Here is a 72,089-nt window from a genome sequence, read left to right as displayed (position 1 = left end):
CAGGGTCACACATATAGTAAGTGGCAGGTCATTTGATTCCAGAAATCAGTCACTCTATCCATTGTACCTAGGCCTATGTCTAACATAATGAATTATCATCATAATCCTTCCTATTTCTATTCTACTTCGGTACTACAAAGCACTTATATCGATGATACTTTGTAGTTTGTTAGGAATTTTCCTCAGAACCCTAAGAGGTAGGTTATGGCATTCCTATTTTACAGATCAAGAAATAGAGAACCCAAGTGAAGAGGGAAGTTCATGGAGCTAGTATGTAAGAAAGATATGTGACTCCAAATACAGTGCTTTCCCCATAACAGAGCTGTTCACCTCATTTGCTACCCCTATAGGATAGATTATAGAAGTGTTATTATCCTTAGTTTATAGGTAAAGAAACAGGGGTTCAGAGAGGTCCAGACATGCCCAGGGTTATACTACTGGTGCCTCAAACTAGGATTCAAATCCTTCTGCAGAGGGTGGAGGAGATAAGACAAAGACACCTGCGGGGATGAGGAAAATGATAAGTGTCAGGTGATGATCACTGAGAGACAGGGATATTTTAGCATGAAAAACAAAAGACCCAGTTGGGATAATGATAGTCATCTGAATGTATCTGAGGGACTGGCAGGTGGAAGACAGATAAGATTTTTTTTCTGTTTGTTCTCAGTAGGAAGAACTAAAAGTAATGGGTGAGAGTTCCAGGGACAGATTTCTGACCTACATAAGAAAAAACTTCTTAAAAAAATTAAAATTGACCAAAGTGAATTGGAATGTCTCATGAGGTAGTGAGATTCCTATTCCTGGAGAACTTCATCTGGAGGTTAGGTAGTCATTTGTCAGGAATGTTATAGAAGGGATCCTGTTCACTATTGGGTTGGACTAGATTCTTGGAAGTTTCTTCCAGGTCTGGCATTTTGCAATTCTATGACTGAACTGAAAGAGCGCTTGTTTTTCAATTGTTTTCAGTCATGTCTTATCTTAGTCTTGGTGACCTCAGTTGGGGATTTCTTGGCAAAGGTACTGGAGTGGTTTGCCTTTTCCTTCTCCAGCTCATTTTACTGATGAGGAAACTGAGGCAAACAGGGTTAAGTGCTTTGCCCAGGGACATACTGCTATTAAGTGTTTGAGGTCAGATTTGAACCCAGGGAGATAAATCCAGCCTGGCACTCATATCTATTACACCTAGTTACCATCTTGAGTGGCTGAGATAGACACAAAATGCCTAAAGGGCTATCTGTCCATAGATTATGCCATCTGTCCTTGCTCTCTTTTTGGACTCAAACAGGGAGACCAGAATGAAAGGAGGGTTTCTGGAAAAATGAGATAGAGTGGATGATCTTGTGTCATAAGATAGTTTCTTTATTTGACACTGGGTCTCCCTTGTTATCTGATCTTTACGTCTTGAATTAATTGATTAATTAATATTTATTAAACACCAAGATATATAAGCTCCTTGAGGACAGGGAATGTCTCATCGTTTTTGAACCCCCCCCCCCTTCCAATTCCTAGTACATTGTAAAGTCATTATGACATGTTCTGAGGATACAAAGAGAAAAACAAAACACTCTGTGCTGTCTAACAGGAAACAAATACAAATGTACAATAAGTCTAAAATATATATGACATAAATACAAGGTAAGTTCATGTCATACTTTCCTTGGTCTAATAACTATTTTCATGGGGAAATGTGGCATATGATTCTTTTAATCTCCCGTTCTGCTAATCCAATGACCAAAATCCTATTTATTCCACCTCTTCTTGAGTCCCCTCTTCTCTGATCACATTGCTACTATTCTTGTTTAGTAAATGTGGTGGCATATAGAAAAAAACTTTGGATTTGGTAAACCTTGAATGGAATAGTCATCCTCTATTACCATCAGTACATGTAACCTTTGCAAAGTTTCTTAACCTCCTCTCCCTCCCCCCATCTACTTAGCAATAAAAAAGGGGTTAGATACGGGAATTTTTTTCAAGCTCTTAATTCTATGGTCCCTCATCGCCACCCGTCTGGACAACTGCAACAACCTACAGTAGCTGATCTCTTTATTTAATTCGTCCTTCTATCACAGTCTGGTTTTAGATGCTTCTCTGATCTCTTAATGGCCAATGTAATAAAGTTGTGGGTTTTTTTTAAAGTTTATTTTGTTAATTATTTACTTTAGAATATTTTCCCATAGTTACATGAATCATGTTCTTTCCCTCCCCTCTTCTGCCCCCCCCCCCCAGCCAAGGAGCAATTCCACAGGGTTTGTAATAAAGCTTTAGTTTGATAATCAAGACCTACCTATCTTTCTTACCTTATCTTACAAAACTCAGCCATATCGGGATAGCTTTGACCACTTAAACATCTAGTGCATGTCTATGGTTTTGCTTAAACTATTTCCTAGGCCTAGAAGGGTCCCTCCCCTCCCTCTTCCCCTGGTCCCCACTCTTCATTTCCTTTAAAATTCTTGCCTATCCTCTGAGACCCAGATTAGATCATATTTTTTAGTTTAGCTATATGTAAATTACTTGCTTGTCATACAAAGACAAAAATGAAGAAACAGTCCCTGTCCTCAAGGAACTTTTATTTTCTTTTCCAATAAGCTTTCTTTGGACTCCTAATCTAAAATAATCATTTGTCCTTCACCCTGTACCTGTTTTGTTTCTCTTCTATATTACTCTTATTGGAATAAATATATTACATATCCCTTAATTCCGTCTAGATTATATTTCTTAAGGAATCGGTAGATAAGGCCATAATTGTCTTTTTATTTCTCTCAGTATAGCATACTGCTTTGCACATAAGACATGCCTAAGTACAGTGGGAAATGAACTGGATTTGGAAATAAAAGACTTGGATTTGTATCTAGACTCTGCTATTGGAAAAGCCCTCTAATACAAAGTATGAAAACAGTAAGCATCTGAGGTACTGTGGGAAAATAGGCACACTTAATGCACTGTTGGTAGGTTGAGCTGTGGATTGTTCCAGTTGTTGTGGAAATCAATTTGGAATTATGCTAAAAAGCACTGAATTATTCATATCCCTTGACTCAGTGACATTACCATTAGGCATATATCTCAAGGAAGTTAAAGAGAGTGGAAAAATTTGCCACATAATTAAAAAAAATTAATAGCAGCTCATTTTGTTGTAGAACTTAAAGGAAAGTAAGCATCTGTCAATTATGAAATGTTGAGTAAATTATGATGTATTAAATGAATGGAATGAGATATTTTTGCATCTTTAAGAAACTATTTCTCTGACAATTCAGAGAAATTGGGAAGATTTAGTTATATGAACTCACCGAGTGAAGTAAGAGGGTCCAGGAAAACAATAAACACAATAACCAAAAGAAAATAATATTGAAAGGATCCAGAACTCTGATCAATGCACTGCATACCTCCTACCTCTTGACAGAGAGGTGGTAGACACTCTTTATGGAATGAGGCATGTTTCCAGAAATGGCCAGTTAGTTGACTTATTTTGCTTGAATATATAGAGTTCATTTTGAGAGGTAAAGGAAATCATTGAAGAGAGACTGATGTAAAAAGAACAAAGCATCAATAAAACATGGGGGTCAAAAATAAATGCCATTTAATTATCTGGCACTCAGTTCTCCCATGCTCAATTACTGCATTAGACTATATAGTTCCTTTCCAGCTCAAAAATCTTGTGAAGTGAACAGATTAATGAATGAATGTCAATTAGAATGAATGAAATGTCTTTATATGGTAGCCTTGAGGAAGAAGTTGTGAGGAAAGGATTGAATGTAGAGAGAAAGAGCAGATACCTTCAGAAGTTAACCTCTTTGAGATAGCTAGGTGTTACACTAGATAAGAGTATTGTACTTAGAATCTAGAAGATCTGAGTTCAAATCCTGATTTAGATACTTACTAGCTTTGTCATCTATATGACTAGATCTCTCAATTTCCTCATCTGTAAATTGGAGGATAATAACAGACCCCATCTCGCAGGGTTGTTATGAGGACCAAAAATGATAATGTATGTAAAGGGCTCTGTAAACATAAAGTGCCATATAAATGTTAGCAATTGGTATTTTGTTTGCAAATTCATGCTTCCACCTTTCTTACCTCTCAGATACACAAATGACCAAGTGGACCTTGGAAGCAAGTTCTAAATACAGATTGAGAAAGGTTTCGGGCAGCCAAAGAATGTGGTGATGACAATACCCTGTGGAAACATGGCAAGGGAACATACTTGCTGGAAATACCCCAGTTGTCTTCATGATGATTTATATCACCTACAGTATAAAGGACACTAGAAAATGGATAGAACTCCCAGGTCCAAACAGACTATTGAGTTAAAAAGAATGGGAAGGGAAGAGGAGGTAGGAGAAGGAAAATTCTAAAGTCCTGAAATAGTTTGCTTTGTAGAAAGGTCACATGTTATAATCAGAGGATCTTGGTTAAATCTTGACTCTATTATTATCTCTGTGATCCTGGATGTATTTTTATTTCTCTGGTCTCTAGATTACTTATCTATAAAGAGGCTGGATTAGATGGTCCCTAAATCCCTTTCAGCTCTAAATTCTATATTAATCTGCACTTTTTGGGATATATTTCTTTGAAAGGACCGGTATAGGGACTAGATCTGTGCCTGCACTGGTTTAGTGGACTTCCTACGTGAAGATGTTGTCTCTGCAAATGTAGGCCAGCATCTTCTGGAGATTATAGAGTTGCCTAGAGCATTAAAAGAAGTGATTTGCCTAAGGTCACAGCCAATAAATATTGGCTTGTCAGCTTTCTCTCCACTATACTGAACTGCCTTTATATTTCTTTGAAGTATTACCAAGGGGCAGCTGGGTAGCACAGTGGATAGATTGCCAGGTCAGGAGTTAAGTAGACCTAAGTTCAAATTTGGCTGGGATACTTCCTAGCTATGTGACCCTGGGCAAGTCACTTAACTCCATTGCCCATCCCTTTTCTCTGTCTACATCTTAGAACTGATACTAAGAAAGAAGGCAAGGGCTTTAGAAGAAAGAAAAGAAAGTTCTACCTAATTAGACAGGGATCCCTTAGCCCCAGGAAGGTGGAAGATCTAAGGTTTATATATATAAGATTTCAATTGAACATTTGTGAACTACCTACTGTTCTTGGAAGCAAGGATACAGACATAAGTATTTCAAACTACTCTTCAGGCGCTAACAATAGGAGTAGAAAAGCACAGGTGCACAAATCAGTGTAATACTTAATGCTTAGGAGAATGTGATTAGGACAAAGGAGAAAGATGCCAGCAAAGCATACAATGAAAATTTGTTCATCCCCTGAAGCTAGGTGGAACTGGTCCTGGAGTCCTGAGTTCAAATGTGACCATATACACTTACTGTATATGATTTTGGGCAAGTCACTTAACATTTTTGCCTCCATTTCCTCCTCTGTGAATTGGTGATGATAATAGTACCTACTTCCCAAGTCTGAGGAGCAAATGAAAGGATACTCTTAAAGCCCTTGGTAAAGTGCTTAATAAATGTTAGTTTCCTTCCTTTCTGTGAAAATAAAGTTCCGTAATTTTAAACTTAGTTGTTGCTGTACAAAATAATGATAATATGAGAAGCAGCATTGCAAATGGAAGCAAAACTGGTCTCACTGGTTTGGGAATCAAGGTCTGGGTTCATGTCCTGCCAGGGAGGGACCTAAAGGCTATATGACTCTTTTGGTGTCCTAGGTTCCTCTCATTCACAGTTCTGGTGGTAAGGAAAGAGCTCCTTATCTCCTTAGAAGATCTGGTCCAAATATAGAAATGTATGTATGGAAGGTCTATAGATATACAAGAAATGTATCTTATTTGCTTTTTTTTTTTTTACAATGGAGTTGGGGTGGTAGGGAAGGAAAAATAGATTTAAAAAAAAGGATGATTGGGGGCGTCTAGTTGGCTCAATGGATTGAGTCATGTGTGTGGGGGGGGTCCTGAGTTCAAATCCAGTCTCAGACACATCCTAGCAGTGTGACCCTGGGGAAGACACTTAATCCTCTTTTATCTAGCCCTTGTCACTTATATTTGTTTTAGAATGGAAGGAAAAGAGGGTTTTCTTGTTGTTGTATTAATAGAGGATGTAGAATGTTAAATTTATTTCCAGACCAGTCATTTGTTTTAACTAAATGCTTTACTTGGTTTATGGGAGATCTCTTGAAGTCAGGTCAAACTGTAAATATTTGTAATGGAAAAGCAAAATACATCAATGAAACTTTATTTAAAGAAGAATAAGGGATGATTTGGATTGGAATAGCGCATTGTAGGCTGAAATAAAAGAAAGAGTCCATATTGTATTTTAGATTTGTTCCACTTCCTAGCTTCCAGGCAGTCCTATGCAATTCCTCTACCCTTGAATAATAGATTCTATTTGCATAGTGCTTGAAAATTTGCAAAATCCATTAGCTCACAATAGAGCAGTTGAGGCACTCCAACTTTTTGACTAATACCCTTGCTAGGGAGGCCGAGAAGCTGGGGTGAGGTTAGTTTTAGGATTGGAGATTAAAGGTGAAAAGGACTAAGAAGGTTATCTATCCCAATTCCTTTTAGAGATAAGGAAATTGAAGCCTGGGAAGATTAAATGGTGTGATTGTAATATCATTGATATAATGCTTCAGAGTTTGCAAAGCAAAGCACTTTACAAATATTATTTCATCTTATCTTCATTATCTCCCATTTTACAGATGTAGAAACTGAGCCTAACAGGTTAAATGGCTTGCTCAGGATCATATATATAGCCGGTACAATTCTGAAATAGGATGCTGTGAACTCAGGGCTTCCTGATTCCAAGCCTCATATTCTATCTCCTGGGCAGTCTTATTTATTCAGGCTAAGTTTCCCAAGAAGTAGATCTTGGTTTTGAGACCAGCTTCTAACTCCCAATTTCAGTGCTGGTATTCTATCAGGTCATGCTGCCTTAGGCAACAAATGATGGAATTTGGGGGCAGTTAGGTGGCTCAGTGGATGGAGAGAGACTAGAGATGGAAGGTCCTGGTTTCAAAACTGGCCTCAAGACACCTCCCTGATGTGTGACACTGAGCTGTTAAGTCACTTAATCCCCACCTCCTGGCCCTTACTGATCTGCGCTAAAACCCGTACCCAGTATTGGAAGTTGGAAGTTGGAAGGTAAGGGTTTAAAAAAAGAATAGCAATGGAGCCATGCCTAAGGAACCCAGGTGCCTTGGCTCCAAATTGAAGAATCTTAACTTTCACTTCCAAGCTGCCAACCAGACTGAAACTAAGGTGCAAGATCTATTACTTTCTTTCTTTCTTTATTAGTCTCCCTGGGGCACCCAGACCTGCACTCCAAAGGAATTCAGGAGATGCAACTTTCCTTTCCTGGAATCTTAAGTCTGAAAGCTTGAAGAATTCTGGAGCTATTTGAAGGGACAAAAGGAGAAAGAACTGAAGTTTGGAAATACCAGGGTTACAAAGAATTAAAACATAAAGCCTTTACCTTCCCCAGTAGAGTTGGAGAAATATACCAACAGTATGGCACCACCATTCATTCAACTTATCTCCCTTCATCATAGCCACCATGTTATCTTTGACTAAAAGTTTCCCTTCTCATTTTTCTTTATCTAATCAATTACCAATCCTATTGATTCCATCCATCTCCACAGTTCTGGAATCCTTTCCTCCTCTCCATTCCCATGGCCATCAATCCAATAGAAACTCTTATTACCATCCTCTTGGACTGGGTAGTAATCTTTCTTTGACATTGATCTAGTTAGGTCAATCCTGTAGTCCAAGATCTTCAGTGGCTCCTATCGAATAGAGTTTAAATTATTTAATCTACTATTTAAGACCCTCAGGCCACTCTACCCTTCTACACTTAATCTCATTCTTTACCCCACATTTTATGTTCTAGTTGAAATGAACTACCACATAGTCCTTTATATTTGTAATTGTTCCAGACACACAGTTTTCTAGCCAAAACGGGCTCCCCTCCAAAAATGTTTAAAAACCCTTTTGTTGTAGAATCCATACTAAGTATCAGTTCTAAGGCAGAAAAGCAATAAGAGCTGGCAAATGTAGTTAAGTGATTTGCCCAGGATCATACAGCTAGGAAGTATCTCCAGTCACATTTGAAATGGGGAACCTCCTGTCTCCAGTCTTGGCTCTCTATCCACTGAAGTCACCTAGCTGCCCCACGTCTTTTATATTTGAGGTTGTTCGAGACACATAGTTCATATTGGCCTCTATCTCTGGAATGTCTTCTCCCTCTGAATTTCCTTCCATCTTAAATTCTACTTTCTACATGAAAGTCTTCCCAGATTCCTCATCAACCCAGGTTCTTCTTGAAATTTAACAATTCACATATTTTTGTACCTTTGTAAGTTGAAAGCATGATATAATGAGTAGAGACCCAGCTTGTGAATGAATATGAAGATCTGGATTCGATCCTACCTATGACATACTTTTCTGTGTGACACCCTGTAAGTCATTTAACCTCTAGATAATGCAGAGAAGGTAATTGCCTTGCTTTGAAAATGGTAGTCCCCCTATACCAATGAAATCACAGGTCTTGTCCTTATCATGAAATGTTATATTTTATAGCTACTGGTTACATAGATTGGTGATTGGATAAGAAGAAAGAGAAAAGAGTCAAATCAAAGATAATATAGGTGAATGGTGGCACCACTGATGGAAAGGCAGTATGGGTATATATAATGAATGGATCTTAGGTGATTCCCAGATCTGTTTATTCAGCTCTACCCTCTCGGCTGAGATTCATTCTCTGTCACCCACCCTAATGCTTCTTAGACATCTTGAACTAAATGTCCCAAAGGTTTCTTAAACTCAAATATCCAAAATAGAACTCATCCTTTCCCCCAAACCCACCCCTATTGCCATCTTCCCTATAGTCTCACAACCATGGAATCTCCTTCCTTTGTACTCACTCCTTGGCCTGGTGCCAAGTCTTTATCCCTTCAAAACATTTCTTCTTATGCTCCTACTCTCTACTCAGTTACCAACCAGGTACAGGCCCTCATTAGCTCAAGCCTGCTCTACAGAAATAGCTTTCCAGGTTTCCCTGTCTTAAGTTTCTCCCCATTCCAGTCCAATTTTCCACTCAGCTCCTGAGGTGTCCTTTCTTAAAGGCTCCATTGTTGTTCAGTCTTGTTGACTCTTTGTAACCATTTGGAGGAGGGGGGGGTTCTTGGCAAAGATACTGGAATGGTGGTTTGCTATTTCCTTCTCCAGCTCATTTTACAGCTGAAGAAACTGAGGCAAATGGGGTTAAGTGATTTGCCCAGGGTCACACATCTTAAAAGTGTCTGAGGCTGATTTTGAACTAGGGATGTCTGTCTGACTCCAGGCCCCACACTATCCATTGCATCACCTAGCTGCCCTCTTAAAATGTTATTCTCTATTCATTGGCTCCCTAGTTTCTCAAGGTCAAATATAAAATAATCTTGGTATTTTAAGGCCCTTTCTAGCATTTTTGGGTTTACATTTTACTCCCCTCTTCACATTCTTTTATCCAGCTACAACTGGTCTTGGAGTCCCTCCCACATGCCATTCTATCTTTGAATTCTTCCTGTTTTTTCTCTTGTCTCCATTCCCCTCCCACCTCTTCCTAGTTTGGAATATTGAATATTGTATAATGTATTCTTCTTTGTGACCCAGTTTCCCTGGCCTTTTCAATACTGGAATTTCATCTTCTACAAAGGGCCTCCCCTTTCTAGCTGAAACTGCTAAGTGTTTGAATGTAGTTGTTTCTTTGATGTCTCCCTCCTTAGAATGTGAGCTCCTGGAAGGAAGGGATCTATTGTTTTTGTTCTTCTTTGGACACCCACCCCCCCAACAGTTTCTGGCATTTGTTGTGTGGGGTTGTGTTTTCAGTGTCACTCTTCCTGATCCCATTTGGGGTTTTCTTGGCAGAGATAATGGAGTAATTGACCATTTCCTTCTCCAGCTCATTTTACAGATGAGGAAATTGAGGCAAGCACAGTTAAGTGACTTGCCAGGAGCCATATAGCTAGAAAGTTTGAGACCAGATTTGAATCTGACTCCAAGCCCAGAATTCTATGCACTGTGCCCCCTACTTTGACCTTCTGGCATTTAGCAAACATTTAACAAATTTGTTGAAGGATCTTAAGTAGCTTTGCCCTTCATTTTTGAAGATCAATAAAATGATGGAGTGTCTTGATTTGCACATCAATTAGATTTAAATGAGGCAGACAAATACAATTAACTATACAATAAATGACCCAGCCCAGTACAGCATTTCCCCTACTATCATTGAGGGTGGGAAGGCAGGGAAAGGTGCTCTCATATTTGTGACCCCCAAAATTCTGGAGGACTGGCTGACTCCAGAGCACAAATAAATGCAAAATCTAGAGTCTGAAACCTAGGTGAGGCGTGAAATTATTTTAGACTGGGGAAGGGGAGGAGAAAAGAGAACTTTCCAGTTAAAGGATTAGTTTACTTGGGGTAGGGTATGATCACCATAGGTAGTAAAGACTACCTAGTGCTGGGCTCTGGTAATAGAATTTTCTCTAAAGTCACATTTTTCCATTATTTCCCTGAGGGTATATAGCACCTGAGACTGGAGACTCCTACTTCCTGCCCTCCCCCTCCATTTGCCTCCCAGTAGAGTGAGAGTGGGGGGCTTGGGGGAGGGAGAAAAGAGTGGTCTGTCTCCTAGCCTTTGGCTTCCCATATGTAAAATGGCTATCATAACATTGACTTTTAGGGGGCAGGGTGCTGCCCTAGGAAAGGTAGATTAGTTTGTTTTTTCTTTCTGAATCACTTTGAAGGCCTGCAAAACGTTAGCAGGTGCTAATTGAGGACGAGGTGAATTGGACCACCCTGGGAAAGCCCTTGGTGTGCAGTCAGCTCGCTAGGAGAGAAGAAATGAAGATATTTCTGTGTCAAGGGCCAGGACACCTGTACACATCTATCCGTGCTCCTGTGTTGTATCTTTCCTTGTTTGGAAGACAAACTTGTTATAAACCTTCCATCTCCACCCCAACACACAGACACAATATTCCTCCAAATGGGCCGTTTTCCCCCTAAAAGATCTATTTTGTTCCTGGTTTATATTTTCTTGGCTCCAAGATGGAATAATAAGCCCTCTCTGCCACTTGCTCCTACTTAATTAGCAGCTAACTATTTTGCAATAAAAATCTATGACTCAGTTTGGGTGTTTTGAGTTTTGAAACCAGCTCTGTGCTTTGCACGATGAAATGGAAACCAGTCACTGAATGGAAGTAGTTAATGTTATTGTGCCCATTCCCTAACCCCCCCTCCCCCCCCCCCCCACTTCTTCCCTTTTCCCCCACCTTACCAGTGGGCCTGCCCAATCCATTCTCATTCATACTGGTATAAAAACTTTGCTATTAAAAAACAAATAATAAAAACCTTTTATAAGTTGGGCCTGAGTTTGGGAGAGCTTCTCTTATTTCTAGATAGTCTACTTAAGCCCATTTGTCCTAGTAATGATCTATAATTCCAAGGGTAGCTGGATCCTGGGCTAGGGGGAGCCTGTGTCTTTGACTTCCTTTGCCTTCTACTAAGGACAAATAACCCAATGAGCACTGGGAGGAATCCCTGGTGAGTTTAAATAGTCTGGGCTTACAAGACCCCAAAGCAAACTTTGCCTAAACATAAAGAAAAACTTAATGCCATTGAGCTCTCCTGAAGTGATTAGGATGCGGTCGGGGAAGCTGGGTAGCTCAATGGATTGAGAATCAGGCCTAGAGACAGGAGGTCCTAGGCTCAAATTTGGCTATGTGACCCTGGGCAAGCCACTAGCCCTTACCATTCTTCTGCCTTAGAATGTATAGATTTTAAGGCAGAAGGTGAGAGTTAAAAAAAAGTGAGGGGACAGAGGACTGACTTAGTGATGTTGTAGGAGAGAATGGATGAGTACAAATGCATTTATGTGCTAAGCATTGGGGATACAAATTGAAAAATCAAGATCATCTCTATTCCCAAGGAGTTCACACTCAAGTGGGGGGGGGCACATGGAAAATTTCAGCTGCTGGGCAGAAGAAAAGTATTGGCAGTTCTTAGGGTACTACCATGGGTCAGATGACGAAGCCCAAGAATCTGTAGTTTAGTTTTATAAGTAGGTCAGACAACAGTTTTGCAAGCTGCAAGGCATAGAGGAAAAGTGGGAGGCAAATGGTAAGGCATAGTTGTGCTCCATGAAATCAGAAAGAAGAGTGTGGTTGGTTTCCATTGTCTGGGAGCCTTTGGGGAATGGTCAAGCTTCCCAATGGTAGCCCTTGTGGTAGCTGAGGTCTTCCTGCCTTTCTCTATCTAAAATGGGTTCTGGAATCTCCTTGGCCAGACAGGGATTAAAGCAAAAGGATCCCCTGAATTGCTTGCTTGTTCAGGCTGGCCTAGATAACCAAGATCCCTTCAGACTCTGAGGTCCTATGGATCTATATTAATATTTTATGGTTCTCTGAACGGGTGTGTGCCATGGAGAAAAATTCCCATTACAGTGGAATTTATCCAACGTAACTATAATTAAGTAGCAGTAGCAGTTTTAACAGAGGGGGTCAACCTAAATGCTACACTAAATTCCTAAGATAGGAAGAAAATCAGAGGAAGCCCACTGGGACCTCTGGGGGATTTAGGGAAAGGCCTGGGCAAGATGAGGTAGGGTTTCAACAGAAGGAAGCCACGCTGATAAAAATCAAGGATCCCATTAAGTAGCTATGGCATCTCATTCATGATTCAAACAGGTCAGAGCTTCTTCTTGGTGCTCTGTGGATGTTAAAATACAATAAAAGTAATAGCAGCTTGTGGTATTCTTAAAACAACCCCAGGAGGCAGGAAATGATAGCAATATTATCTTTTATTTTACAGGTGAGAAAGATGAGACTCAGAGCATTTTTGAACTTGCATAATTCAATACAATAAGTATTTGTTCAGTGGCTGCTATGAAACAGGCAACATGCTAGATTCTGGGAACATAATAACAAAAATGAAACAGTTTCTGCCCTCAGGAAGTTTATATTCTACTCCTGGGGCATAAAGGTAGAAAGTGGTGTCTTTCTCCAGGTGTAGTATTCTTTGAATTAAACGGCTGGCCCATATTTGCCTGAGTAAATTTGAGTCATCATTGACCCCAGGCAGTATCAACTTGAAATCTGGAGACCCCAAGTTTGCCCCTGCCCTGACAGCAGGAAAATTAACAAGTTTCCAGGATGTATTTAACACCTACCTCTAACTTGGTGTAAGAAACATGAGAGAATTGCATATTAAATGTTTTGCAAACTTTATCAATAGCAACTTATTTGGTAAAGATTATCTTCAACTAAGCAAACATTTATCTACATCCAGATTTTGTTTCATTGAGGACTAGAGTGGATAGAGTGGACGTGGAGCCCTAAAGACCTGAGTTTGAATCCTGAATCAGACACTTTATTATGTGATGTTGGGCAAGTCACATGACCCTGTTTGCCTTGGTTTCCCATTTGTAAAATAAACTGGAAAAGGAAATGGTAAACCACTCTATTATCTTTGCCAAGGAAACCTCAAATGGGGTCATAGAATTGGTCAGGAAAGAAATGAATAATAATAATAAAGATGGTAAAAGACTGGTTTTTTAGGGAGTGATTTACTGTTAGAGGTATATCTGGCTTTCTTTCCTTTTTTTTAAAGTGAATTTAGCTAGCTCAGTCAATGTAAGAATGCCCATTAATTGAAGAGTTAAGGAACCAGGTGACAAAATCCACCATTCTAGGGAAAGAAAACATACAACCTGGGGGGGGAAAGGACATCTACCTGAACTAGATGGAAATTATCAACAATTTAGTTCAACAGATATTATATCATAAGGACAAATGATATAAAGACAGAAAAGAAAATTGGTCACTGCCTTCAAAGGATTTATACTCTATACAAGAGGAATGGACCAAAGAGGAGATGGTAAAAGTGGAGGGAATTAGGATAGTCAATGTCTTCTTAAAAAAAACAACAACACATTACCTTCTGATTCTAAGGCAGAAGAATGGTAAGGGCTAGGCAATGGGGGTTAAGTGACTTGCCCAGGGTTACACAGATAGGAAGTACCAGAGATCAAGTTTAAGCCCAGACCTCCCATCTCTAGGCCTGGTTCTCTATCCACTGAGCCACCTAGCTGCCCTCTGGCCAATGTTTAATAAGGCTTGTCAGGTAAAACCACCTGACATTCTGAGCAAAGAAGGACTCTCTTGCCTGCTGTAGTGATGTCTTATGGCCTCCTGTGGTTACTTGAAGATCACAAAGGTATTTAGAAGTTGAAATACCTATTATAAACTATTTCTCTTCTGAATGAAATCTCATTTGAATTTTTTAAAATAAATTCTATAGCAACTCTGAATTTCCTGAAGAAGAAAAAATGGGAGCCAGCCAAAGAGCAGAAAATTATGTTTTATATTCATCACCTTTTAGATATCACCATTTTGTAAACAAGGAAACTGAGGCTTATACAGGTTAAGCAATTAGTTCCCCAGAATCACACAACTAATAAGTGTTCGAGACAGGATTTGAACAAGTTTTTCCTAAAGCCAATTCTAGAACTCAATCCCCAACATCTGCCATCTGTGCTGCCTTTCTTGACATTTTAAAGGAACTTTTCTACATAATAGTTTAATTAAAAGTTTTAGCCTGAACAGAGTTTGGGGGCAGGGTTGGTAATTTGTTTGCCCATAGAGTTGGGGCAGTACTGCAGAATGTCACAGAAAAACTCAAAAGTGGGATGGCAAGAAACTCTGCTGCAGCTTTAGCCACAATTAGAGAAGTAGCCTGAGAGCTGAGATATGTTTTTAAAAGTTTTGACCCAATATTGGAATAGTTGAGGGTGATTCTCCCCTTCAAACAACATCATGTAAATTTCAATAACAGACCAAACTGCTTCCACCACTTTCTGCAAAGGAGGCTAGAGGGTTCTTCACCTCCTAGTAATTACTTAAGAGTCTGTGAGTAACAGCATTAATCATTTTAGCTGTAGTGCTGTCAAAACGGGTTTTGATAAAGATCTGCCTTCCCAAGCCTGGTAGACACAATGAATAGGAAAAAATATTCCCCATGAAGTTTTTAAACTCCCATGGAAGGTTCTCTGGGCTCCACACCGACACTGTTGTTGTCGAAGGCATTGCAAAGCCCTGACCACATCTCTTCTTGGCTAATAGGGGTTTTTCCTAACTTGCAACACAGTTACAGGATCACCTTTGGTGGTGAGTCTGAATCAGAATCAGAATCTGAGAGCTTCGTTCTGGCGTTATGCTGGGAGAGTCTTGAATTCCCTTTAGTTCATGCCTCACTCTCAACTCCCCTAATCCCATCCCCCTTCCCCATCCATCTACTGTTTTTCTAAAACCCTTTTTGCCTTAGTAACATCTTTAGAATACTGTGAATCAGTTCTAAGGCAGAAGAGTGATTAGGGCCAGGTAGTTAGGGTTAAATGACTGGCCCAGAGTCACACAGCTAGGAAGTGTCTGAAGTCAGATTTGAATCCTAGGACCTCCCATCTCTAAGCCTGGCTCTCAGTCCACTGAGCCACCCAGCTACCCCCAGTAACATCTTTCAAACTTCTTTTTCTCTCTTCTGACACTACTACTGCCATGGCATAGGCTCTCAGGCCTGGACTACTTTAATAATCTTATAATTGGTCTCTCTGCCACAAGTCTCTCCCCACCTCCATTCTGTCTTCCAGTCTGCTGCCAAAATGATCTTTCTAAAGCAAAGGTTTGACCACCTCCATCTCCACTAGCATCAGTAAACTCTAGTGGCACCCTATCACTTTAAGGATCAAATGTAAAACCCTTTTGGCATTAGTCCTCCATTACCTGCCTCTTTTTGCCCCTAGTATTTTTTACCCCTCACAAAATGATATTATATTGAATTTACTCTAGGATTCAGTGACCCTGAGCTAGGCAATGCACAAGGCATTAAAACATCTCTTAAATCCAGGGCATTTTCCACTGACTGTTCCCAATTCATGGAATTCATCTCTGGTTATTGGCTTTCCTGTTTTCTTTTAGTCCCAGCTAAAATCTCAACTTCTACTAGCCACCTTTCCTGATCCCTGTGCCTTTCCTCTGTTGCTCATCTCCAGTTTATTTTGTGTGTATATAATACTTATACATAGTTTGGATGCTGTCTGGTGAACTCTTTGTGAGAGGATTATTTTTTGCCTCTTTTTGAATTCTCAGTGATTAGCCCAGTACCTGGCATATAATAGGTATTTAATAAATGTTTACTGAATGACTATTTTTTTCAAAACCTGGTGCAGAGAACTGTTGGTCTTGGGACTTAGAAGAGACCCTATCTAACCACTGTGCTATCTTAGGCAAGCTGAATCATCTTTCTCAACCCAATTTCCTCATTTAGGTATTAAAAACTTCCACCTTTTTTGTTTATTAAACTCCTATATTTTTCTTTATTAAAATGATATTTTTCCCAATTACATGTCATGATTTTTAACATGTTTTCCAAAATTGTGAGATCCAAGTTGCGCTCCCTCTCCCTCTCCCTTTCCTTCCCCCTGGGAGAGATGCTAAGTAATTTGATCTGGGTTTTCCATGTATTATCATGCAAAACATTTCCACATTGGTCATTGTTGTAAGAGAGTACTAATATAAAACAAAATCCCAAAGTAAAACCACAAATAAACTAATGTGAAAGTCTGTGTGCTTTCATCTGCATTCTTTCTCCCACAGTTCTTTCTCTGGAGGTTGATAGCCCTATTTGTCATAAATTCTTCCAAATTATCTGGAATAATTGATTGTATTGCTGAGGATAGCTAAATCTTTCACTGTTGATAATCCCACTTTATTGTAGTTACTATGTACATTGTTCCCTGAGTTTCTGCTTATTTTCCTCTGTATTAGCCCTTTCCAGCTTTTTCTGAAATCCCACTCATCATTTCTTATAGCACAATAGTATTCCAACATATACCACAATGTATTCGCCTATTCCCCAATTGATAGACATTGCCTCAATTTCTAATTCTTTGCCATCACAAAAAAGCTACTATGTTTGTACAAGTAAGCCCTTTCCCCTCTTTTATTGATCTCTTCAGTACACAGAACCAGTAGTGGTATTAAAGGATCAGTGGACATGAACAGTTTTATAACCCTTTGCAAATAGTTTTAAATTGCCCTCCAGAATTGTTGGATCAGTTCAGAACTCCACCAATAATGTATTAGTTTCCCAATTTTGCCACATCACTTCCAACATTTGTCATCTTCTTTTACCATCATATTGGCCAATCTGATAGGTGAGAGGTGGTACTTCAGAATTGTTTTAGTTTGCATTTCTCTAATGGAGGGATTTAAAGCATTTTTTGATTTTTCATCAGAAAGTTGCTTGTTCATATCCTTTTATCATTTGTCAATTGGGGAATGACTTGTATTCGTATAATTTTTTTTTTTTAATAAACCCTTACCTTCTGCCTTGGCTCCAAGGCAGAAGAGTGGTAAGGGCTAGGCAATGGGGATCAAGTGACTTGCCCAGGGTCACACAGCTGGGAAGTGTCTGGGGCCAGATTTGAACCTAGGACCTCCCATCTCTAGGCCTGGCTTTCAATCCACTGAGCTACCCAGCTGCCCCCATATTCCTATAAATTTGACTTAGTTTTTTATATATATATATGAGATTAGATTTTATTAGAAATTTGTGCTATAACCATCACCCCGCCCCCCTCCCCCTTTGTTTCCCTTCTAATCTTGCTCTATCTCTTGTTTGGCCATAAATTCTTTCCTTCTCCTTAGATCTGCCAGGTAAACTATTCTATGTTCCCCTAATTCACCTAAGGTATCAAAAACATATTCACATTTTGACCTTATCTTTGCATAAGGTATGAGATAATTGATCTATACCTAGTTTCTGCCATGCTGTTTTCCAATTTTCCCAGCAGTTTATGCCAAATCCTGGAGTTCTTATCCCCAAAGCTGAGATCTTTGGGTTTATCAAGCCCTAGATTGCTACTGTCTTTTCTGCCTGTATATTGTGTATCTAAAAACTTCCATATTTGAAATAGTCTGGTGGTAGTGGCAAAAGGATTATACTTTGTATCTGTGAGGCCTGGGTTCACATACTGCCTTGACACTAAGTTTTATGGCCCTAGGCAAGTCACTTAACCTGAATTTCATTTTCCAAGTCTATAAAATGAGGGGGAATTAACAACACCTACCTCATCCAGTAGTAAGGACCAAATAAAATAAATCTAAGTAAAGATTTTTGCCATGCAACTATTAGCAATAAATAATGATTACATGAGAAAAGAGCACTTTGTAAAATGCCATAAAATGTCTTTTTTCTGTAATTTATATGCAGATAGTCATTTGAATTGATGTTTTATTATGCACAGAATAATAAAAGTGAAACTATTAATAAAGCATTGAAAGAGAAGTTATAGTCTTGTAATTTTCCTAACTTAATAAAGATAACAATTATTTAATGTATGTACATATATATGCTTGCATATATACTGAGCTTTTTATGCTTCAATCTCCCCTCCTGGGTAATAGATTTCATTTACCTTTAGGAAGTTTTAAGGAAAAGATTTTTGCTCTCAGCCTCTCCAAGGACCTCCTCCTGAAACTACAAAGTTCTATTATGATGTATGGACTGGGTGGTGGTGGTGGTGGTGGTAGTAATAATGGTGGTGGTGAATTAAATGGACTTTAAGGGGAAGAAACTTAATATTTACATTTCCTAACCGCTGGGGTGGGGTGGGGGCAAGGGGATTGCAGGTGTATCCTTTTACTCTGCACCTCCATTTGCTTTTGTCTTTTAAAACTATTTTAGTATGACCTCAGGCAAGTCACTCTCCATGGGATCATCAGTTTCCTCCCCAGTAAAATGTGGAGATTCAATGCGATCATCTTTAAAGTTCCTAGTTGCAATAGATCTTTCATAGTGTCATTATACCAAATATTCATCACTTCCAACCAGATAAGACAAAAAAGCTTTTTCTGGAAGAAAGAAGATCAGTTATCTCTCTTTGTCCTATCAGCTCCAGGGGTTGTAAAGAGGCTGCTCTCAGTGAGCCTTCAGAGAGGCTGAGCTTACATCTTAGTATTTCCATTCAGCTACAAAAAGCAGTTATGGGGGCAGCTGGGTAGCTCAGTGGATTGAGAGCCAGGCCTAGAGACGGGAGGTCCTAGGTTCAAATTTGGCCTCAGACACTTCCCAGCTGTGTGATCCTTGGAAGTTGTACCAAAATATCTGACTCATCTCTTGATGTATATGAATATGAACAACATTAAGCTATCTGGCTCTACTGTAAGACACATTTAACCACTGCTTTGATAAGTATCAAATTCTGAAGATATCCCAAGGGAAAACAAGGAACTAGTCTAGAGGTCCAGTTGAATCAATGAACCAAGGCTACAATTAATAGAAAAATACCTGATTTCTTCCAGGCAACCCACATTAAACATGAATGTATTAAGGAAAGATCAGTGCTTTGAAAATTATTGGGAGACAGAGAGGTGGCTCAGTGGATTGAGAGCTAGGCCTGGAGTTGGGAGGTCCTGGGTTTAAATCTGGACCCGGATACTTCCTAGCTGTGTGACCCTGAGTAAGTCACTTAACCTCAATTAATTTACTGTCTTAGAAATGATACATAGTATTGATTCTAAGACAGTATTGGTTTAGAAAAATAAACAACTATTGGTTTCCTTAAATCAAAGCAAATGTTCTAAAACAATTGATATCCACACAATACCAGTATTAACCCATACTTTTGGAATTATAATATGGACCAAAACATAAATGGAAAGTATTCCAAGACATACAATATGAGCAAAATACAGGGCTCGTTAGCTCTGTAATATAGCTGTTAAAAATGAATGCTTCCTTTTTGACAAAGGAGCTGGCCACTGAATGGAGCCTATGAAATGGCTAAAATCCAAGAAGGGTAGGCAGAGAACCTCCATGAGTATAAACAGCATTAATTTGGACAACAATACACTGACAAGGAAGTATAGGGAAGAAAAAGGCTGAATTCCATTGCTTTTGATTCAGGGCTACAGCCATTGTCCCCCCAGAAATTATAGAAGAGTTATCCAAAAGGATCCTGGACATAGTGATCAATGTAGAGTATGCGGGGGAAAAAAACAGAACACTCTAGCCTGTAAAAATTTAGTACCCACTGAATATCTCGCAAGATATTACCTGGTAGTGAGACCTTCCTAAAAACTAACTATAAAATCTTTTGTTTGGCTTTCAAAGCCTTTTACAACATGGACCTTTCTTTGTCTTCTATTTTTTTTTTTGGTGGGGTGGCGTTTTCATACCATTACCTTTTGTTTAAAAATCAACACTACCTATCAATTCCAAGGAAGAAGAGTTCTAAGGGCTAGGCAATTTGGGTTAAGTGACTTGACTAGGGTCACATAGCTAGGAAGTTGAGGTCAAATGTGAACTCGGGTCCTCCTTACTCCAGGCCTGACATTCTATCTACTGTGCTACCTTGCTTCTCTATCCTTTCCAGTTTTCTTATACTTTATTACCCTGATGTCTCTCTCATGTGACATTCCATCTCTTGATTTGTACCAGCTGTCCCCCATTCCTGGAATGAATGCTCTTCCCTCCTCACCCCTGATTTCTCTCTTTCCTGGCTTCGAGACTAAGTTCACATCCCATCCCCTTTGTAGGAGACCTTTCCTCATTCTCCTCTCTGTCTCTCTGTTTCTCTGTCTCTGTCTCTCTGTCTCTCTGTCTCTCTCTCTGTCTCTCTCTGTCTCTCTCTCTCTCTCTCTCTATATATATATATATATATATATATATATATAAAATCATTATTTGCATGCTGTCTCCTTCATTAAAATGTGTTTTGTATTTTTCTTTGCATACCTCAGCAGTTAGCCCCAGTACCTAGAAAACATTAAACACTTAATAGAGGTTTGCTGAGTGACTGCCAGACACCAAGCTAAAATGCCCAGACAAGATTGAAAAAGAGATAAAAATAATAATGCCCTACTTTGAAAGTGTTTTGAAAAACCAAGCATTAACCAAAGCTTATTCATTTGAATCTTTACAACAGCCCCTCCTGAGGTTAGGTGGGACAGATGTAATTATCCAAGACTGACAGATGGTGAAACTAAGGCACATAGTAAGTTAAAAGAAAACTAGAAGAGAGCCACAAAACTTATAATCATGGGTTTCTTTCTTTTTCCTCGATTAATTCTTAAGACAGAAGGGAAAGGGCTAGGGAAATGTGAGTTAAGTGAGTTGCCCAGGGTCACACAGCTAGGATCTGAGGTCAAATTTGAACCCAGGTCTTCCCAGCTCTAGGCCTGGCTTCTTCTCCACTGTGCTACCTAGCTCTCCCCTCTTTCCGTAGGTTTAGCACCTGATGAGAGTTAACTTGATATAGATACTGGAGCTGACTTAGTGAATCGAATTAGTAAAATCTGGGTTCAAATCCTACCTCTAATGCTATGTTATTCTGAGGAAGTCATTAGGTTTCTCAGTGCCCCAAGCAATGGTCTTTAACTATAAATCACAGAGACAGGTAGAGGAGAGGCCTGAATTGGAATTTTCTGTGGGAATTCCCTATGACAATGAAATTAATACTCAATTAATAAATTAGAAAAACAATAGTATTAGCTGAGTACACATAGGAGAGACATAGGAATCAGAAGATCATTGATTATGAGTTGGATGGTACCATGGTACCATGTAGTATCAAGGGCCTATATTCCAAAGAAAAAGAAACGGAAATCCTAATACAGAGAGTGACTTGTCCAAATTCCTATTGGCCATAAGTGGTCCTCTGACATCAGCACATGGAATGCTTCTCTCTCTCCTCCAACTCCCCCCAATTATAGCAATATGCAGGGATGAGGTGAGATAATTTAAAGGGGAGCATTACTGCTGACTGCTAGGTGGCACAAAGGACAGAGCTCTGGGCCTGGACTCAGAAAGACCTGGGTTTAAATCAGACCTCAGGCACTTTCTGACTCATTGGCCCTAGGCAAGTCGTTTAACCCTTTTTTTCCCCTAGCTCTTACTGCTCTTCTGTTTTAAAAAGGAAAAAAAGATAGCCCATGCTTTCAGAAAAGAGTTAGGGTCATTAGTCTTTCTTGAGTCTAATCTACTAAATCAAAGATCTGCTAATTCTATAGGAAATTTGATTCTGTAAGTATTAAACACCTACTGAGTATAAATCCCTGTCCTTGGTTCTGGAGAGGGAAATATCTGCTTTGAAAGTTTGAACTGAGTCTTGAGGAAAACAAACTGGGGGTGGTGGGGTAGATGAAGTGGGAGAGCATCCCAGACCTAGGAGATTCAAAAGCAAGAGCACAGTTCAAGAAAAAAGCAAGTAGGACAAAAGATCTTAAGAATTCAAGGAGGGGGCAAATGGGTAAAAAACAGGGGCAAGTTGTGAAGAGACTCCAATGTCAAACAGAAGATATGTCTGATCCTGAAGGTTCTAGGGAATCACTGGAGTTTTTGAGGAGATTGAAATGGAGCAGAATGAAAACAGAACTTTAGGGAAAAACACATTGGCATCTTATTGGGAGTGAGGAAAGACTTGAGGCAGAGATAAAAAAGAGAAAAGTTTCAAAATAGTCCAGGAGAAACCAGAAGAGGGCCTGAAGTAGGTTGGTGGCCATATGAGTGGAGAGAAGTGATTGCAAACTGATCAAGACAGAAATGGCAAGAGTTGGTAATGAATGGAGTATGTTGGGGGAGTGAGAGTAAGAGTAGAAGATTACACTGAGGTTGTGAGCTTAGGTGACTGAGAAGATAGAGGTTCCCAGGGGAAAGAGAATGAATGTTGCCTTTACAGGGCCTTTAGGACTTCCAGTTTCAGAAAGACAAAAGGCAGCTGGAGGTGAGAAACTGGAGAAGGGGAGAGAGGTTAAGCAAGTAGATCATAAAGTCATAATTGAATCCAGGGAAAGTGATGAAATTATCACGGCAGACAGTCATGGAGAACAATTAGTGAATTGATATGATTTTAGTGAAGGACCATCAAGACAAACTGAGGGATAATTAGACAAATTGGAGGAGAATGAGAAAAAAACAGATATGAAAACCCAGAAAAAGGAGAATCACCAAGAAAAGAAGGGGAGCAGTCAATTAAAGAGGAGTAGAATGCTTCCTTGCTATAGTGATAGCCTCATTAAAATGAATTTGATTTCCTAGAGTCCTATTTGGTTGCAAATAATAGTAACAAAGAAGGATGGTGAAAATGTCTAGGTAGCATTGAAAATACAGGTCAGTTGTTTAACCAAGAAATTCAGATTGGAAAGTATAACTAGTGAGGGTACAATCTTTTAAAAAAGAAATGAGGGGTGGAGGGAATGGAGTTGAGATCAGGAAGAACTAGGTTGGGGTTGTAAGGCCAGGGGAAGTTTGAATGATAAAAGATTACTATTCAGAATTGGTGAATTTTAGAAGTAAAACTTGTAGGCAATAGTGAGATCAAGAGTGATCATCTTTGTAGCTGAGTAGATTGAAAAGATGGGCAGTTAGAATACTGAAGGAGCATCAGTATATCTAATGAAGTTCTCTAATGGGCGCAGGAACTAAGGAGAAGAAAATGGCTAGGAGTTAAACACTGAATTCATTGAGTAAAGGAGAATCTCTTAAGGATTGATAGACAACAGCCTCTCTGATCTAGATAGGATGATAAATTTTGTATATCATGATCCTCCAAGTAAATGAAGGTGCTAGGTATTATTGGTATATGGAAAGACACAAGGATTGGTTGGAATAGATGATCTCTGTTTCCCTATACGTTTATAGTAAGGATCCAAACAATTTTTTGGGCTGTCACAGGATCATGGGATTTAGGAATTAGCCAAGCCTATGGTATCTGAGGGAAGAAAAAAGAGTGGGATTTGCTCTTTTTAAAATGTCCTGACCATTCATTGGAGATGACTTGTGTCTAGAAAGTTACTCTGAAGGTTTTTTAGCTCTGACTGTCCCCTGGTTCCTGTTTTCCAAGGACACATTATTTGCTGCCCCTCTTTGTCCTATTCTGCACATAAATCTAAATTTGAAAGGGGCATAGAGGATCAGAGGCAATGCACTTTCTGCTGCCTGGTAAACCTCATTTCTGATTTGCTATAAAGGTCATCATGATGATATCTGTAGGTCTCCTTTATCTAGAACTTTGTGACTTACTCAGTGATATCCTTATTAGAGAGTATGTATTTGTGTTATAGGAGACAACCAACTAAACAGGAATGCAGGCCTCCTGGCTTCTAGTCCAGTCCTAATTCACTTGAGCTCCAATGAAGGGGTGGTGGTGGATTATTAAAGGCAAGTTTTTCCCCTAAGGACTATAGAATTAGACAACCTAATCTACCATAATAAATATATTGTCTGAACTTCAGTTTAGCTATTTAGAAATAAGCAGTGGAAGCTTGGTTTTATTATAGTTTGGGGTTTCTTCACCTGTGAACAATACCTTTATATTTCAAGGGTCCATGAGAAGGATACAAAAAAGAATCATCTTTATTCTTACTGACCTTTAACTGAAACTTAGCATTTCCTCCAGTTTTGCATTGAAAAAAATTCTAACCAAAGGTTCATAGGTTTTGTCAGATTGCAGAAGGAATGCAGAAGGACCCTCAAAATATTTATCTCCTGGCATAGTGGAATGAGAACTGGAGCTGTAGTCTGATTCTCGGACACTGGTTTTCTGACCTTGGACATATTATAATTTCTCTAGTCCATCATTTCTTGAGGTTTAAATAAGTGAGTTAGCTCTTTTCATACCTAACCTATGGACAAATAAGGAGTGCTTCCTAGTTAACCAATGAATATTGCTTCTAGGTGTTGCTACTCTTTGAGGGGCATGACAATTTTTTACTATTTTAGTACTGGTATAAAAGTTGTCTAATTCTTTGGGGCATAAAGGAAGGTCTTTCACAGTGCTCAGGGTCCTTTGGTCATGACCAGGGGTCCAGCTTTGTTATGGGATTGGCCATCCATAATAAACCTTTCTTTATGGCTTCCGATATTATTTTGCTTATCATTTTCTTACCTGTGATTAGAAAAAATTATGCAATAAAGGACAGAGACTCATGGAATGTTTTATTTCATTTCCTTCATAACTTTAAAGGGAAATGCTCAGTGTCCAGAAAGCCCTAGATGTTTTAAAGATGAAGGAAGAAGATATCCTTAAGTTCCTAGTTACAGGAATCCCACTTGGATAGCACAAACTTGGACTTTCAAATGAAAGAAAGGATGACATTTACATCATAAATCTAAAGAAAACTTTGAGAAAAGCTTATGCTAGAAACTTTGTGCTATTGAAACCCAGCTTACCTAAGGGTCATCCAAGTAACACTGGTCAGCAGATTGTTTCCTCAAAATTTGTTGCTGCCATGCCAAATCTAGGCAGCTTTCTGGAAGCCTGGCCCCCTGGTGGTTACCTGTCCTAAGGCTGATCAGGAGCCTTTGATATGTGGACATTGCCATTCTAGAGGACAAATTGAGAGCTTGTGCTATGGGGTCAGATTTAGTGGATGCTGGCCCCCAGGGTCCATAGGGGTGGTGCTATCTCACATGAACATCTATGGAAGGTCAAGCCTAATCCTTAGTTCTTTAGAAATTCAGGGGAGTTGGACAAGGAAAGAAGGCCTCAGCTGAAAAGGCAGTGGTAAAAGAGGAATTTCAGGGTGAATGGACTACCCTAGCCTCAGAATTTATTGTCACTCATCCTGAGGTTTTAGGTGTTTTTGAAAAAAATTTTGTGCTCTCTGGGCCCATTCAGCAATTTCCTACTGAATACTGGAGCCTTTAGCCCACTGCTGAAAACTGGTCTGCAGCTTCTGCTCAAGCCCTTGAATGGGTGGGAATCTTTAAAGAGTGTTCTTTTACTCCCATATGATTTTACTAGAACTAAAGCATACTGAAGGAAAATGAAACTAGTTTCTCACAGAGAATAACAAGTGGATTGTGCTAGATGTTTTCTAAACAGCCTCTCAATTCTAATGTTTCTGTTCAGTGCTGCTATTTCCCCTTTCCCTTGTGTGGAGGACATTTTAAAGGGAAAAAATCCTACCTTCTACTAGGCCTAAATTGTATAATATTGCTTCAGAAACATTCAAATACCTTCTTTGTCAAGTGGAAGAAGGTCTGACCTAAAAGATCTAGAGCTGGAAATGAATTAAAGATATTTTCTAGTCCAAATCCTCAGTTTATGAACCAGAAAATTGAGGCTTAGAGAATTGAAGAGGCCAACATCATACTGGTTATAAATAACAGAGTCAAAAATAGGAATCCATTTTCTAACTTCCAAAACCAGTGTTCTTTTCAATACATCTCAGTTATTTCCCTTACCTATGCTTTATGGATGCTACCTTAATTCAGGAAGTCACCCCTTTTCCAGGGAATATTCCAGGGAAGAACCTCCCTCTTCCCAGTTTGCATAGCTGCTAAAACTTTATAATGAATTAGAAGATTAGAAATGTATCCTGGACAATAGTGTAGTTTCATTTTTGTTTTTGCACATAGGATACTTTTAATGAATAGTTTCTATTTGGGAGTTTAATTCAACAAACATATGCAGTACCACCTATGTGGAAGGCACAAGACTAGATGTCCTATGATTTCTTCAGGAATGTCAAGTCACTAGGAATACAAAAGATAACCTTTTAAAAATATGCTACCTGCCAAGAAGCTTATATTCTACCACAATGATACAACTTTATATATTTATAACTATGTAAGTTAAGTGACAAGGTAATTTGAAGGAGAAATTATTAAAAATTGGGAGAATGGGGTTTTGTTAGTAGGAGACAAATTGGGCAAATATACAGAAGCAAGAGAGAATGATGAATTCAGAGAATAGTTAATAGGCTGCTTGATTAGAATTGAATGTGATAGAAGAGACAATATGAAATAAGGGTGGGGAGGTGGATTGGAGCCACATTGTAAAGAACTTTAAATGCCAGGTAAGGAGGTTGTAATTTAGCCTAGAGAAAACAGGGATCCCCTGCCTGAAGGCTCTGGAGCAAAGAAATGACCTAGTCACAAGGCCTTGAAGATTTTTGTAGTTGGTGTTGTTATTATTTTAAACCCTTACTTTCCGTCTTACAAATAACACTAAGAAGTGCAAGGGCTGGGCATACAGGGTTAAGTGATTTGCCCAGGGTCACACAGCTAGGCCAGATTTGAGATCATATTTTAGTCGAGGTCCTCCTGACTCTAGGCCTCCCTTTCTATCCACTGTGCTATCTGGGAAGATTATTTTGACAGATGTGTGGAAGATAGATTGGAGATAGGAGAGAATAGAATCAGGAAAGCCAATATAGAGACTGTTATTATAGTTATTGAGAGCTGTAAGGAACATGGAGGTACTGAAAGATAAGACTAGCTAACTGATTTTATGTGAGGGAGGCAAGGAGAGGTTATGAGTGGAGGTGATTGAATGGATGGCAGTATCCTCCATAGAAATAGAGAAGTTTGAAGTTATATTAAAGAAAGAAGAAAAAGAAATCCACTTTGAACAAGGTGAATTTGTAATACTGAAGGGATATAATAGGTTTGTGCTCATTAGGCTATAGTCTGATTTTAACAAAATTCTATATATTCAATGAAGTCCAAAGGAAGGGAAATTCTTTTGGGAATTTTATACACACCTACATATATATTGCATATCTTACATTTTCCCCAGTTGTATTTTTTTCTCTTCCAGAGAGTTATCAAATGACAACATTTTAAAGAGAATTAATAGAGCAACTAAGCGTAGAATTCTTTTTCCATAGTCCTTCACCTCTACAAAGATAGGAGAGAAGACATATCTCTTTTTTAGGATCTAGTTTGGTTATTTTTACTTCAGGATTCAATTCCGTAAATTTTAAAAATTTACATTAAGAAAATTTTTATGATAAATGCTTATTGATACTGTTTTCACATTACCTACATTTCTCACTTGTAGTATCCCTCTTTTACTCCCCCTCCCAGAGAGCCATTCTTTATAATAAAGAATGAAACAGAAGGGAAAGAAATGTTCAGCAAAACTAACCAAGATATTGAAAAAGTCTAATGCTATCTGCAGTGTTCCATGCCCAGTCCAAATTTTTTCTTCAAAGGAGTATGGTGGGGGAGGTATCTTCTGATATCTCTTTATTTGGGACCCAGCTTGGTCATTATAATTTCAAAGCATTCCATTTTGATTGTTTAGCTCTTTTGCCATTTACATTGTTGTAGTCTTTGTGCCTATTTTTTCCAAGGAAGGAAACTTTGTTGAACATAAGGTTATGCTTAATGAAGGCCTTTATTACTCATTAATTTGTTTCTTCATTTGTCCTCCAAAATTAAAACGAATAGCCTCAAGGTCTTTTATCTTTTCATAAGAACTTAAATTTGCTTGGGCAAAGTAAATGGCCTTTCCTTTTCCTTTTTTTTCAGTTTTGACCATTGTTTCCATTGTATTGGTTTCATGGTAAGTAAAAATTAGACCAACGAGATTTTGGGTAAAGCTTGATGGTTATTTAAAGAAAAATGAAGCTTGTCCCATCATTCATCTTCTATCTGTAAAAGTTAGGATTCCTGGCCTTTGTCATTTATCTCTTTAATGTTCTCTACTGAACTGAAGAATGAGCTCTTTGCTTTCTCCAGTTGTTCCCTCCTGTCTAATTTGGTGGTGATTGCTGCCTGCCTGTGTTCCTCCTTAGTGTTCAGCCGTTGCCATGTGAACTCCTTTCTTGTTTAGGCCAGGAAACTCTACTGAACTGAGTTCTTACATGCAGGGTGCTGGTGCTTGGCACTGAGCTCAGGAAAGCTCAGATTGGAATGGGATGAGAGACGGAATGCCAGGGGAAGCAAAGGGAGAATGCAGAAAGAGAAGCATTTTTTTTTTTAGGAGAGCACAGGGAAAGAAGACACAATGATAGTACAAAAAAATAGATTAGTTAGCTCTTCTGGAGATCTCTATGATGTCTTCAGGAGAGTCAAGTTTCTGAAAGCCATTTTGTCATAAATTACATGCTTGGAGTAGTTGGCTCCCTGGTTTAGTAGGAAGAGCACTGCCTTTCAGGCACAGGGTCTGAATCTCAGGTTTGGCATCTCTTACAGGTACAAATTAGAGTTTACCTTTAGAAAACTCCTATTTTTCTCTCCTTAGAAGCCTCCTGAGATAAATGGTGCAGGTATTGTTATCCCCATTTATGGTGATAAAACTGGAGATCGGAGATGTGAATTCACATATCCTCTGTAATTATTGACAGAATTGGGATTTAAACCCAAATCTCTAGTGATCCAATTTATTGGGCTTCCCATCAAGTCATCCTATCTTCCCCGAAACAATCTGAAAGAGAAGGGGAGAAGGGAGGTTTCCCTCTTAAATATTTTCCTTCTTGCTCATGCTCACTCAATCTGCTTGAAAATACATACAGAGAAACAGAAAGCAGGGTCTTACCAGAAGAGAGTCAAAGGAATTTAGTATAGTATATTGACTATGTAGTTGGATGAACAGGTTAAAATCCTAGCTCAGTACTTTACTGTCTTTTAAAATATCTTAACTTCTCTGGGCTTCAGTTAGCTCAGTGGTAATTTTTTTTGGGGGGGGCAGATTGGTAAAACCCCTGGATAGATAAAAAATAATGGTTTATTACCTACACTAATAATCCAATGATACAATAAATTTCAGTTAAAGATTAGTGAAAATAAAGAGTTTCCCTCCCCACCCATCCTCACCCCATTCACATTCAGAGGATCTTCTGAGATCACTCTGTGGTCCCCAAGCTATGGATCCCTGGACTAGATGTCCTATGAGGTCCCTTCCAGCTTTAGGATCTATGATTCTCTAACCTCTATCTAGCCCTCCCAGATCTAAATGGTCATCCTATGATACTGAATGAGTACTTTAGGGCCTCATTTTATTTTGTTCCTTGGGCAACAGGGCTAAATGATGACAGCCATTTCATTTGACAGGAGAGGTAATGGGTATCATCTCTCCCTGTCTGCAGCCTTTTTAAGAAGAGTCTGGTGCTGTCTCAGGACCTTCTTCACTGATATTCTCAATGTAAATACATGTGATTGCCCAGTAGGCTCATACTCAGCCCAACCCTTTCAAAACCCTTTCCAGGGGCTCAGTCAGCCTTTCAAATTTAGTAGGGCCTGGAGACATGTTAGGTGTCGGAATCCAGATCAAAGGGAGATAAAAGAAGGCTGTGAATTCACTGAAAAGTTACAGAACTGGCTCTGAAAATAAATAAATAAAATAAAAGCCACTTCTGAAAGAGTGGGTGTTAATAGAAGGGCCAGAAATGACCATAACTAAACTAATTACATTCTTAGAGGAAGTCTTGAAGTCAGAAAAAAAAGAAACATGGATATATTACATTATGATGCCTATATAGTACATAAGATGTGTACATGCATATGTAATATGTAATATATGTATACATTTCATGTACACATGCAAAATCAAGAAAATTTGTGCAAGCCTTTATTTCTAGCCTGGTGTGTGTGTGTGTGGAGTGAGGGTATCCTCTAAAAATAAGAAGACTAAAGCAACTGAAAGTAGCTGCATTGCACTATATAAATGGGGTGGAAAGTCTTGTTTCCTGATGCTCCGAGTCCCTCTGGGTGGGAAGTTGGTAGATGGTGTTGGGAAAGGTCAGAATTTCCTCTCCTGGCCTTGGGGCAGGGAGAGCAGTGGGAGGAGTATGTAGTGTGGGCACCAGCTCCTGGTGGAATCTTCCTTTTGGTTTCTGTTCCCTCCAGGAACACCTGAAGCTACTTTGGAAGTGGGTGTGCAGGTAGATGTGAGCTGGTTGGGCTGCTCTGCTACCTCTACTGTAGGTACATCATCTGCTCCCTCACCCAACCTTGGTGTGTCTCCTGTAGCAATCACTTTCCAGTCAGTCTTCCTACCTGAGGCAGAGAGAAATAAAATAAGAATTTTGGTCCCATTTACTTTGGACTCACAGAGGTCAGAGTTTTCAAATAGATGCTTAGGTCCTCCAATAGAGAGTTCTCATCAAAGCTATCCAGTCTTAGAGGGGAAATCTTGAATGCTGTGCCAGACAGGAGGTTCCTTGGAGGCTGACAAAAATGGAGCTTAAATGTACTAACACTGTAGAAGCTGTGGGCTTATCTGTGAGAATGCATATGTAGATGGGTCTGTATGAAAGACATTCCCCTAGAGGCAGCTAGGTGGTACAGTAGACACTGAACCTAGAATTAGGGAAAAAAATGAGTTCAAATCCTGCCTCAGACACCTACCAGTTTTGTGACCCTAGGCAAGTCTCTTGACCTCTTGTTTTAGTTTACTCACTTGTTAAGAAGGGGATTATAATGGCACCTCCCTCCCAAGGATGGTTGTAAAGATAAAAATTATATGTATTTAAAACCCTTACCTTCTCTCTTAGAATCAAGCAGTAAGGGACAGGAAGTAGGGGATAAGTTGAACCTAGTCATCTAGCTGCCCCACAAGATGAAATATTTTTAAGCACAGTTTCCAGCATATAGTAAGTGCTGTATAAATTCAATTATTATGTTGTTTTGTGTAGGTACATAAACATATGCCCAAACTGTAAGAAAGGTATTTGAGGTTTTTTTAACATATGCATATGAACATATGAGGTATATAGTTATTGCATGTTTTTCCACAACTGTGGGTTCCCCCAAGTGCTTGGGTATCTAAATATACTGACTATATTCACATGTGAATGCATATTCATATGGGATAAGGCATAGAGATTAGAACTGTGATTTCATTTGTACAGAGAAATCTCTCAGAGTTAGAAAGGATTTTAGAAGTCTAGTCCAACTTTTCATTTTGTAGATAAGGAAACTGAGGCTGAGAGAAGTTGTGATTTGTCCAGGGTCACATAGCTAGTTTCTGAACTAAGCATCCATTAATACACAATACACTTGGCTGCCCTAGTTCTGCATCTAATGGTCCTATTTGTTTAGAGTACCCAGAGGTTGTGACTTGCCCACAGCTAGGCACACAGGCAGTAGAATACATATCAGGACTTGAACTCCCTAAGAGCTTCCTAGTTTCTCTGAAATGACTCTCCATCCCTACCACAAACTAACTCTTCATTGAGTACTTATATGCCTTTGGATAAATGTGGAACAACACAAACTAATTGTGCAGTGGCACCCACATTTCCAAAAAGCACTTAAAAGTTCAATTGTTTTCCTGTTGTGTCCATTTGGACTTTTCTTGGCAAAGATACTGGAGTGATTTGCCATTTTCTTCAGCTTATTTTACAGATGAGGAGACTGAGGCAAACAAGGTTAAGTGACTTACCCAGGGTCATGAGGCTACTATCCATGATTGGATTGACCTGTCCACTGGACCACCAGGCTGTGCCTACTTTAAAGCATATTATTATTATTATTATATTGTTATTAAGCACTTTTCTCTACAAAACTGAAGAGTAGATAATGCAAGTCTTACTACCGAATTGAATTCTCCTTTAAGAAATTAGTCCTAAAGAGATAAAAGGACTTTAACTCTGGTCCCTAAGCTTGGCTGACCATCTTCTGGCTCTGTTCAGAGTATGCTTTAGTAGAGCTGCTGTTTGTGTGTGCTAACAAGGAGTATGTGACTATGTGGGTTCTAGTAGATTACATACTATACAAACATCCATGTAGTTATGCATGTATGTTTATTGAGATTTAGTGGGTGTCTACATTTACTTACTGTTTATATTATATACTTGTGCAGGTGGACAGACAGACATTGCATGCACTGAAAGGGGGGAGGAGGGACCCTGTAGAAGTAAATAACCGGAGTTGACTAATTTAAAGGAATTAGCCCGGGATTGATAGCTGGTGGGTCCAGTGTGCGGGGTGTGGTTGGGTGTGCTTATAGTAGTTTTTGCGGATGGTGGGAGATAGCGGTTGGGGGTGGGGAAAAGGCTCTATGCACGCATGCGCACCTGGCGGGCGGCCCTGGCTCTCAGGTGTGGGGTTCTTGCCAGTGGCAGGTCGACCAGTTAAAGCGGCAGCTGCTGCAGGAGTTCGACTCCCCACTGGGAGGCTGAATGGCTCTGCTGGGGAGACTCGATTGGCAAGTATGTGTCTTTAACTGCTCACAGGGAGCGGCGCCGAGCGCTCTAGCGCCGGAGGGCCTAGGCTGGAGCAGTGGCCCCGGGTTTCCCCCCTCACATGCTAGGGATAGGTAGATTGGGAAGGAGTAGAATAGATTCCCAAGCAAAATGATCTAGAGTCTAGACCAGTCTTGGCCGACTTTGCAGGGGAAGTGGAGAACAGGGGTGGGCCTGGAATCTTCCAACTTCACTTATCTCTGTCCCAGGGTCTCTGCCTGAACTATGCAAACCTATCCCGCGACGAATCGGTGGCGGATCAGGGGAAGGTGGTGGGAGCCTGAGGCCATCTCTTTCCATCCTTCCCTGGGATCTGTGTGGGGCCAAGGGGCGACCGAAAGTGGAGAGGGGAGCGGATTTGCACTCTGGCTGCACTGGGGCGGCCAACAGCCAATTGCCTAGGAGTCAGTCGGTCTGGCTGTCCCGCCGCAGGGGTAGGAGCGCTGGAGCTGCAGCCCGTTCGCCCCCTCGGGGCTCAGCGGGCTTGAGCATGACACCTGTTTGAAGTTAGTTTCCCCTTGAGCGCTTTGCTGTTTTTGTTCCCTACCTGCTCTTTGGCCCTTTTCTTCCAGACCCGTTCACCTGCAAGGACGGTGGTGAGAGGGGAGGCTTCTTGGGGAACGGGGAGGAGTTCGTGATTCTGTGTTCGCATTTTTGTGTTTGGGTCAGGGATTTGGTTAGATTGGAAAGAAACTGCCCAAATCCAGGGGTGTGGCTGTTGCCTACGTACCCAGTGCGGCCGCCCGATTCCCCCAGAAGGGCCCCAGCCAACGCCTCGAACCCTGCACGGAGAAGCGGGATTCAGTCTCTGGTTCGTGCCCGTCTTCGGGTGCGAAGACTGTGAGGCGAGGATTGTACCCGGGATAAAAGAGGCTGCGAGCGCTCCCAGGATTTCTTCCCATGCCGGCTGAGCCCGATGGCTGGATCAACTCCTTTCCAATTTTATTCCGAGTTAGTGAATCTGAGGGCTTCTCCAAGGAAAACGTCCATAGATCGTAGAAGCCCCGTTTTGTACTTAAAGGAAGGAAGGTTTTTAGGGACGAGAAATTGCAAAAGAAATAAAGCTGTTGGAAGTCTCCTGCCACCAGGGAGCAGTTGGTGGCTGGTGGACGAAGCATCGATCAGCACTGCATCATTCCAAGCTTCGCAGTAAACTTGGTAGAAAGACTTTTCTTTTAGACTTACAGGAAAGTACAAGTCGCGAAAGTTAGGCTTCTCCTGGCAAACACAAGGTATCAAGGCGTCGGATACTTTAATACAATTTCTCTGCTTATTAAGCGGGGAAAGAAATCAAAAGACAGCTGATCCCTTCCTTGACCTATTGGAACTTCCTTCCATTCAAGAAGCATTTATTTAGTACCCACTGTGTACAGGCACTGTGCTAGTTCATCTAGGGCCTAATTAGTGTTCGATTTAAGACTCTGATATTGGGAAAGACAGATTAGGACACATACATATATACATATATATTTTTTTTTTCTTTGAGGAAAGGTTTCGGAGAGGGGGTGATTGTGTTGACATTTTGGCCCTCGAACTAGCTGCTTTCCCGCCTAAGTATAGAGCACGTAGACAATTATTGAGACAATTAAGCATTTAGGGCAGCGACTGTCTTTTTTTTTTTAATTTGCACTTGCACCTCTCCCTGTTAAAAGAGTAGTACTTTCTAAACAGTAGGCACACAATATATATTTTTTACCCTTCGAGTTGTTGTAAAGGTGGAAGGAACATAGTGCTGTGTGGTATGTCTCCTCAAATACCTCTTGAAGAATGTTTCCCTCCGCTGTATCCCCCAGCGTCTAAAGTGATTCCTCAAACCGGTTTCTTTATCTCTCTTCTCCCAGCCTAAAGGGAATTTTTAAGGGACTTTGGTGCAACCTGTCTATATCAGGACTGGACTTACCTCCTTCGATGCTTTAGCTTCCCTAGAAAAAACTTGGGGAGCACCAAGAGTAATGTAAACTTTTGAATCTTCAATATCCCCCTACTTCGCATATGTGTGTTTCTAGCATTCTCCCCCACGCCTAGGGATTCTGTGTATAGCATTTATAAAGGGGTGGGGTGGGGAGGGGAGAGATATTCGTTGTAAAGGCATTTGTTTTTAAGACGAAAATTATGTAGTATGGAAAAATGACTAGCTACAGCTCTGCCAGAATTGATTGTGAATTCTTAAATGCGTTTATAGTGGAGTAGTTACTATAGCGAAGAAGAGGGTCTTTGAATCCTGCCTTTCCAACACCAGGAGGAAATAGGGGTGTGTTTGTGGAGGAGGAGTTAACTGCATTGAAGGGGTGGTCTACTCTAAAATGGGACGAGAGAGCCCACCTCCCATCAATACCAGCTCTCTGTTTGAGGCCTTCTGCTGTGTCTCTGCTGTTTCCCTGATCCCTCCACACATTTTGGAAGGGATTCCCCACAAGGGCCCCAGTGTGAGTGTTGGGAAGGGAAAGAAGTCATTGCTAAATAATTCTAATCTCCCTGAGACTCCTACTACTACTCCTTGCACATTTGTTCTAATCCTGTGAATTAGAATTGATCTTGTCCAGTGCATTTGAAAGGACTTCTGGCTGGATATGGTCAGTTATCTTCTGCCTTTCAAATGCATTGAGAGAAAAACTACAAAACATTTTCTAAAGTTTTAGTTTCTGCTAAAAAAAGAACTTGATTAAATAACAAAATAGAAGTCATCAAATAGTCACAATATTATTTATATTTGTAGAATGAGTGGTCGGTTCAATTTTATGCCAAATTCTAGCCTGTTATCCCAAGATGGGTTCCAATATTCGATATGATTCTGAATGAACCCCTTTCTCGAAATATTTGGTATCTGAGAAAAATCTTCTAGATTATAACTAAATTACACCTGAAAATTCTCATTGCAAATACAATCCAATTATTCAGATATGCAGTGTTAAAAACTGATTTCGTGTTTTGCTTCTCAACTCCCTTTTTTGCAATAACTTAAATGTGCTTATTTTAATTCTGTTCTCCTTCCCTCTTAAGTAGAAGTTAAGGAAACTTGGCTGACTTTTAAGTTTGCCAGGGTTTTCACATCCCTTCTCCCTTCGGTATTCTTCCCCCACCTCCTTTTCTGGGGGCACATTTCGATTGTCTTTATTCAAACTTCGTTGTGGGGTCGTGGGTTTTTTTTTTTTGTTTTGTTTTTTGGCTATTCCCACGGAGGTCCCTTGTACAGAACCTCTCTGGTCCAAGCATGGAAAAACTTATTGGGGAAGTCCAGTTGAATTGGGAGTAGAGGCTCTAGAAACTAAAGCAATAACAAGTACCAAACGGTTCTGAGACCCCGTTCGAGGCCTGGAATAAACTAAGTAATGTGGTATTCCTTTGCATTGGAACTGAAGGAAATGGCATCTTAAACGGCGCATAAAAGTGAACTATTAAAGACAGCTGGAGGTGATGGTAGTTCTTTAGAGCATCTGCTTACCGTTACCGGGAAAGGTGGACCCCTTTCAGAACGGCTGGGCTGCCCAACTAACCCGCTCCCTGTGCTCCTTTTTTTGGACTATGTTTTTCGGCCACTTTACTCCCTTAGCAAGTTACCCTGATTTTTTTACCCCAACTATCTTCACAAAAAACAATGACCCCGCCCAAACAATCAATATCCATGCTAGAGTAGGAGTTGTCAGTGCTAAGAAAAGCTCATTTTAGCGCAAGGGCTTCTCCTTGTAGTGCAGTTTGCGCTCTAAAGCACCGGCTCCACTCTTACACCCCCTTTCCACCCTTCTATCTCCGTTCTGTGCGTGGGTCTTGGCTTGACGCCAGGCCAAAGCGCACAGCCAGAGAAAAGAGGGCGAGGGAGGAGTTCTGGGTGGGGCCCGCCCGGCTTGGCCCCCGTGACTGGCTGGTTAGGCTCAGTGTCTTCAGAAAGTTGGGCTTTCTGCGCCGTCCCGGGGGAGGAGTTATGTTAATTCCCTTCCCATTAAGGCTGGCTGGGTGCGGGGGAAGTGCTCGAACAGGCTGAGATCCTTGACCATTCCAGAGAGAGATCGGTACCTCCCCGCAGAAGCTTCCGATGAAGTCCATCTGAAGGGGGCACGGAAAGCCCAGCCCAGTCATTCTGGGGGGCGGGGAACCAGCGACCGTGACCCCAACTTTGGATTTACCACCTGGGGGGTGGGGGGATCCTGGATCTTGGCGATTATTTTGGGGTACTCCGGACGCCATGTTGTGGAAATTAGCCGACAATGTCAAGTACGAAGAGGATTGCGAGGTGAGAAAGGCGCAGTCAGGGCGGGGATGGGGGAACCCGATGCCCGCGGGCTGATTTTAAGTTTGGAAACCGAGGTTCCAGGAGTTCGAACCCAGCGCGCCAGGAGTATGAGAATGTGCTACTTAGGAGGGAGGTATAGGGCAGAAAACTAAGGGGTTCTAGAAGAGGATGAACGGCCCCTTTTGGAGCTCGCTCTCTAAACTGGAGGGGATGGTGAACTAATTGCAAGTCGTGGGCCACCGACAAACTGAAGTCCAGCGCTCGTAATTTTTATCACTTCCTGAGCGCGTTTAGCAATAATCTTGCTCTTAAGCTATATCAACACCCAGGGATCGGAGAGAAGAAAGTAATAGTGGGTTTATATGGAAGAGGGGAAAAGAGAAGAGAACCTTTTTTTGTTCGTGCCTGCTCTGCCTACTTGGTCTAAAAAGAGAAGCACGATAAAAGAAATTGTGAAAAGGGGTCGATGACGCCTCCAGACCCCTTACTGTCCCTTGGGGCTCTCACCAACCAACATTTTAGCCAGAAGTCTAGAAAACGTAAAAAGTTAAGCAGGGGTGGGGGGGCGGGGAGGACAGATGAGGCCGTAAGCGTCCTAGAGTGAAAAAGCCTGTTTGACAGGTTGAGCTAGGAGCTTCGCAGAGTGGGAGGGAGAAGGAGGGAGCCAGCGAGCGGGAAGAGGAAGACGACGCACAGAGGTAGGCGAGGTCTGCACGGCGTTGAGCTCCAGGGAGAGCCCTAGACCGGACCGAAAGCCTGGTGGAACTGGCAGTAGGGGTCGGGGAATAGCAAGTTTGGGATAGAGTAAAACTGAACTTACTCTGTCTTGTGCAGCTCTTGTTTCCCTCCGCTAGGGGGAGGATGTCCTCTTTTTCTCCTGGGTCCTCCCAGGACCACTAATACCCCAGAGGTGTCAGGGGACCCGGGGGTCTTCATGAAAATCCAATTCGGTAGCTACGGTTCGGGCTGGGAATGCTGAGAGGTTGATGGCGACCATTTGAACCAGGAATGGGGTGTTGCGTAGCGCCGCGGTCCTGGCCATCCCCCCACCCCCCAAGCTGAAAAACTGATGCTTGCTTCTCCAGTCTGAAAACAGCCTCTTGAGACGGCAAGCATGTCTCTGGGTGCCCTGGCCTTCGGGATAAGGCTCGCTGGCTGAAGTCTAGAGGCGAGAAAAGTAACTGAGCCCGGGTCCTGTCCACTGGCTAGCTTAAGTTCCCCGGCAAAATTTTTTTTTAATCTAGTCTCTGAAGGAGATTTGCTCTTTCTTGCCTTTAACTCTGCAGTCTCGCCTCGACTGCGTTGCATTTTTTTCCCCCCCTTCTTTGGTCCTAAATTCCTCTTTCATAGGTGGTGGATGTCACCGCCTTCTCCCAGTCCCGGTAGCATCTTTGTGAACTGGCGAATTTTTGCCGGCTGTGTTTGAATAAGCATATGACATCAGCCGCGACCCCTTCTTCAACCCAAATGTCCCTCCACCCAATTCGTCACAGAGAGAAGGTGTCCTGGTGGTTGGAAAAAGTACCTTCCCCGCCTTCCTGCGCGTCTCTGCCTTCCACCTTTTCGTGCGATCCTGAGTCGCATGTGGTCGCGGAAGGACATGGAGAACCGCGCGGTGGGTCTAGAACCTTTGAAATGTTCTACAGGCTTGGGAAAGAGGGTGTTTTTTTGGTTTTTTGTTTTTGTTTTTTTTTTTTTGGTGGGGAGGTGGGGACTTTTGTTTATTTAAATAACGAGTAGCTGGTGATCCTAATTGATCCGATGAGGAGTGAGTTCATGCAGATGAAGTCAGCTGCAAGTTAGAAGAGAATCAGCGAGTAAAAAAAAAAGAATTAACATTTCTTTTTATTCCCCTACTGCCAGTCCTCACCATTCCCCAACCCCGTTGCTTTTACTTGAGAAGCCTCCAAATATTCCCTTTTTTTCCATTTTAGAGAATTTGAATTTATTGGCTCTAGGATCCTTGCCCCTCGAACGCACCGTTTGATTGCCTTATGAATGGGGTGGGGCCTCTTGACTGTTGCGACCCTGATCTGGGACAAGTTGGAGGGGAAGAGGGAAACTTGGGGTGAGACTGGGATTGGAGAGAACAGAATAGAGGCTGAGGGGAAATATCCTAACTGGGTTTTCGATGTAGCGGGGTTTTACTTATCCTCCAATCGCTCTTCATTTTCTTCCAGGATAGGCACGATGGGAACAGCAATGGGAACCCCCGCCTCCCTCACCTCCCAGCGGTCAGCCAGCACCTTTACAGCCCCGCTGCCCCACCGCTTTCACATTCAGGGGCATCAGACTTCCAGCCGCCTTACTTTCCCCCGCCCTACCAGCCCTTGCCCTATTCACAGTCTGCTGACCCGTACTCCCACCTGGCTGACCCGTTCTCCATCAACCCTCTGCATCAGCCTGCACCAGCTGCCAGTCAGCAACAGGCCTGGCCTAGCCGCCAGAACCAGGAGCCAGCTGGCTTGAGCCACCACACAAGACCAGGCCTTGTCCCCCACCTCTCTGGGCTGGATGCTGGAGGACCTGGGGCAAGGAGGGAGACCTACAGACGTTCAGAGCTGCTCCTACAGCCTCACGGCCACGGACTAGATGCAGCACTGGTGGAAAATCTGGGCTTGCACGACATGGCCCATCAAATGGAAGATGTCCAGGTGAGAGCAGGGTGGCCAATTCTGTCCTTTCTAAAGTCTCTCAGGTTGGCTCTATCTACTTCTCTAAACAGAAACTATCTCCTCTTTTCCCTAGAATGTGGAAGACCAACATTTACTGTTGCATGATCAGACAGTCATCAGGAAAGGTGCGTTAATTAGCTTTCCCTATCTTTTTGACTCATTCTTCAGACGAATCAGAAGTGCCTTGGCTATTAATGGCCTATACATCTATCTGGATCAAACATTAAAAGGTGTCTTACTAAAAAAACAAAAACAAAAAATGAGATTGTATTCAAGTGGCAATCCTCAAGAAATAGAATTGATTTCTCTGGCAGTTTGACAGCTTTTAGTGGGGGGAAGGTAGGGTGTGAAAGATACTAGATGTTTGGTTGAAATTACAATTTTTAGTTCCTACATATACAATTGTGTATATGTAGTAGGCTGCTTTTCTCTAGCAAATGCTGAATCTGGAAGGAAACAGAGAAGAGTGTTGGTAGAACACTACTTGAGGAAATTGGTTGTGGGAAAGGGTTTGGTAGTGTATAGTGTGGTGGGGAATTTGATTGCCTGACAGGGTTTGAGCTAAACTGCCTCAGTACTACCAGTAATCTGGCCACCCTATTGGGAAAGAGATGAGTTATAATACCATTGTCTCCTATTGAGAAACTTTTAAGTTATCCCTGTCTAGATGCTAAAATGTTGCTGGTTGATTTGAATACAAATGAGTTATTACCATTTTAGTTTTAAGAATAGTGAGGTCACTTTCAATTCAGTTGGACTAAAAGACTTATTTGAACTTGCAAGTAATTTGTTCCAGGAATGTTTAAAACTTGAAACGCTGTGGATGAAAATCTTTAGAAGATTTCTTTCAGTATCTAAGTTTTTCATCTTACACTGGATACTTAAAAAAAAATTAGTTTGATTTAAAAAATGTTAAATATGGAAATGAATTTAATTTGAAGAGGAGTATAGAGGCTTTAAAAAAAAATTTTAGTCTTACCCGAAAGATGTTGCTAGAGAATTAGTCCAAGCATAAAAAATTTGTATTTGTCTGCTTTGCTTTCTGACATTTATTTACTTAGAATCAAAGACTAATACTCAGTTCCTAAAAGGGAATTTTCCAGGGAGTCTGTTATAAACTTTATTTTATTGATAAATGGGTTTACATAGCACCTACTATATCCTGGAGGTACAACTGAGTTCCAGAATGGTGAAAAAGTCTGGTAACAGAAGCAATGTTAGGAATTATGGGACACCTTACCTCCCCTGGCTACAATCACTCCCTACCCCCTTTGTTTCAGCATCTCTTATAAATGACATAAAATGAAGGTAGTACAATCGCAATCATCTCTTTGTCAACTCCAGCATTTATTAAATACCTATTATGTTTTGGGCACTAGACATAAAGAGAATTATCTTTGATAACAACTTTTGAAGTGTTTTGATATCTTTGTTTGATTTTCACAGGTCCTATTTCAATGACCAAAAGCAACTCCTTGGGTATCCCCTGCCAGAAAGATGGGATGCTAGGATCAGTGGTTAATCATAATGAAGTATTTTGCTCTGTTCCTGGAAGACTTTCTCTTCTCAGCTCCACGTCGAAATATAAAGTGACTGTAGCTGAAGTCCAGCGAAGACTTTCCTCTCCTGAATGCTTAAATGCCTCCCTGTTAGGTGGTGTCTTGAGAAGGTGAGGGAAAACCGTCTTTAGGTAGTATTCATCCTGGACACCCAACTGTGGTAGGGTGTTGTTGTATAAAAGGTCTGGGAAAGTATTTTTAACATTTTATGTAACTTTGGATCTAACACTGAATTCTAATAGACCCAGAGAGTTTTAAACATACATTTCCCTTTTGAAAAGTGTTAAATGTAGAAGCAAGTGCTAAAATGGGTCTAACAGCAAGTTATTATTTAGTTAAAGTCTGACTCCCATGCTATATAAGAACCAATCCCAGTCCCCAAGATGTTTTCTTCATGCCTATTGTCTAAATATCTAGTTCTCATCCACTTTGTTCTTTCTACCCTGTCAGACTTGCATTTTTCTCAGTTTTATGTTCAATAACTGCTGTCTTAAGAGTATATGTGTTAGTTTCTACTTAATTCTGGTTTCGTAATGTATGAAAGTGATATGGCTACAGAAAGGGGGTCATCTGAAAGTAGGTACAAACTGTTTATAATAATCTGGAAGTTAGATGAAATTTGATAATTCATTATTTTTCACATATAGAGCCAAATCCAAGAATGGGGGCCGATCTCTGCGGGAAAAGTTGGACAAAATTGGTTTAAATCTTCCAGCTGGAAGAAGAAAAGCTGCTAATGTGACATTATTGACTTCTTTGGTAGAAGGTCAGTACTGGATTAGTGATTACTCCTCAAAATGCACATGATTCCCTACTTTCTCTCCCCTTTTGGCCCCCCCCCCCCATAAGTTTCTCCATAGTTGCTTGTGTTTAGGTAGAGGGGGGAAAAAGTGTCTCTCTTAGGGAATTTTAAAAGAGCTATTAAATTGTAAAAGGTACATAAAATTACTAGCTGGCAATTTTCCTAAAGCAGAGCAATCCTGATTTCTTTGCCCAGATATTAGTATGCTATCTATATTGATTATTTAAAAAGTAATGTTTGCCTTGAAGGCCTTTGAAACATGAATGACTTGGCATTTTCCATTCTATATCAAGAATTAAACTAAAGACAGTACTGATGGTAGGGGCAGTGAGTTAGAGAGTTGCTTTGAGATTTTTTTGTTCGTTCCTTGCAGGTTCTGAATGATCCAAAAGGTAGGTAGTTTCAAGAGTTCAGTAGAATGGAGAAGAAAAACTGTCTTACCCTCATAGCATTTGTATAGCAAAATTGCAAAGCTGTTTGCATGGGAGTCTTAAAGTTCCTTTATCGTTGTGACCCCTCCACCTCAGATCTGGAAACCAAACCCCCACCCCCCAGTCTTTCTGAGCCTGTAGCACTTGTTTTTTGGCATACCGAGCTGGGAACAGGGCTTGGGCCTCTCTCAGTGGAAGACCCCTGGAAAGTGTCCAAGAACACAAACAAATACAACTTTAAAAAAAAAGAAAAAGAAAGAAAAACCTCAACTCAAGCATATTATATTCAGGAGGAAAATGGACTTGAATGAACACTGAGAGGATTGTAGTATAAAGATTGAGCAAACTCTCCAATCTTGGCCTAATGATCAGGATGGTTTGGTCTCCCCGTGTGGGCACAGGGAGGGGGGGGAGTTGGGAGTCAGCGAGGAATATGACTTATGGAATGTGATACGTTCCGGACGATACTCTTCTTCCCTGGATATAAGTGGGCCTGCTAGGCTAAAATTCAAGCCAGGTTGCTCATGCCTTATGTGTGATGCCAGGAGAGAGCTGATTGTGAATTCAATTGCTTTGGTCTAATCTGGAGGTTTTGTCTGAATTCTGGTCAATTTCTTGTATAATTGTGATATACAATAATTTTTGAACAGACTGTTTTTATGAACTGAAAAAAAGATATCCTTTTCTTAGTCCTATTTATCCCTCCTTCATAAGGGGGCATAAAATCAGTTGGACAGACAGGTCTTTGGTTGTGGGAGGAGCAACATTAGTCTCAAACTTAAGTCTTAATCACTAATTAAATTGGATCCTCTTGAAAGTTTTGGTAGTAAAAATTTATGTTGAAATGACACTTCGGAGACAACATGTTATGCTTGTATAGTATTTTCTAGCTGGATATGTCTACTATTGTATTTTTATCTTTTCTTAAATAAAGGCTTGGGTCTTCTTCCCCCACCCCCCCACCCTTTTTTGGGGGGGGGATAGGAATCCATCTATATTTTTACTAATAACCATGGGTACCTGTTGTCTCATTTGTCTTTTAAAAAAAATACCAAATCCTAACCCTTTTGTCTTGGAATCAATAGTATATACATTGTTTCCAAGGCAAAAATACAGGAAGGGCAAGGACTAGGCAATGGAGGGGTGGGGGCTGGGGGAAGCACTTTAAGTGACTTGCTCAGGATTACATAGCTAGGTCAAATTCGAACCCAGAACCATCCCTCTCTAGGCTTGGCTTTCTATCTACTGTTCTACCTTGCTGCCCCCTCTGTTTTGTGTTAGGGAGATTTTAAGTAATTTGCCTAGCAACAGATCCCTATGTATCAAACAAAGGTGGGACTGAATGAACCCCCCACTTCCTGATTTCCATGGTGGACTCTTAACCTATTCCCTAAACAAATAACTTTGGTTCAAAGTTATCTGACTCAAAACAAAAGTTTATTCTGATTAAAATTTTATTATCAAATGAAAATAATTTAATGAACTGGGTCGTTCTGAGAGAAGATGAATTGGGGTGGAGATGGCATCTGATGTATATTGAATATTGTTGGTCTGAGGGGCCAATACTGAACTGGTGCAGCAGAGGATGCTTTCTTAGTCTCTCCTGAACCTTTTTGAGTTTTTACTTTTCTGGTTTCAAATTTATTTTGCATTTTTCAGATGCCAAGTTGTGATAGAAACAAGAGCAAATAAGAACTTTTTGGTCTTTTTCTAAGATTAACACTTGGTAATTGGTTTGCTTTGGGCTTGGGTTTGACTGGAATTGTTCTACTATTATAGGTGAAGCTGTGCATCTGGCCCGGGATTTTGGTTATGTCTGTGAAACTGAATTTCCTTCTAAAGCAGTGGCTGACTATTTAACCAGACCGCATTTAGGACGGAATGAAATCGGAACCAGAAAGAACATGCTACTTGCTGCTAAGTGAGTACTGTAGCAGGTTGCTTACAAACGTTTTTTGAGTTTCTTAAGCGTGTTGAGGCAAAAAAGGCATTTTTTTTAATAAGCAAAAAGAAATAAGATTATATATTTTACAGTTGAAGCTTGCCTTTGAGCAATTATAAATAGAATGTTTTGAACTGAGGGGCACGGTCATGACTCCATCCCAAAGGGCTTCCTTTAAAAAAATCTACTATTTTAAAAAAATCTTTGTATTTCCTCAGATGTGTTATTTAATATGTGACTTGGCTTGCCAAGTTGAAAGAAAGAGATATGCACCTTCTGTTTGGGTAACAGATTTCAGATGTTGTAATGATGAGACTCGATGTATATGTGACATGTGGCTAAATGAGATGCCCCAGTTCAGCTGCTGCTTATCCATTGCAAATCATTTACTGCAGCTGAAGAGCTTCTCACCCAAACTAGCACTAAATTGATTTTAAAATTACAGTAAATGAAGCAGAACTAGTAGGAATTCAAGGCAGAAGAACATGCTGGCAAAAACAAAATCAAATAACAACCAAAAGATTGGTTCCCGGAAAATAGCTAACCTTTGAAAGATGAAATTTCTTTGAAGTGAGATGGGAGGCTTGACACAGACCCCGGGTAGTTGGTTCTTCATGAGAATTTGTAGGATCCCTTGAGAACACAATGATTTCTCTCCCGACTCCCCCAAAAAAGGGCTTAGCTGACACATTCACTGGTATATTTGTCTTTTATTGTCCCTTGAAATTTGTCTATTCATGGAGATTTTCTGTTTTTTCTGTTTCTTAGACAAATCTGTAAGGAATTCACAGATCTTCTCACTCAGGACCGGACTCCTCTTGGAAATGCTAGGCCCAGCCCAGTTCTGGATCCTGCCATCCAAGGCTGCCTGACTCATTTCAGTCTAATAACGCATGGCTTTGGGAGTGCGGCCATATGTGCAGCCATGACATCTGTCCAGAACTACCTAAATGAGGCATTAAAAATAGCAGACAAAACTTACATGAACACAGGCGACCAAAGTCCCGCTGAGTCTAACAAAACTATTGAGAAAATGGATAAGCACCGGAAATAGAAAGGGTGGGTCAATGGGGGGGAAGTACAGCCTGGGGAAAAGTTTGAAAAGGACTGAAACTATTCTCCTTAATACAGACTATGGGATGTTCTTCTTGCCTAGGGGACGATGTAGAAAACAAAATTGTTACTTTATTAAACATCATCTTATTCAGGATCTTCATGATTTACACACCCTCCCATTCTGGAGCCTTGTGTTTTTAAAGCTGCAATATCTCCAAACTTTGTGGACAAGTTATCAGAAGACTACAAGCTTGGGTACTTGTTGGGTACTTACTCCTTAAACCTTTTATCCCTTTCCCCTTTCCTCCTTGCTCTAAAAGTGGTGCTAAAAAAAAAATTAAAAAAAAAAAAGAGCTTTTGACCCTTTAAAATTCCCAGTGCTAATAGTCAAGGGGGTAGAGTATTTTGGATACTATAATTAAGAAATTCCTTTTTAAGTCAAATTCTCCATGTCAACAATAACCATTTTGCAGTATTAGACTATGGTGTTTAGATATATCTCCATTAACTTTATGTAAATGGTTATCTAAGCTTCCCAGATCACAAGTCTTTTACCCTATGAAGGAAAAATATAATTCTATTTGATCTTGTCTTACTGGATAGCATTTGACACACTAAACTTCCAAAGGAGATAATTCAGGTTTTTCAAAACTTTAGTCAAAGTCTGTGCTGTAAGTGGGTTTTTTATTTTGTGTGTGTATGTGTGTGTGTTTAAAAAATTTTAAATAAGTGCTAAAACTGAAATGTCTTGGAGGAATCCTTTTCTCTCAAGGTATATCGGTTTTATTGAATATTTATATTGGGTCTGTTTTAAAAAACAAAAACTTGAAATTCTAGGCACAACATTTTATTAACTTTTCCTTTTTTCTTTTGCCTATTAAGGAAAAATTTTTTACGACCAGGATGGCTCTGTGTATTAAGAGAAAAGAGTGTGTTGAATGTACATATTTATTTATGTGTAATTTAATGGGATATGTAAATACTGGTGAATTTAAATTTTTTAATGGGATTCAAATTTAATTTTGGTGGCTTTTAAAAGGGACTGGGGTGAACTAAATGTCTTAGGTTTAAGCACAACAAGTACGGATGCTATACAGGGTATTTAAAATGTTTTGACTTTTGGACAGGAAATTCCAATTCTTGCAACTGAAGTTATTTAATCAAAGCTCTGTTCGTTCACAAGGCAATAATTGTAACATCTCCCTGATGACTTGCTCCTTGCAAAAATGAGTGAGGGTTTAGTGTGCGAGAGTGACCCAAGGTTTTAAGTAACCACCTATTTGTAAATGTTTCCAATATGATTCTGTTGTGTATATCATAACTATAATAATAAAAATATTCTCAATAGAAGCAAAGCAGTGGATGTTTGGTTAAATGCTAGTTTTTGGATGTGTTTTTTTTTCCCCCCTCACAACTGAAGGTATGATGGCATAGTGTTGTAGATGGAATAATTGTGAGACTAACATGATGGGCAAAAAATTGTCAAAGAGAATTAGTATTTTTCATTAAGGCAATCTTTGGGTCATTTTGTTTTCAGGAGAGTCCTAAGGGACAAGGACCATAGTCTTTCTCTGGAAGGGTTTAGCATAATGCAAGCAGCCTGATACAAGATATTAATGCTTTCATTTAACTTTAATTATATATATCCAGTAAAATTTATATATTCAAGGTATCTTAATCATCTCTGCTGTCCCTGTAGGCTAATGATTGGAGGCTCTTTGAATAGTTTTCTTTAGGAGAAAGGACAGACTGGCAAGGGAGAGTATTTGCAGAGATCTTGGACACATACCACCAATATTTGATTTCAAGTTTTAAGTGCCCTGGCATTTTTTCCAGGAAACGATATGTTTATAGTTTGACTAGTGTGGCTTTGTTTTCGAAAGGAAACTGTAGGCTTTTCTACATTGGTTAAAGCCATTTGATCTATCTACCCCTGGTTTTTAAGTCTTTAGTTCATAGTTCTTCCCAAGTCCTTTTGTAAGACTCTTAAAGCTAGTTTATACTTTGTTAGCCCAACATTTTGTGCCTTGGCAATGATTAGATCTGGGCCACTGGATGTTTTTGGATGGATTTATCTGGTTAGTGTCTTATAGATGACAGTTGATTTGCTGAAGTAACTACTCTTAATGAAAAGTGGAAATTTGGGGAATGAGAGACTGATTTTTCCTTATGTAGGATCCTTGCTTTGAAATGACTTTTGGGAAACAGATTCTCTTTACTTCTCAACATCTTATTGGCTTGCAAGAGCTGTGCTAATTGCCATTTGGGCTATGTACTGGAAATGCCCCAAAGACAATTGAGGAGAAAGAATGCGGATAGGGATGACTCAATAGAAACTGAGTTGTTTCTTAGGGCCCTGAGTGTTGTACTAGTTACTTCTCATTCATATTGTGAGCTTCCTAGACAGTGAACCATCAAGTTCTATGGCGTCTAATGTTTATTCCTGGCAATGATGGATTGACTTTGTTTTCTTGAAATGCTACAGACCTGGTGCCAGGGAAAATACCTAATTCTTCAGAAGATCCATTAAGATGGATCTTTAGTTAGATAGTACCTAGCTCTTAGTACTCATAAAATTAAACTATATACCTCTCTGTTCCTCTATTGGGGTGTAGTATTTTTTTTTAAACCATATCTTCTGTCTTAGAGTCAATACTGTGTATTGGTTCTAAGGCAGAAGAATGGTAAAGGCTAGGCTAGGCTACGCAATGAGGGTTAAGTGACTTGCCCAAGGTAACACAGCTAGGAAGTATCTCAGGCCTGATTTGAGCCCAAGACCTTACTTGTTCATTTGAATCTATCCAGGCCTCCTACCTCCTCACTTTATCAAGCAAAAGCAATGAGTGACTTGAACATATATTGCTCACAGCCAATCTTTATAGACTTGTACCTTGTTCAGAGCACTTGCACTCAAAAACTTAAGTTGGTTCCTTTCCTGAATGACAACACACTTCAATCAAGTTATCACATTGGGCCATTGTAGATTGGCTATTAAAACAAAATGTGAGTTTTTATTGGTGTACATAACTGGGCTCTGAAATAATGGCCCTCTGGCAAGAGGAAATACAGATGCTTACATTTTCTCAATTATTGGTGACACTGACTTGTTCCATTTTGTATAGGAATGTTTAGAGGAGCTACACACTGATCACAGGGCTAACAAGACAGTTTGGATCCTTGAAATCTTACAATGAACTCCCAGAAAATGGATACATCTAACTGCCTGGAGAGGATCTCACTTATCAGAAGGGGGTGTTTTACAGAAAAACTCCCACTGGAGTTAAGTTTAGGTTGGAGTGGGGGCATTATAGGAGAGGGAAAGGGAAAGAAATTGGTCTGTGTAGTAGTATATGATTGCTCTGAAATGAATGTCATGCTTTTTTGTCCCGTTGGAGTAAGGGACTAAATTAGTTTTGCTCCTTATGTGAGAACAGTTTCAATGATTGATTGTCTGCCCAAAATGTTTTGGTGAAATCTTCCTGTTTAAGTGAGCTGATCAGAGGTTTCCAAAGTCTGTAGTAATAGCTATTGTTAATAGCAGTGGTTCCCCTTTGTGTACATTTACAGAGCACTATCTCTTTATTTGATGCTCGCAACAGATCAGCCCATTTATCCGGTAAAGGAAATTGGGCAATGACTTTATATAGCTCACACAACTAGTCAGTATCTAGATAGGATTTGAGCCCAGTTTTTCCAGACTCCCAATTTCTCTTTCTGTAGTGCTATGCTCCTTGGATGCTAAACTGAAATCAACATGCCAGTTGGGTACACCTATGACTTGGGAAACAGCAAATCCTGGGTGATTGGATTTGCTTTGAGTGTGTTCAACTCTCAAGTGCTTTGTGGATGGTTTTTTTCTTTTAGGTTAGACTGCTTTTTCCTTTAAGAGGAAGCCCAGCTTCTTTGCTTTTGAGTAAGCACCATTGGCTTGAGAAGGAAACGGCCTAAAGTTTTGGACAAGTGATGGATGGAGACAGCTTAGTCTCAGTATGTGAGCCTTCCATTGCCTTGAGTGTGGTTAGTGACCCTTATCAAGTCTCTACTTTGCTTTCTGTTGGCTGCCTCTGATTTTTCCTTTTGATGATTGCCATGTGGAAGATAAATAAGCTTTGTTTTCACAGTTCAGATTCTGGGATGAATGAAGGTTTATCTGGATAGAAAAAAATCCTTTTCCGTTTCAAGATTTACTTACATCAGCCTGTAACCAATAACTTGTAGTTTCTCTCCCTTTTTTTAGGTCTTGTCCCAACATTCCAGGTCTCTTCCAGAGCATCAACTGCTTCTATCTGAAATCTATAAGCCAGCCTCACTGGCAGGCCAGCTTTTTCCATGTGACATTTTCAGTGATTCAGCAGAGCCGGAACCCTTCTTTATTTTGTCAATCCAAGCTTTCATTTTACCCACACTCCACAAAGTATATAAGGAAACTTGTGAGCTTTTGTCCGCAAGTAACATGGAACATGATCTTCTACAGAAACAACTTGACCTTGTGATTTTTTTTTTGTTACGTTGGAGCCCATATTTTCATGGAGTACTCAAATTATTTTTTGGCAACATCATAAACATTGCTATTTTCCTGCTTCTAATGGATAACATCTTGATGGAGGGAAATGGATGGGGAGAGTGGAAATTGAGGACAGTTCAAATACATAATGTTATTCCTTGGACAGGTTTCTATGTTAGAATTGTTGAAAACACTCAAATTTTAGCCCAGTGTTCAAATCTGAATACTCATGATGGCCTACAATGTTTAATATGGCCTGTTTCTTTGTGAAAGAATTCACAACTCCTACCATTTGTTACTGCATCAGTTTAGTTTTTACCCAGGCTGAATCTAAAGGTAGTAGATTATCTTTGAGAACTTTTCTGGTGAGTGCTTTCTTCTCTCCCTCCTTTCCCTTCTTTCTCTTTGTCTTTCTTTTTTCCTCTCTTTCCCCTCTCTCCCTCTCATCTCCCACCCCCCATCCCCCCACCCCCAATTCCAGGCTAGCTTTATCCCATGTACCCTTCCTTTTCTGTCACTTTCCCAAAATTATACCCATCAGAGACTTGATAATCAAATCAAGTGACTTGTGGATTTGTAAGCCAAAGAGTAGGACTGCATTTTAATCTCAGACAGCATATACTTTTTAGCTAGCATGAAGTTGCTAGCGGTCACAATTCCTTTGGCCTGAGCTTCTCTGAGTCTCTGTTTATCCCTACGTTATGTATCCTCCAAAATAGCCTGACATCTCTTGCTAGGAGTTCCCTGAAAACAATTCTTTTTACTTCTGTGGGACTCATCTGAGCCTAGAACTCTTAAGGAGCTGAAAAAGGCCAGAGGGATCTGGATCTTCTAGTCCAGGTCTTTTGTTTTATGGTTGGGTAAACAAAGTCCCCAGAAGAGTTTAAGTTGTCTTTCTTGGGATCAGTCAATTGATCAATAAACACTTATTAGTGGAGCAGCTCCTCTTTTCTATTAAGATTCAGCTCAGGAGGGTGACTAATTGTTCAGTGGATCTTGAGTTAGACCTAGAGATGAAATGCTGTGTTCAAACCTGGCCTCAGACATCTAGCTGTGTGACCCTGGGCAAGTTGCAACTTCATTTCCTAGCCCTTACTACTCTTCTTTCTTAGTACTAATACACAGTATTGATTCTAGGATGGAAGACAAGAGCCTTAAATTTTTTAATATTAATTATTATGTGCCGGGCATCATAAGTGCTCATAAAAAGAGGCCAAAAAACAGTCCTTGCCAATGAATTCATGATCTAATGGGAAAGAGAGAAAAAGCAAACAGTTGTGTACAGGATGACTAGGAAACATTAAAAGGAAATGCATTGGAGTTCAGATTGGTTGGGGAAGGCTTCCTATAAAAGACAGAATTTTAGTTAAGACTTAAACCAAGCCAGAGAAGACAGCAGGCAGAGATGCCCTGGGGCCGAGAGAATATCAGAAAGGTAAAGGGTTAGGAAAGGGCTTTAATGGCAAACTTCTATGCTTACAATATAGGAAGCCAGAAGAGTTAGCTGAGGGAAGAGATAGTGTGTGGTCAGAGCTACCCCTTACAAACTAAGTCATTTGACAAAGTTAAGGCTAGAACTAAGGTCTCCTGATCTGCCAGAGTAGTTTTTCTGCTTTGCTAATTGGTGAAATGCATCTGAGGAAAAGGGGCATCTTTCAGAACAGGAACACGATTGATTCTGTAACATGGAAGTCCTCCTACTATGATACATAAAAGTATGAACTTTAAAAGCTAAACAAGAGTCTGCTTCACTTCTATTACTTGATGGGAACTGAGGGTGGGTGGGGAGGAATGTCTACTTGGTGTGGATCTACCTACCTATTCCACACAGTTGTGCATGTACTTGCAGGATAAGGACCTGAAGGTGAGTCAGGGAGGTGAGGTAGGGTGGTTAGGTGCTGACTCCAAGGCTCTGTGTCTTCAGGGAACACCCTTCCTTCCTTCCTCCTTTCTTCAGCCCCAGCCCGCTGAGAAGGGTGGGTGGGAGGAGGAGCAGGGTTCAAAAGTGTGTGTCTAGACCCATCCTGAGTGTCCTTGCTTCTCCACTCTTTCCTTCCCAGCTCCTAGCCCTTTCTTCTAACTTCCCTGCATCTCTTTCCCCCTCCCTTTCTTCCCCAATCCTCATCCCTGGCCCCATAATGGAAGGTGGTGGGGGAACTAAGGAAAATCAGAGACTGGAGATCTGCCTAGCTATGTATTTCAAACTTGTCATCTTATAGGTGGGGAAATTTAATTTAAAGAAACATGACATGTCTATTAAGCAGGAAATAGCAGAAACAGGAGTCTGCTGATTAAATCTGGTGCTCTGGACCAATTTTGTTTTATAGTTCTATTGATGTCACCTGTTACTCAGGAGGTGGAGGGAACACCCCAACACCTGCCCACCTTTTAAGTGGAGGCAGGATCTTCACTTAGAGATATTTACATGGGTTTCCTCTTCAGGTACTGGCTGGATTAAATAAACTGAAGCTCCATCCCCAGAGTCTTGACACTCAAAAAATTCTTCTATCTATAAAGATAAACTAATGACTAAAGAGCTGGCCTAGCTAGAGGACTGTGTTCAAGTTGTCTCCCTTTAACTTACCTGATTTCCCTTAAATCTAGGGCTTAATTCTCTGGATCATGGTCACTATCCTGTATAGAGCGTGTCTATGAATAGGTATTTATGTTCTGTCTTCCCCCACTAAATTGCTTCTCCAAACACAGAATGTCTTTTTATTGTTAACCTTTTTTTGTACCTTCAGAATATGATATTTAGAAGGCCCTTAAACATGTTTATTGACTGGCTGATTCTGACTAAGTGATCCAGACGTGGAAGAGTACTGGCTATTAAAGTCTCCGTTTTTACCCTGGTATTTCTCTTAATATAGCCATACATTAGAGCTATTATGGGTTTGGTTCCAAATTTAAAAATACTTTCTTGCTAGAGAATGCTAACCATCACCTGAGCCTTCAGTGAATCATAAATCTATTAACGATGGAGAGTCTTCCCTGGATGTTGGTGGCTGCTTCTCTGCTCCAAGTGGTAGTTGTGAAGGTTGGGGTGACTATGGCAAGTTATTAAAATAAGAACAATAAAGTTTGCCACATTGACTCCACTCAAAACTCATTGTAGGGTTATTAGATCTCCTAATTTAAATATTGTTGCATCTCTGGGAAAAGGGAGTCCTAAAGAGAGGGAGATGGGAATGGCAAGTGGTGGAGCAGTTAAAAGACATTTAATTGATTCATTTCACCAATCTTCTATAGGTATGGCTTGTGGTCTCTCAAAACAATTACCATAGTAGTAACATCAGGTCACTCGTCGCAGATCATAATGGACGTGATTGTGGAAAGGTTTGAAATATTGCCAGAATTTCCAAAATGGGACACACATTGGAAAAGTGGCACAGATAGACTTGCTTGATGGAGGGTTGCCATAAACCTTTGATTTGTAAAAGAAGTGAAATGAAGCAAAGGGTGACAAAACATTTAAGCTTGTATTGTGCATTAAGCAGTGAGTTCTCTCAGTGGTATCAAAACTCAAATAAAAAATGGGGACCATGAAACCTTACATTGTCAAGCTGCCAATTGGTTTAGAAACCCACACAACATTACCTTCTTTCTGTCTTAGTTCTAAGTAAGGGCTAGACACTTGGAGTTAAGTGGTTTGCCCGAGGTTATATAGCTAGGAAGTTCTAAGGTCAAATTTGAACCCAGGTTTTCCCAATTCCAGGCCTGGTGCTCTAACACTTTACTTTCTAACTATTTTGTTAAATATTTTCCAATTACATTTCAATCTGGTTTAGTAATAGACAGGGAGTGTTGTGGTCAGTAGACTTTGGATTTAACATCTGCTCAACAATGAAATCAGATGTATAAACCTCGCCTTCCCTCACAAATGGTAATGAACATTTATATATATACCCCCAAGTCTATTCAGAGACTTGGGCCACTCTGTCTATGTTTTCAAGAAGTATGTACATAATGCATATTTGAATACTTTAAGGAGTTGTGGTTTCATTATGGTTACTCCATATGGATATTCCTTCCACTGATAGACTACAACACTTCTAAGCTATGGGAAATAGTTTTTGATTGCCAGAACCCCTAAAAATTCATCACTGGCCATTCCATTGATGTATTGGGATAGGCTGGTCTTTAGTCAACACACCTATACTTAAAACCTAAGATGTACCATAACTCCCATTCTTCATCAGTAACCTTAAGAGTCCAAGATCACCTCTGCACCCCAATGAGGTATTGGAATACAATTCAGGGGATGAGTTTGGCATATCTGAGCCTCACAAAAGGGGGCACTCTAACCCATAACTCAGTTGTGCCACTCCCTTTTTGAGATCTTTAGGGACCTAGGAAGCTGTGGGTGCCCCGAGGTTATGTAACAACTAGTCATTTATTAAACCAAATGATAATAGATTCAACGTTTAATTATTTGGATGCTGGAGTTGCAGAACTAAGTATACCATGTACAAGTTTATTTAATGAATGTTAAAATGTATTTTTACATGTAATTGGTAAAATAAAATTTTAAATTTACATTATTGAGTTTGTTGTTGTGATTATAATTATTTCCATTGACATTGCTTATATTATTTTTCTGGTTCTTACTTCTGCATCAGTTCATATAATTTTTCAAGGGGACTACTTTTATGTATCTGTCCCCAATGTATAGCACTGCTTCACACACAGTAGATTCCATATTTTTAAATGCCTTTTAGATTATTGTATTTATTTTACCTATATGGTTAATAATGCTACCAATGGAAAGAATCACATAAGATCCGACTAAATGTTGCCATCAATTGAAGTTTGCCAGTGAGGTCTCAGGAGATGAATGTTTACTAAGTAAAGTTCAAATTTTCCTAGTTTTCAGTGTTCCCCACCAACTGGAGCCTCTCAATCCACATAGCTGCCATTTCATCCTTTGTCAAATGAGAATGATACTTTAATGATACTATATCGTTATTTCCTCTATGTCTACATTACAATCATACTTAAGGGTAAGGATCATATTGGTCACAAATTGCTATCTAAGATTATAGGATTCTAGACCTGGAAGGGGCCTCAAGAGATTGCCTACTCTACTACCCTCAAAGATAAATTGAGGACTTAATAGGTAAAGTAACTTTTCCAGGATCATAACATTTTAAAATTTAATTTAAGTTGATTTTTATTAAAAATTTATTTACAAGTGTTTCAGCCACTCTTTTTCCACATCATAGAAGGCATCATCCAGGAGATAGTCGTCTTTCGTATTCCCATTTTTCAGTTCATTCTTTCATCTAATCACAGGTTATGCAAGTATTTAATGTTCTCTTGATTCTACTTATCTCCCCTATTTATTATCTCATGTAGTTGTTTCCAAGTTTATTTTAAAATCAGCTTGCTCATCATTTCTTATGGATTAGTAATAATCCATCACAATTATATACCACAGTTTTTTAGCCATACCCCAATTGATGAGCATCCCTTCAATTTCCAATTCTTAGCCACGACAAAGGGAGTTGCTATAAATATTTTGGAAAATATAGGTTCTTTTCATTTTTCCATGGTCTCGTTGGGAAACAGACCCAGCAATGGTCTTGCTGGGTCTAAGGGCATATAACTTTTGGGGCATAATTCCACTATCATTTTGGAGAGCAATTTGGATCAGTTCACAGTTCCACCAACAGTATATTAGTGTCCCCTTTTTTCATTTTAGTCAATCTGATAGATGTGAGAATACCTCAGAGCTGTTGGCATTTCTCTAATTGGTAGTGATTTGGTTTTTTTTTTTCATGTACCTAAAAATGCCTTTGATTTCTTCATCTAAAACTTGTTCTTATCTTTTGCCCATTCATTAATTAGAGAATGACTGTTATTCTTACAAATTTGACAAAGTTCTCTATATTTTATATGAGACCTCTATCCTGGGAGGATGATTACAAAATCTCCCCCCAATTTTCTGCTTCTAATCTTGGCAACACTTGTTTTATTTGTATAAAACCTTTTAAATTTAATGTACTCAAAATTATCCACTTCACATCTCTTATTCTCCCTCTCTTGTTAACTGATAAATTCCTTTCCTTTTCATAAATCTGATAGGTAGCATGTTCTCTATTCTAATTTGATTATATCTCCTTTTATGTATCTATGATCATGTATCTATTTTGATTTTATCTTAGTGAAAGGTATAAGATGTTGGTCTATACCTAGTTTGTGCCAAACTACCTTCTAGTTGTCCTACAACTTTTACCACGGTCATTACAAAGTCATAGAGCCAAGCTCACTTAACCCCAAATCCATTGCTGAAGTCCATAAAACTGAATTGATCCTGGGCTGGAGGAGGTCACAGGTTTCTTTTTGTTGTTGTTTTTTGAGGTATGTTGACACTTATTTTGCAACTCGCTGAGCTGAGCACATATTAGTGGCTTCATCTATCCTGATGGATGGATGTAGATTTGGAATCCAACATGTATTGAAAGAGATCCATTGGGATTTCTATGTGTCTCAAAGCATTCTTGCAAATGACTATATAGTACATATGAACCCAGAGCAAATAATGATTGGGCCTGGACAAGTAAGAAATAATGCTGGTCTTATAGCCATTGAAAATTCCCTTGGGAGCAGTGTTGCATTGACTATACCTCAGGTTGAAGTTAATACCATTCTAGCTGAATTTCCAACTAAAGAAGAGATTTTGAATGCCATTAAGCTCCTCTCATGTGGCAAAGTGCTTGGTACTGATTCCACTCCAGCAGAGATTTACAAGGCAGGGGTTCTGTTTGTACAAAAGCTAACTGAAATCTGAGTTATATGGCAGGAGGAGGTTACCCCCCTCCCCAGGAGATCAAAGATGCCTCCATTGTCCATCTCTATAAAGGAAAAGGAAATGGGTTGTCACGTGACAATCATGGGGGAATCTCATTAGTCATTGCTGGCAAGATTCTTTCTAGAGTTCTTAATAGGCTGATCCTTCACCTGGAAGATGGACATCTACCCAAAAGCCAATGTGGTTTTGGAAAGCACTGAAAAATGTTGCCAAACAATTCTAGGAAAAATGTCAAGAGAAGAACAAAGGTCTGTTCACACAGTTCTTCAATATGGCCAAAGCTTTTAATATGGTCAGTTGTGAAGGCTTGTGGGATTTCATGGCAAAATTCAGTTTCCAGAGAAGCTCATTATTTCTGTACACCAGGCCTATGACAGCATGCTTACCTGTGTTCTGGGTGCCAACCATTGCACTAAGTAATGAGGATTCAAAGAAGAACAAAAGACAGCCCTATGCCCTCAAGGAGCTCACAGTCTAATGTGGGAGATAACATACAGACAAATAAGTACAAAGGAGCTATTTGTAGGATAAATAAGAAACAATGAAAGGCACTAGAATTAAGAGTAGTTGGAGGGGAAGGGGAAGGTAGTGGATGGTATAGTTAGGTGGCTCTGTGAATTGAGAGATGGGATCCTGGGTTCAAATCTAAACCCAAACACTTCCTACCTGTGTGAACTTGGACAAGTCACTTAACTCCAATTGTCTAGAACTGTTACTAAGACAGAAGGTAAGGGTTAAAAAAAAAAGAGTAGTTGGAAAAGGCTTCCTGGAGAATAAGGAATTTGGGGGGGGGGGGCTTAGAGGAATCTGGTTGATAGATATGAGGAGAGAGAACATTGTAGGGATGAAGGCTAGCTAGAGAAAATAGCCAGAGCCAAGAGATAAAAGAGTATCTTGTTCTTAACAGCCAGAAGGCAGTGTCACTGGATCAAAGAGTGAGGAGGTTACTATAAAGTATGAGAATACTGAAAAGATAGGAAGGGGCTAGGCTATGAAGGGCTTTGAATGCCTAGTAGAAGATTTTGTATTTGATTCTGGAGGTGATAGGGAGCCATTGGAGTTTAGAAGGGGTGACACATCCCTCTATTAAGACTCCATTCACTTGTTCATGAGCCTTTCCATTCTTGGGGGTTATTCCAGTGGGTGGAAAGATGACCTTTTCTCTCATTGTCTTTTGGTTCCAAGATAAAATTGTGGTAAGGGGTAGGCAACTGGGGCCAAGTGACTTGACCAGGGTCACTCTGCTAGGAAGTGTCTGAGATCAGATTTGATCCCAGAACATCTCATCTCCAGGTCTATTCACTGAGCCATCTAGCTGCCTGCCCCAATGTTAGTCATTATTAAGCAAGGTGCCCAGTATTACATGGATAGGAATTTGGCCGAGCCAAAACTTGGAAGTCAGACCTTTTGACTGCAGGTTCAATGTTTTTCTAACCTCTCTATATTATCTTTGTGAATGCTACATGATTCAGGAATTCTTTCCAACAGGGCTCTCTTTTTTCCCCTTCTACCTATTTGATCCAACTACTTAGTTCTGAAGGCCTGAGTCTAACCTGCCACATTATAGCATCTCAAAAAGGGGTGTTCCTAGAAGCTACTTGGAATAAGGAGTAGAAGAGGATGATTCCTTCACATTCCTAGCAATGCTAGTAACAGATCAATCCAAATTAGTGATCAAATTTGGTCCTGGGGTCAAGGGCTGAGATGATTCGTATAGTACAAATAGGGATGAGATGTGTTCATTTTGACAAAGTAATAGAGCTGGAAATCTAGGAGCATAGGCAGGGGAATACTCTTGTCCAGGGTCTCACAGATAGAGGTTGGGGAAAATTAGATTGAAACGTGGGTCCTTTGATTCTAGATGCAATGTCCTTTTCGTGGTACCAAGTAGCATCTCTGCTTCTTCCATTTGAAGCACTGAGCCTGATGCAGCATTAAGTATCTAAGACTAGCAGAGGCATTTTCAAAGAGTTTACCCTGCCCTCAGGATGGTACCCACTCTTGCCTCCCTGGTACAGATGACTGAAACGGATGGTGATAGGCTACAAATGAAGGCACGTCAGCTCGGTGATTTCTGTAATAGCAGACCTAACCGAGAGGAATCTGAGAGCTAAGTTAGTCCAGTCCCTTGGTTTTACAGAGGAAAAATGTGAGGGAGGTGATTTGGTCACACAGATAACAAATAGCAGTGGGAACTGAAAGCCAGGGCTTCCAGTTCCAGATTCAGGACAGATGCCTCTCAATCAGTACTTCATCCTGTAGCACCTGCATTTTCCTTAGAGGAATGCACCATCTTTCTTCCTGGTTCTCTCTCAGACTCCTGCCTCTTCCCCTTTCCTCACTTTCTCCCTTCCCTCCCTGACTATTCCATGGAAAAGATACCCCATCTCAACTCCTGGCACTTTTTCTGGCTGTCCGTCATACCTGGAATGATCTACCTCCTGCACTCCAACTACTGACCTTACCCTGGCTTCCTGTAAGTCCCAACTAAAATCCCACTTTCTACAGGAAGCCTTCCCCAACCCCTCAATCCCAGTGCTTTCTCTCAGTTAATTATTACCTATTATCCTGTATATAACTAGTTTTGTGTATGTTGTTTGTATGCTATCTCTTCCATTAGGTTGCTTGTAAACTCCATAATGGCCAGAATTGTTTTTTGCCTCTTTGGGTATCCCCAATACTTAGCACAGAGCCTGATACATAGTGGCCACTACATAAATGTTTATTAAATTGAATTTTCTCTTCTCTCTCTCCCCTTTTCTTCCCTCTCTCCTTTACTTTGACTTCTCCCTCTATTTTCTGAGATCTGACAAGCTCAGCACCTGAGGTAAGATGGCTGGAAGCCATTGTCTTACATAAACCCTTAAAACTTATGTAATCTTTTACAAGACCAAAATTGATGCAGTCTGATACACAGTCCTAGAGTGATTTTGATGTAAAACCTAGGGTTTTCTTAAAAGCATTTTGAATTTAATATCTTTTTGATGGTGCGAAGTTTTCTTGGGATGACTGTGGCAAAAGAGCAATCAATTTTGTATGACTACTAAGCCATAGAATCATGATTTGGAACTGGAAGTGATCCTTGGAGACCATCTAATCCAGCCCTTCCATTTTACAGAAGAGAAAATTGAAGCCAGATCATCATCCATCATAGGGTACTGCCCAAGCTTCTGTCCTAGACCCTCATCTCTTCTTATAGGATGGGTCAGTCTAACTCCCTCATTTTATAGTTGAGGAAAATAAGGCTCAAAGATTTTATTTTCCCAGGGTCACACAGCTAGTCTTCTTGACTGAAATTGAGCCCAGATCTTCCGGATTCCAAGACCAAGATTCTCTCCACTATACCACAGTGCCTCTGTACAGCCTTTTGACAAACTTTCATTATTCTGAGTTCACTTCTCATGATTAAGGTGAAAGTCATTGGCATAACCTTTCTAGCAAACTCCATTCCTACATCCCCAATTTCTGGTTGAACCTCTCGTTCAACCAGTATTATTTTGCTATTTTGTTTGTCTTTGTATCCCTAGCACTTAGCACAATACTTGGCACATAGTAGGTACCTAATAAGCCTTCTTAGATTCAATCTAGTTGTCCAAAGTCATACAGGCTGCAAATAGCTTGAGTGGAGTTGTGCTGTGTAAGTTCAAAATATAAGATGATCAACTGACAAGGGGACTGTGTTGGAAATAGCCCTAATGCAGAAATCAAAGGAAAATGGATTTCTTTTAAGATGTTATTTGGTGATGAAGATGAAGATAAAGACCAAATGTCTCTGTCATTTTTTATATCCCTCATCTTCTTTTCTTTAGTAGGCTGGAAAGGAGACTTCTGGGGAAGTGGTTTCAGTTCAGTGACCACAAAGAATTAAGCATAAACTTAGCCCCAGGGAAACTCTCTTGATTCCTTCCTGACTCTGAGTGGACCTTGTAGCATCATCCTGCACTGGAGCTGGTCCTGTGGGTGAGGGGTGGGGAAGAGGATGCAAAATTCCCAATTGTAGGAGTTCCGGTTATCATGGGAGTTGTCATGAAAGTGATCTGCTCCTAAGATTCAGAGCCAGGTGTGGGCAGAAAAATGTGGGCTGTGCAAAGAAAAAACAAAAACCTGAAGGAAAATTTGAAAAAAAAAAAAACCCACAGATGGGTGAGGAGGAAAAACCTACCACTATACATTTCTGTGTTGCTTGTCTCACAAGCCCACTTTAAGATAAGTAGTACATCTATTATCATGCCCACTTGACAATCGAGGAAACTGAGGAGAGGCAAAAACCTTGCCCATGGTTACATAGTTTAAATAGTGTTAGAACTAAGATTTGAACTTAGGAAGCCTGATCATATATTCAATACTCTTTCCACACCACCTAATGCCCCAACTGTTCTTTGTTCCCATGCCTGCACTTGCACAATTCTTCACCAATTCTTTTAGTCAAACCCTCCCCAAATGACTTTCCTTTTCTTTTCTGGCCATTTTAAATCCTACCCATTCTTCTTTAGGATCTACCTTAAGTCTTCATCTGAGTGAAATCTTCCTTGGCTGCTTTGGCCCACACCAATCTCTCCCTTTTGTTCATTACAACCCAGTATATTTGGGAAGATGAGATTAACACAGAAGAAAGAGAGACAATTAAGCTTTATACTATTAGATTTTAGAATCAAAGACCATCCTTAATAAGCCTTTGGCCCACACCAATCTCCCTTTTATACAAGTATATTTGGGGAGATAAGAAATTAACACATAGGAAATAGAAAACAATAAAGTGCTAAACTATTAGGTTTGGGGAGCAGGTACCATTCTTAATAAGCCTTTATTGCTTACCATTGACCTAGGGACAACTATGTTCCCTTTGATCAGAAGATGGAAGGAAGGAGGAAAATATAAAACACTTAAATGCAAGAAAAAGATTGTTAGAAAAGATTCTACAGATGAAGAAGGGTAAGCTTTGTTGAATCCTAGGACTGAGAACTGGAGAGGTCCTTAGAGATCCTCTGGACAACTCTATCCTTTTACTGATGAGGAAACTGAGCCCCAAAGAACTGAACTGTCCAAAGTCTAATCAGTATTCAATAGCAGAATCAGCACTGGAACCCATCATATTCTTTCCAGAACTGTTAGTTGATTATTCCACTATACTCCTTGGCAGGCTATTAATCTTATCAACTTGAAATCTGGAGACCCCAAGTCTGCTGGTGTGGCCAGAAAACTCACTGGGAGGGATGTCCCAGACTGACCATTTCAGACAGAACAATAAACCTTTAGGTAGACCTAAATCAAATGTTAATTAAGTACCGTTTTGTCCTAGTAGTTTCTCCCATTGTATCAAAGACCTCTCCCAGGTAGCCCAGTGCTTGGCTGGACCCTTCCCTTTTGTATCCATTGTAAAGCATTAGCCTCTCCCTGATAATTCTGTCTTGGATTTCTCATTTCCTTTTAGCCACTGTAATGCCAATCAATCATACTTGCCTGTCCCCAATTCCCCCAGTTCTATTGTTCTATGGAGAACCATCTTGCGGGTGCATTCTCCCAGGGATACATCCCCAGAGCCCCAGGGTAGTACTTTTTGTAGCTTGGCTCTATGATAGCAGCCCATTACTGGACCTCTTTCCGAATTAAACACTTGGTTTTTCTGACTACACTAGTGTGCTATTTCCAAGTTAACAATCTGATACACTCACGCTGGCAGTTAAAAGAAGTGGGAAGAGCTTAGTGCCTTCAGAAACATGTTATTTGTAGCTGAGAAAGGTGTAAAGTGAATGTTTTAAATCTCACTCCATGAGAGGATTTGGGAGAGGTCAAGGCCCAGTCAAGGAGGTGATTAGACTAGAATGAGGACAGCCTTTCTTGGCTAGCAGACTAATTATAGTGGGAGATAGGGAGATTTGGAGTCTTCCTCAATTGTAATGAATCATTTTCCCTCTCTGGCCCTCAGTCTCTCCAGTTATAAAAGGTGATGGTCTATAAGGTAGTATTTGATTTTAATGGTCCTTTCAGTTTTAAACATCCTCAGGTGTAATTTCAACCTCCAGTGATGGCATGAAGATTTCTAGGATACCTTCTGGCTCTAACACTATTTATTATAAGGCTCCTTCTGGAAAGGTGAAAATCTAGAAGTCCCCAGCTTATTTAGTTTGGAGGTAGAACCCCCAGGTTCTGACCTTGTCACAGGAGAGTTTCCACCCTGGGGGGGTCCTACTTCACACACCTTCCTTCTGAAGATCGAACTTGGGACCTTCAGCTTGCAAGACTGATGCTCTGCCTATAGTGCCAAAGAGTCACTTTACTTCAGCTTGGGCTTAGCTCCCCACCTGAAGTGGATGTCCATTGTCTGATGAAATAGGACCTTCCCTCAGGGGGAAACCTCTCCTGTGAGGAGGTCAAAACCTGGGGTTTCTACCCTCAAACTAAATAAACTGGGGACTTCTAGATTTCCATGTTGACACTTCCAACTCTAGTGCTCTATTTTAAAGGAAAAATCAAGTCAAGCATTTACTAAGCACGGGGTATCTGCCACAAGTGACACTAAGCTTTGAGGATATACAGAGAGGCAAAAGTAAGACCGTATTCTTTAAGTGCCCAGTGAATAGAGTGCTGGATCTAGTCAGGAAGACTCTTTAGTGAGTTCAAATCTGGACTCAGACACTTCTGACCTGTGTGATGCTAGGGATATCACCCTGTTTGCCTCAGTTTCTTCAATCAAATGAGTTGGAGAAGAAAATGGCAAACCACTCTAGTATCTTTGCCAAGAAAATCCCAAATGGGGTCATGAAGAGTTGGACATGACTGAAATGATGGAACAAGTGGTCCCAGGCTCCTACTTACCTCTATGGTTCTTGTCACAAATTCTTTAGAAATTCACAGTTTACAAATATGTATGAAAAAGATACATACCCGATAAGTGGAAGACAAGGAACAGGAAGAAGCCACCAGCATTTAAGGGGATCAGGAAAGGCTTTTTCTGGAAGGTAGGGTTTTACTGGTGATTTGAAGGGAGCCACAGAAGCCAGCTGGTGAAGATAAGGAAAGAAAAAATTCCAGGCAGACCAGGGGAAAGGCAGTAAAATTGCTTTTTCAGCAGAAGTTGAAGTGTCTTGTGGGAGGAATAGCAAGGAGGCCAGTATCACCGGATTCAGGTTATGAAGAACTTTATAAACCAAACAGAGGATTTTATAGTTGATAGTGGATGAGATAGGGAACCATTGGAGTTTGGAATTTATTGAATAGGTGAGTGACATGGTCAGACCTGTCTTTAGGAAAATTAATTCTATGACTGAGTAGAGGATGGACTGAAGTGGAGACTTAAGTCAGGTGGTGAGGGCCTGCAGTTGAGCAGTGGCGATGCCAGGGGAGAGAAAAGGGGCATTCTAAAGAAATGTTACAAAGGCACAAAGATGTGTTAGGACTTGTCCTTCTAAGCTTTAACTATAGCTTAACGTAGCTCAAAGCTCTGGCATTCTATGTTCTATGTTCTACGTTCTCTCCCAGCTCCAGTGTTTTTTCCCTAACACCACTCTAGCTAAAAGTCCCTCTATATTTGCATTTATAAGGTCCCTCCTAACCCAGATTATATTAGATTCTATATCCAGGGTCCATTTTTGCCCTAATATTTTATATTTAAGGACTCTTCCAGCTCTTATTCTATGACTTTATGACTGAATGTCTATAGCACAGTTTCAAGAAATTATATTTGAGTCCTCCAATAACCCAGTGAAAGAGAAAAGGGATAGAAGAAGACTGACTTGAAGCACCTTTTGGGCAGGATGGAAAATCCAATCTCCCTTTCAGTCATGACTGCAGCAGAGCTCAGCAGGAGTAGTTTCCCTCTTTGCAACAGGATAAGCAAGTTAATCTTTTGGGTTAGCTGGGTTAGTTAGGGCAGACTAAGGTGTGAAGTCTGAGCCTGGACTAGTCCAGATCTGATAAGCTGGTAGAATACAGTTTGTTGTGCTATTCAGATTAGTCTTTTGTAAAAGGTAAGGAGGAGAAGGTCTAGTCAAGTCTGGAGGGTGTGGCCTGGCAAATCCACCATTTTCTGGCTGTGCTATAGAGGCAGAAAAATGATCCCTGTCCTTGAATCTTGATCTTATATGGGAGAGAAGAGAAAAAGAAAGCGAGGAGTCTCCAAAGAGCCCTGAAACATGTCTTTATTTTATTAAACCCTTACTTTCTGTCTTAGAATAGATACCAAGTACAGTATCAGTTCTAAGACAGAAGAGCCATAAGGGCTAGGCAATTGGGGTTAAGTGACTTACCCAGGGTCACAGAGCTAGGAACTCTTTAGAAGCTCAGAGTCTAATGGGAGAGACAACATGCAGATGACTATGTATGAAAAAGTTATGTACAGGATAAATGGAAGATATGCAAAAGAAAGTGTCTGAGACCATGTTTGAACTCAGGTCCTCCTATCTTCAGGCTTGGTATTCTATCCACTGAGCCATCTAACTGCCCCTCTGAAATATATCTTTAAAAGAATTTTAAATAGAACAGAAAAAAAATTGATTACATATAAAACTGCAAATTTCTGGAGAGAGCTAGGCTTGGAAATGGGAGGACCTGTGTTCAAATCTGACCTCAGATACTTTCTAGCTGTGTGACTCTGGGCAAGTCACTTAACCCCATTGCCTAGTCCTTACTGCTCTTTTGCCCTGGAACCAATACACAGTATTGATTCTAAGGTGGAAGATAAGGGTATTTTAAAAAAAAAGAAGATATTAACTATTCTCTCTCCTTCCACCTCTTATACTACTCCCACTTTGACCCATCCTCTTGTATGGACTGTAAACTCAGAAGGCAGTGACTAATTTTCTTTTCTGCCTTTATATCATTTGTTCTTGTGTGTCCCTGGGAAAGTCACTTAACTCCATTTGCCTAGCTCTTATAGCTCTTCTGCCTTAGAACCAATACTTGAGTTTCAAATGTAAGAGAGAAGGTAAGAATTTAAGAGAGAGAGAGAAAGAAGAGAAGAGAAGAGAAGAGAAGAGAAGAGAAGAGAAGAGAAGAGAAGAGAAGAGAAGAGAAGAGAAGAGAAGAGAAGAGAAGAGAAGAGAAGAGAAGAGAAGAGAAGAGAAGAGAAGAGAAGAGAAGAGGAGAAGGGAGGAAGAGAGAGAAGGAGAAAGGGGAAGAGAGAAAATACTAGTGCATGTAGAGTCACTGCCCTCAGACTGAACACCCTGAGGACTGTGTGGACTGGCAGCTGAATCCTCCTATAAGTCTTGTTTCCCCCATTAGACTATGAGCTCTTTGAGACTTGTGACTGTCTCTATTTTTCTGTTTCTATTGTCAGTACTTAACACTGGACTTACATACATACATATATACATACATACATACAAAAAATAAAAACAACAAAAACATACATACATAAATTAAGGTTTAAAATTATTTTAAAAATTCATTCATTCGTTGGCAGATGCCTCACTGCCCTGGGAGTCACAGCACTCTTGCAGCTTAGACATGTGTCTATATGAGGTAAGGAGGGTCCAAGTCTCTCAGAACCAGTGCTGTGTGCTCGTTGACTTTCTCATGGTTATGACCAAGTAGCAAACCTGTTAGTCTCCAAATGTCTCATTTCTTTTCCGATCTCAAACCTAAACTACCACACTAGACTGAGTCAGGCCTGAGCTACAAAAGAAATGCTTCATCAGCCCTTGTTGAATTGAGCAGAGGCAGAGAAAAATCTGATGTTGAAACAAAATGGTTTTAAGAAGCATCATGAAGTTCCTCTTCTATTGGGCATCTTATGCATAGAGCTGATCTAAGTTCTTTTTAAAAATGTAATTAAAAGGGGTAGCTAGATGGCTCATTGAATTGAGAGGTAGTCCTGGAGATGGGAATGCTGGGTTAAAATCTGGTTTCAGACATTTCCAAACTGTGTGACCCTGGGTGAGTCATTTAACCCCAATTGCCTACTCATCTGCCTTGGAAACAATACTTAGTATGGATACTAAGATGGAAGGTAAGGGTTTTAGAAAAAAAAATTTTTTTTTAATAAAAAAGCCAATCCCAACCCAACCCAACAAAATGAGCATTTCCACATACAAAATAGAACTGAAAAAAAGAAGAAAGCACAAACTTGTGAATCTCTGGTACATCTGTCAGGATGTAGGTACTTGTAATATGCTTCATCATGGAGTAAGCGATGGAAAAAGCCAAAAGAAAAAAAAAAGAAAAGAGATTGTCAAAGGAAGGGCGAACTAGCCAAAGCTGGAAATAGAGCAGGTCAGAACTCCTCTGCCAGTCAGAGCGGGACTGGGTCGATGGCTAAATCCTATATTTACAGGGTAGGTGAGACAGAGAGACCCTATCTTTAAAAAGAAAATTTTCTTCCAGCTCTAAGTCCCATGAACTTCCTTTTACAGTAATGTGCTTTGAGACTTAATTACAGTGAGATTCTTCTCAGTATTGTGGGTAACACAGTCCTGCAGGGGCAACAAATATGGACGCTTAGTTGGACTTTCTCTGATTGCCTTCCCCTAAATCCAATGGGTCAGGCATTAGATTCAAGGTGTCATCTTTTAGGAATGTGCTACCCTTTGTATAGGAAGATGACACCCCTGACTCACCCTTATTTGGACAAGCCTGAGTTGTTTTTCCAGTCCTGGAGATGGATTTAGCTGGTCTACTCACACAGCCTGGCTCAGTGCCCCCTTATGACAGAGGGCACCAATGTCTGCGATGGATGCTGGGAGTTAAGTTGCCATCTGTATCTATGAAGTAGATAAAAATGAACTGGGAAATTGATGGATAGCTGAGCAGTGGGATGGACAATGGGAAATGAGTATTGATCTCAGAAGTGTTATTATATTCTGTAGTATAGTAATTTTCTATTACTTAGATTTAGATTCAGAGGATTTGGGTTCAAATTCTGAGTTTGAATTGAACTCTCCCCAACTGCATCCCTATGACAAATTTCTCTGTTTCTGATGAAGGCACCACTATTCCACTATTACTTTTCCTCCTAAGTTTTTAACCTTAGGATTATCTTTGATTTCTCATTCTTCTGCACCCCACATATAATCAATCATCAAATTTTTTGTCAAGATAGAAACAACATTTATCATATCTGAGAGACTTATGAAACGAGAACCTTAATTCTGATGCCAGAGTAGTGGCACTTTTGGTGGGTGATGTCCAGGGGTCAGAGTGATCTTCTAGGGTAAAAAGATTTCTTTGGTTTGGTAAAGAAAATCTAGAGGGGACTCAAGTCTTCTAGGCTTCAAGGCCAGCTCTCTATCCATTTTACCATGTGTTCCCAAACTTCTTGAGTCTACATTTAACAGTTTTCTTGTGTAAATGTGGGGTAATCATCAGAATGGGAAATGATAATAACCCCTTATATATTTTTTCTTAATCTTCATCCTTTTTTGACCTATCTGCTACATTTGACTTTATTAATCACTCTTTCTTCCTTCTATCTCCTCCATGGGTTTTGATGTCACTCTCTTGGTCCTCTTCTTACTTGTATGACTGTCCCTTCCTTCTTGATCTCCTTTACTGGGTACTAATCTATATGTCCCTTAACTCTGAATTTTCTCCAAGATTCTGTCTCAAACCCTCTTCTATCACTTTGTCTATCTGGCTGTCTTATTCTCTCTTTGCAACATTATCAGCTTTCGTGGGTTCAACTCTCATTGCTAAGTAGAAGACCTCCCCCCATCTACATATCCATTACTAGTGTCTCCCCTGAGCCTCAATCTTCCAGCACAGATTGCCTATTGATATTTCAAACTAGATACACTAAAGAAATCCCAAAGAAGTCCAAAACTGAACTCATTCTCTTTACTCTTTAAATCCTCCTTATAGTCTTCCACTTCTCAGATTCATAACCTAAGCACTATCTTCAGTTCATCACTCTCTCACTCCAGATACCCAGTTAGTTGCCAAATCTTGCAATTGCTATTCCACCATACCTCTCTTATCTGACCCCCTTCTCTCTGCTCATCCAAGCCCTCTTCCTCTTTCTGGTAAGTTACCATAATAGCCTTCTAACAGTGTCTTCCCGCTCCAATCCATCCTATACAATGCAGCCAAAGTAATTTTCTAACCATGTGATACCCCCTATTCAGTCAACTCCAGTGGTTTCCTTTTGCCTTTAGGATACACTAGAAAGTCCTCTCTTTAATTTTTAAAATCCTTCAACATCTGGACCCAACTTATCTCTCAAACCAGATTGGATATTACTTCTTATCTCTCACTTTATGGCCCAAACTATTTATTAACAATTTGCTGGGTGGGAAGCACAGAAGATATAAAGGTGAAAATATTCTGTGCTCTTAGGGAGCTTACTTTCTAAATGGGAGAATAGATGTACTTACAAGATATACGAAGGTAAGTTGGAGATAATCTCATTTACTATAACATTGAAGGGAACTGAAAAAGGACTCTCACAAAATATAGAATTTAGTTAAAACTTGAAGGAATCCAGGGAATTTAGGAGATGGGGAAAGAGCATTTCAGGCATTAGGGATAGCTGATGAAAAGACATGGAGTCACTTAACAATACCACTACCAAGGTCAGACTGCCAAGGAGATCAAATGAAAAGGAAAAGGATCTATATGTGCAAAAAATATTTATAACAACTCTACTCATTGTGGCAAAGAATAAAACATTCAGGAGATTCCTATCAATTGGGAAATAACTGTACAAGTTGTGGCATATGAATGTGATCATTTTATTATTATTATGTAAGAAATGAAGGGGATGGTTTCAGAAAGACCTATGAAGACCTCTATGAATTGATGCAAAGTGATATGAACAGAACCAGGAGAACAATCTGTATAATAATAATAATTTTATAAAGATAATCAACTTTGAAAAACTTAATAACCCCTATTGATACAATGACAAATCATAATTCTAAGGGACTCAATGAAATGTTCTGTCTACTTCCAAGTAGTGAACTAATGGACTTGAAGTGCAGGTTGAAACATATTTTAAAAATGCTTTTTTCCCTCCCTTGTCTTTTCTTTTTCTTTCTCCTTCTCTCCCTCATCTTTTCTTCCTTCCTAGCTTTCTTCCTTCTTCCTTCCCTCCCTCCCTTTTTCTCTTTGTTTCTTTCTTCTTTCCTTCTGAATATGGCTAATGTAGAAATATTTTTTTCTGAATTTTCATATTTGTAATAGGTTTTATTTTTCTTGCCTTCTCATTGAGTAGGGAAAAGGGTAGAAGAATGGAGAGAATTTGGAACAAAAGCAAGAATTAAAAAACTTTGCTTAACAAAAAAGACAGAATAGGAATATCTAGTGTTCTATGTAAGGAATAGCAAGAAGATCAGTGTCACAGGATCTTAGCTAGAATGGAGTAAAGTGTAAGAAGATTGGGAAGGTTGGGAGGGGTCAGATTATATTTAGGCTTTAAAAGACAAAGTATTTTATATTTGATACTGGAGGTAAAAGGGAAACACTAGAATTTATCGAATATAGGATAGGGAGGGGATGTGGTCAGATTTTGGTAGGCAAGCAGAGTGTGGTCTGGAATGGGGAGATACTTGAGGCAGAGAGACCATCTAGAAAGCTATTACATAGTAATCAGTTTATAATCAATAATCAATCCATTGCTATATTAGTTTTACAGTTTGTCATTTATTTTTACAGTAGTCTAGACAAGAGAGAATGATATCCTTAATCCATTGCTTATCTTTGTGCCTTTGTACTCATTGTCCCACTTGCCTGGAGGCCTGGAATTCCCTCCCTCCTTACCTTAGTCTTACAGAAGCTCTTTCTTCCTCAAAGATCTGATCAGGCACCCATGTTTGTATTATAGCCATTCTAGATCCCCCAATTGTCAGTGTCTTTCCTCCCAAACTACCTTGTAGTTAACTATTTTCAATATATTTATATTGATTCACTTCACATTTATGCTATATATACTTGCATTTGTGTTGTGTGCCCTATTAGATTATAAGATAAGGGATATATGAGTATTTGTATTTTGTATTTGTATCCCTAGTACCTACCTAGCCCAGTGCCTGGCATATAGCAGGTGTTAAATGCTTGTTGATTGATTGATTAGTTTTTTTTTTAATGGTTTCCAAGGTGTTTTCACATCAATGATCTCATTCAGGCACTCACTATACCCTCAGGACGTATTGCAGGTAGAGATGGCAGTGATTAAACCAACTTTTGGACACTTGGGGAAGAGGGAACTATGCCATTCCTATTGATCTCCCTAAGTAAATGACAACTACATCCCAAAGACTCCTTCTCATTTCACGGATCAAAGGCTTTCATACTTCTTGGAGGTTAGTCCAAGGATTACTAGTTGGATTGTGACATTGTGTGACCCCTTCCAGGCTGTCTGGCTTTATCTCATACTTTCATGAAGCCTTATCATTCCCATCTTTAGGGCACAGCTGCCTTCACATGTGGTGCAGGAATCTGCAAGGGAATAGGGAGGGACCCAGTTCTCTTCTGAGCTCAGCCAATGCTTCTTAGAAGGCGTGGGCAGAACTCTTTCACAATTCAAGGTTAAGTACCTGTGTCTACCTCTTCCCCCTCCTTCTTCACCTTTGTTCAGTCTTCTTTTCTCTCCTACTTTGCCCTTTTCTGGCCCTCTTTTTAAAAAAAGAGTTTTAAAAAATGTTTTGGGCTTTTGGTTTTATATCATATTTGTTTCCAAATATTCTCTCCTCCCTTCTTCCTTCCATAAAGAACCTTCCCTTGTGAAAGATTAAGAAAGAAGAGGGGAAAAGTTCAATAAAACCAACCAATGCATTGACTGTGTCAGATGGCATGGTCAACATCTCACAATCATAGTCCTCCACTTTTTTTGATGAAGGGGGTAAAATGGCTTTTCATAAATCTCCTAAGAAGCAAGTTTGTGAATATCCATACTCTAGGAGAGGTGGCCTGGTATTAAGAAAAGAACACTGGAATTAGAATCAGAGGATCTGAGATCAAACAAGGACCCCGCCACTTATTAGCTCTGGGACATTCAACAAGTTATTCCCTCTTGCTGATCCCTGCCCCTTCCAGCTTCTTTTCCTATAAAAAGAAGGGTTGGACCTCTGAGATCCCTTCCTGCTCTTATTCTATGGTCCTGTGGTCTTCTCTTCTCTTTTTGTGTCTTTCTCCTTTTTCAAGAATGCTTGAACTGTGCTTTTTGTTATCTTTCAAATCAGATTG

The 72,089-nt window shown here is 40.1% G+C and overlaps 1 protein-coding gene across 3 annotated transcripts; it reads left to right on the top strand.

Moving 5' to 3' along the window:
* Positions 1-32,818: 32,818 nt before the first annotated feature.
* Positions 32,819-53,714, top strand: TFAP2C (transcription factor AP-2 gamma). Of its 3 annotated transcripts, none has more exons than XM_001368947.4 (7): positions 32,819-32,931; positions 39,373-39,846; positions 39,941-39,992; positions 41,314-41,536; positions 42,074-42,192; positions 44,439-44,580; positions 45,370-53,714. In XM_001368947.4, exons 1-7 carry the CDS (start codon positions 32,902-32,904, stop codon positions 45,653-45,655), a joined length of 1,326 nt encoding a protein of 441 aa, XP_001368984.2. In that variant the 5' UTR covers positions 32,819-32,901; the 3' UTR covers positions 45,656-53,714. The 3 variants fall into 3 exon arrangements, with proteins under 3 accessions (XP_001368984.2, XP_001368947.2, XP_056668904.1); XM_001368910.5 differs by lacking the exon at positions 32,819-32,931 and adding an exon at positions 36,914-37,192; XM_056812926.1 differs by lacking the exon at positions 32,819-32,931 and adding an exon at positions 38,760-38,807.
* Positions 53,715-72,089: the final 18,375 nt, after the last annotated feature.

This window comes from Monodelphis domestica, chromosome 1 (assembly GCF_027887165.1).
Source record: "Monodelphis domestica isolate mMonDom1 chromosome 1, mMonDom1.pri, whole genome shotgun sequence".
NCBI lineage: Eukaryota > Metazoa > Chordata > Mammalia > Didelphimorphia > Didelphidae > Monodelphis > Monodelphis domestica.
This window is presented reverse-complemented; position numbering and strand designations above follow the sequence as displayed.

Bases quoted from the DNA above. Each gene is read 5' to 3' on its own strand.
- TFAP2C (XM_001368910.5), top strand. From the start codon at position 37,145: ATGTTGTGGAAATTAGCCGACAATGTCAAGTACGAAGAGGATTGCGAG. The intron at 39,847-39,940 runs GTGAGAGCAGGG...TCTTTTCCCTAG, and splicing joins ATCAAATGGAAGATGTCCAG to AATGTGGAAGACCAACATTT. The intron at 41,537-42,073 runs GTGAGGGAAAAC...TTTCACATATAG, and splicing joins TTAGGTGGTGTCTTGAGAAG to AGCCAAATCCAAGAATGGGG.